This window comes from Phocoena phocoena, chromosome 16 (assembly GCF_963924675.1).
Source record: "Phocoena phocoena chromosome 16, mPhoPho1.1, whole genome shotgun sequence".
NCBI lineage: Eukaryota > Metazoa > Chordata > Mammalia > Artiodactyla > Phocoenidae > Phocoena > Phocoena phocoena.
The window spans coordinates 53,876,090-53,946,327 of record NC_089234.1 but is presented as its reverse complement, the minus strand read 5'-3'; the positions used below and the strand labels follow the sequence as shown (position 1 = coordinate 53,946,327).

Genomic DNA, 70,238 nt, shown 5'->3' with positions numbered 1-70,238 from the left:
CTCCAGGAAGCCATGGGAGGTAGTCACAGCACAGAAGTCTGCTCTGGCTGAATTGGTAATATATTTAAGAATACATGTCTAGAGATTGAACAGATTACATACTTTATAGGTACTTGTCCACCAACAGCATTTCTCTTAGCCAGCTTTTGAAAAGTACTTTGTGTCTATGGGTTTTAGCTTCTACTTGCAGTGGTGGTGCTTTCCATGGCCAAATAAGAAATGAGCCACATGCCTTAATAATAAACTGGGCTGGAACTTTTATTCGATCCTCTTACGAAAACTCAGGCACCGACAAGAACATATCCCTAAAGAGAAGGCCAACCCACATCCCCTCCAAAGTGCGTTGAGGGAGTCCTTGCCGGCAGAGCCAAGATTTCATTTGGGAGGAACTTTGAGAGTTCTCTAGCAATGCAACAAATGGGTAATTGAGGCCCCACAGCTCCACATCCTAAAGTGTGACAGCAATAAAAATTAGCCTAGAGACATGGTAAAGTGGGTTGCTAACCATCTTCCCTATTTGGCCACACACGCAAAAACCTGCAACACGTCTCATTTTGAGCAACAGATCTGCTAGTTAAGCTGGTTGTGAAATGTCCTCCCAAAGTAACTGAATAAGGTAACTTACTATTTATAATTATTTTCTATACATCTCCCTAAAGTTGGAGGCTAGCTATTAAAATTATTATCTCAGATCCAGAATGTTTCTGGAGGTAATTAGATAGTAGTATCAATCGTCTATTAAGACCATTCCTGGTCCATGACATGAAAATGAGGTAATTTGCATCCCAAAGACTGCTTGGCTTTCTGTTTTCCAGTGCAGGGCAGGATGGCACGGGGAGACCACATTTAACTGGGCACCTGGCACAGACACTGACCCTTCAGAACTGACACTGGCTGGCGGGCTGCACTAAGTCCAGCAAGAAGCAAACCTGCAGCTCATCCAAAAGTGGTTTCAACTGATAAAGATCAAGTTAAGAAGGACCTTCTATTTACTAGGCTATTTACTGCCCGCTTCATAATTGTTGAATAAAGCTAGTTAGATCTTCAAAAAAAAAAAGATCAAGTGAATAATAAAAGAAGCCAGGACACATCTTTGTTTGACCCGACTGGACGTTATGAATAGTGTAGACCATAATTTTCCCTACATATTGTGTCAAAGGCTGGGAAAGGATCAGCAAAAGTCACAAGCCACTGAATACAATTTTTGGCAGATTTTGCCTCAAGGTCCTATAAATTAGAGCGGTTGACTGTGCACACAGCTTGCAAGCTGTGCACGGAGAAAGTCAGGCTTGCAAATTGTTAAACAGAAGCCAAACTGTTGGATTTTGCTTGTACTTACTGGAGTAGAGTGACCAGCTTGTCCTGGTTTGCCAGAGACTTCTCCAGTTTGAGTCTGAATGCCCAGTGTCCTAAGAAACCCTTCAGTCCCTGGTAAACCAGGATGGTGGGTCACCCTACCTGGAGGTCTTCCTTACAAGCTGGTGATCTCGGGCTGGACATCCGCATTTGGAGGTGAGGCACAAAACACCGCCTGGAATCTCTGGGTGGGGATTGGGCTTGTTGACTGATGGAGTTCACTGCAGGGTGTTTAAGCATCCATCAGCGTTGGCATTGAGAGAACCAGTAACTATCAGTCATTGGAGGACGTTTGTCTGGGATGCTCATTTTCTGCACAGATGAATCCTCCAGTTACCTGCTTGTGGATGGTAAATCAGGTTGCTCACTTGCTGGGGACTGGGGTCCCATTATTCAATATGCAGATTTTTGCTTATTCCTTGCTTAGCCCAGTACCTTACCTCCTCCTCCCAAATTCATTGCCTTACATCTACCATTTTGCAGTCCCCACAGTTCAGCTTATATGACAAATAAGTCTCCTTTCTCCCATATCTCCCTGAAGGAGATAGGGAAGGTGACCTAGGGTTTCCACCGGTGCCCCTGTCACCCTGTGGGTGGGGTGGGGAGAAATAGCTGGCTTCTCCTTGTTTTCTCCCTCTGGGGGCCCCCATGTTGAAGCCTCCTCTATTCTACCAAGTTAGTTACCACTTCTCCATATGTTTTCTATCATCTAAAAATGTGTTAAAAATTCTCGTCCACTATTTTCTTCTCTCTTGTTCCTTTGCTCTCATAGGATTTTACCTTTGCTATTCCTCTCTTGTGCTTTTTCCAGGATTTGGGGAGGAAGAGGAAATAAACTTGTGCTGCCAATCAACCACACTTAACTGGACATCCATTACTCCAGTCTCTCTTTCTGTATCCTGTGATGGATGGATGTTGGCATTTCTGCAACGATCTTCCATGTCCATTATCTTTTCTAGTTTCTATTTATTTCCCTTCCTGTTATTTTCAGGGAAAACTGCTTGGTCCAATCTTTTAGCTCATGAGCTCTTCAGCTGAACACATTCTACTACTTAGCTCATCCACAGAGGCAGTTTTTTTCACTATAATTATAAATGATGTATTTTTTATTTCCAACATCTCTAACTGATTCTTTTTATCCTCTCTTATTTGAGAATATTAATTATGTTTACTTCAAAGCTCAGTACTGGTTGTCCTATTTGTTCTGTTTAATCTTGGAATCTGGAGCAGACAGCCTGGGGGACAGAAATGTGCTTCACACACTAAGCTGTATGACTTTGCAGGAAGTTACTTAATCACTTATACCTTAGTTTAGTTTCCTCATTTGTAAAATGGGGATAAAAATAGTTCTACCTTAAAAGATTCTGGTAGGGTTAAAGTTCTCTTGGTTTTTTTTTTTTAAAACGCATGCGGTACATTTAGAATAGTGCCCGACGTATAAATACTCAGTAACTCTTTCCTAGTGTTGGTGCTTCTCCAGTGACCTTTAATCTTTTGACAATGAATTTGTGTTTTCCTATGAGATTTCCTGCAAGAAATCTGCTTGCATAACCCACTCTGAGGAGGGGTGAAAACCATTTTGCAAATGTGTGTTCCACATTGCTTCCAGGGAGAGTGCAGAATGGGCTGGATGCCTCACGAGTGTATGCTCTTTTGGGTGGTCTTTGGGGCTTAGCTGCTACCTTTCTTCCCTGGCTTTGCCATCCATCTGGGCCTTGCGCTGTCTCTCACTCCCTTAATACAGCTTGCACCTGGAGCTTGGCCACCTTGTTTGCAAGGGTGGGATTTAGGGAGCTCTCCAGGAGTCAGCTCATCTAGCTGCTCCCATGGGGATGCTTGTCTAACCTTCCCAGCAGTACTCCATTGGCCCCGTCTTGCTCCACGCCTCGCCTATCTCCGGGCATGGAGTGCCCTTGTTGCTGTTCTCACTTTTGTAGTATATATTGTAGTGCAGACATTCAAGAATATATGTAGTTGTAAAGCAACTATACTTCAGTAAAAATTAATTTAAAAAATTAAAATTTTAAAAATCAAAAAAAAGAATTTATGTAATGTACGCTCATGAGCTGGGCTGTAATGTTAAATCTCGTTGTGTCTGCTTTCAGTTTCTTAGAAATTCCTCAGCACTTCTGATTCTCTGAACATCTGTCATCTTTTTTGAGGACACTAACCTTTTCCTTTCCTGTCATTTCTGGAGTTTGGGTCAGGTACTCAGTCCACTGTGATGAAGAAGGAAGTCAGAGGATTTCTAGAAAAGCTGAAAATTAAGCAGAATCTTGGAGAATGAACAGGAGCAGCCTAATGAAAATGGAGAGAAGGACACTGCAGGCTGGAAGACGGCAAGAGCAAAAGTATGGGGGCACACACGACACGGTACGGTAGCGGGCGGGGGGGAGGGATTACAGGCACTTGACATTTCGAGAGAAATAGGACCTGTATGAGCTGCAAAGGGAGAGGCAGGGCATGGTCTTCTGTGCCAGGTTAAGAGGTTCAACCTTATCCTGGAGAGCTCCAGATGGTTCTAATGGAATGGCATAGTCTGATGTGTGTCTTGTGCCACTCTGGAGGGTAGGTTTGAGTGGAATGACACTGGAGCCAGGAAGACAAGCTAGAAAGCTCCTGCAGAAGTCCAGGTTAGAAATCATAAGACCCTAGAAACCACGGCAGTGGTACTTAGGGGGTGGAGAGTAGGGGTCAGTGCAATAAATATTTAGGAAGAAGAATCTACAGACAGGGAGGATTTTCTAATAGTATTGGTTTTCTTTAGGTAGACTGGAAAGAGACTTCAGTCTTCTTCCAGTATGGTCATATGTTTTTGTAAAATTTGCAAAAGTAAGCTATTTTCGCTACAAATAGTTAATGCTGCTGGTAGTATCATGTAAATTTTTACAACTATTGCCAAAGTTGGAAATACTTCTACCAAGTTTCATGTATGAACTATGAGATTTCAGGGCATTTTAAGTTTTCTTGTACAGTGTCTAATCTTAAATACTTCTTGAATCGATACAAGTATTTTCCAGTTTAACGTGAATGTTCCGATTGTGGTGGTGAATTGAGTTCTGTGTTATCCTTGTAGATGTAAGTATTTCATATAAAGTTATCATGAAATTTAACATTTTCTTAGTGTATGCCTCTGGAACTTACAGACTTCATTAGGATGAAATACATCAGAGAAGCTAAGATGCAATCTGATACAGTGAGATGCATGAAACATTTAATTTCACACGCAGGCATGCTTCGATTTGCAGCACTCCCACAGTTTGTGCCTTATTACACAAGAGTTTAATAAAATATATTCCCTGAAATTGTTCAAAAACGATGTATGTATATATGTGTGTATGTTGTCATTGTATAGGTTACCTTATCAAGTATATTCTCTATAGGAAAGAACTTTTCTTTTTTTTTCTTTTTATTGAAGCATAATTGACTTACAATGTTGCATAAGTTTCAGGTGTACAGAAAAGTGATTCAGATATATATATATATATATAAATATATCTATATAAATACAACTATATATCTATTCTTTTTCAGATTCTTTTCCACTATAGGTTATTACAAGATATTGAGTACAGCTCCCTGTGCTATACAGTTGGTCCTTGTTGGTTATTTTATGTACAGTAAGAGAACTTTTGATTTAAATAGGCATGGACGAGAATAGACTTACACGCTTAAAACTTTATACATACAGTGGTTGAAAGAGTTTTCCATTGACCAATTTCTGGCTCTATAAATGTAGAGTCTTGTTTCTCCTCTACTACCTACATACTTCTGAGAACAGATGCTATTTGGACACGTTTATTATTGAGATACCATCTCTGGCTCTACTGGCTGAATCAGAACAGTGCTCCTAAAAGCTATTCCCACACTGGGAAGACTAGCAGTAATGTAATTACACATAGAAGTGACTGCTAACAACATAAACATAACCTACTAAACCCAAACTAAATGTATCTCTAGCTCACCTTTCCCTAGCCAGACCCTCAAGTGCCCATGGGCACTCCAACTCATGGGAGGGGCTTGAAAAGAACTGAGATGGAGGAGAAATCGGAGTAGAAAGAGGCTGCCATCTTAACTGTTTGTACCTAAAATAGCTTACTTTTGCAAATTCCACAGAAACATAGGACTGCGTAGAACATTGCTAAGCCTCTCCCCTGGAAACAAGGGGCCCTGCAGCTTCGTGGTGAATCTTCCTAATGTACAGGACTTGGAAGGGGATTCTGGCAAATCAAGTAGCTACCAGAGCTCTAGCCTGGATGCCTTGGCAGAAGGTGGTATCTCACCTGAGATATAGGACCCAGAGGAAAATCAGGTTGAGAGGGAAGGATGGTTAGTTCATTTTTGACATTATAAGTTGGTGATTTTTGAGGGATATTCTGGTAAATGTATCCAGTAAGCAGTTATTTATTCATACATTTGTAATTCTAGTATCACTCCCCTGTTTAAACAAAGAAAATTCAAACAATCCAAAGGTAGGTAGGAAAAGAGAAAACAGAAACCAAGAGAAAGCATCACATGATATTCAAATATTAAGCCACCTGTACGGCCTGTCTGCTGACCAGTTAGAGACTTGGAAGAGGTCGTCGTGGAAGGCTTCCCTTTGACAAGCACTGCCTCTTTTGTTGCTAGATCAGGGGAAGGTCAGGGGTGGGGGTAATGTAAGGTCTCAAGGCAACAGCTATTTACCAAACAGGACAGAAGAATTTCAATTTGTTATGTCAACTGGTTCTAGTTGCATATTAGTATATCAGTCCTTAGGGCATATATATATATATATATATATATATATATATATATATATATACACATACATACACATACATACACACATACACACACATAACAATAACAAAAAAGGGGCAGAAATAAGTCCCAATATTTCTGTAGTCATTATCAATATAAACTGGTTAAACTCACCAATTAAAAGCAGATACTTAGATCTATTTTTTCATTTGTGGAAAAAAATTTACGTCATTTCCAAGAGAAAAACCTAAAGAACAATATAGTAAGAGTGAAAAAGAGAGAGAGAAAACATATACCAGACAAGCACTATCTTAGATAGCAACACTAAGAGCAGGCATAATAATTTTTTAAGGAGAAAAGTAATAAAAGGAGATAGTCACCAAAAGATAAGACAATTATGAACTTGTATGAACCTAATAATGTGTTCTCAAAATTATAAGGCAAAATCAGACCAAATTATAGGCAGAAGTTGACAAACTACAAAAAAGTGGAAAATGTTAAACTGTCTCACAAATCAATGGATTGAACAGAAAAGAACCTCAGGATAAAAACAATCTAAGTAACCAGATTAGCAAACTGGATGGAGAGATATATAGAGAGAATCTTGCACAGGTAAAGAGTGAATATACATTTACAAAAACTGGGATATTCAAAGTCTGTTTACTAGAAAACAAAAAGTCTTAACAAATTCTAAAAAGAGCACATCTCTCATCTCCAAGAATTAGAGTTAGAAATCTATGACAGAATATTTTTTTAAAAGCCATAACTTTGAAAACAAAATTGGAAAACACACTTCTAAATAGTCCATGAATTAAGGATAAAATTCTAGTGGAAAAAACCCCAAAATATTTATAACTAAGGCATAACAAAAGCATGGCATATTAAAACTTGTGATATGTAGTTAAAGCAGGATTTAAAGGGAGATTTATGCTCTCACATAAATATTAGAAAACAACAACAAAAGATTCTGAAAATAAATAACTCTAATATTCAACTCTAGAAACCAGAAAAAGAACAGCAGAGCAGACACAAAGAAAGTAGAAGGAACAAAACTATTGATACAAAGATAAAAGTAGAAATTAAAGGAATAGATAACTTTTTAAAAAGAATTAACATGATTTTAAAAATTAGAAGGATATTCACTGCAAAGTCTGGCAAGTCTTGGCAAGTCTGGCAAGACTGATCAGAAGACTTTCTGCACTACAGTCTCTCACCTGCGTCTCACTTACCCGGGGTATCCTTTTTGCAAGCCTCTATTGTGTGGGGGATTTACAATTTAATTTTTTCTCCATTAAAGAAGAACTGTGTTTAGAGCAAAGGGATTTTCTTTTGCACCTCTTCCTGTGGCACTTAGCATAAGGCCGGTCACGTTGGCTGGGTCACGCTGGCTGTATTCAACCATTGTCAGTTGAATGAATCGATGTAAGAAAGATGACAGTATTGTACTACTCTAGAGCTCTACAGCACTTGACCTTTTTACAAGGCACTTACTTTCCCTTCTTTTGATGTTTGCATCAACCCTGAGCAACAATGAAGCAGAGGTTACTTTCCAGATTTGTATAGATTGTTTTGAAAATTTTATAGGCAAGAAAACCAAGGTTTGGAGAACGCATCGCTTGCGAGTGTCAGAATGGGAACCAGAACCCAAACACCAAATTTAGAGTCTTTTCCCCCATGTGGTGTTCCTACCGAGCCATAAGAAGCACAGTGGTAGCTATTCACCATTCTGGCCTAGAGGGTCTCAGTTCCAAGGCAGAACAGTTTGTGCTACAAATAAAAGGAATTCCACCCTAAATGATTTGTTTATTATCTTTTAAAGTGGTATTTCAAGAAGCGTTCGCTCAGCCACGAGAAAAATGAGCCATTCAAAGAAGCTCGCTTTTGCTGCTGCGGGGCAGCAGGGAACGCTGCAGGGCGCGGGTGCAGGGTGTTAGGGCAAAAGAAAGGGCTGGGTGGGTGCCAGGTGACCTTCCCGGACGAAACCCCCAGCCCAGAGAGAGCGCCCGGTAACAGAAGCCCCCCGGAACGCCGCCAGTTCGGTCGGGGGCTTCACACTGGCGCCTGCTCTTGTGCCGCCGCAGGCGTCCCCACCCGAGTAACAACCCTGGGAGAGACGCCTTGTGCCTCTGACCCTCCGCTCTTCTTCAGCTCCGGGGCGTGTTTCCTCCGAGCAGCTCCCGAGCCTTTGGCCTGAGTTTCATCCTCCCCCGCCCAGTCATCTCCAAAAAATGCAGTCCAGTCCCGAGAAAGAGCCGCGCCTTGGGGGAGGTAGGGGTGTTGGAGAGGCTGCGGAAGATGACTGGATCCCCAGTGTTCGTAGCTGGGCTGCGGCCAAGGCTGCAGCAGGGCACGGCTTGCGTCCAGCCCCCGCACGCCGGCCTCCTCTGCAGCCCACCGCACCCGGCCCAGTCCCGCTCCTTGCACTATTAAAACGCAAGCTGGACCAGCAGTTTTTTTTTTTTTTTGAACAGCCTCAAACGGGCAAAAATCCAGAAGTCCTTTCGTAAAGAGCTAAGTAATTAAGAATGGTGACGCGCAAGACCGCTAGTATTATGCAGTGTTTAGGAAGAACCAAGCTGATCCAGGTGCGCTTGACTGCAAAGACCCTCCAAGATCTAGTGAGTAGAAAAGCGCGTTGCAGAAAAATACAGTAACACCGTTTTGTAGACAGTACATCTACGTAATGTATGAAAGGCAAGCCTAAAAGTGGGCTGGGGGAATGAAGAGTGAATCTGTTTTTTAAAAATATTTATTTAATATATAATATCAATATAAATAAATATATTCATATATTGCATAGGTGTCCTTTTTTCAAAAAAATAAACTTTATCTTTTAGAATAGTTTTAGATTTACAAAAAAGTTCAAATAGAGTTCTCATAAACTCCAGTTTCTGCTATTACTATCTTTTATTAGCATGATGTTTTACTACAACGAATGAGCCAATATTGATGCGTTATTATTAATTAAACTCCATACTTTATTCAGATGTCCTTAGTTTTTAGCTAATGCCCTTTTTCCAGGATCCCATCCAGGATACCACGTTACATTTAGTTTTCGCATCTCCTCAGGCTTCTCTTGGCTGTGACAGTGTGTGTCTCAGACTTTCCTTGGTTTTGATGCCCTTGACAATTTTGAGGAGTACTGGTCAAGTTTTCCGTAAAATATCCCTGAACTGGGATTTGTCTCATGTTTTTCTCACGATTAAACTGTGATTATGTATACTTGTGAGGAAGACCACAATCGGTACATACTATCACTGTTGATTTAACATTCTTGATGTTGACCTTGATCATCTGGCTAAGGTAGGTGGTCGCGGTTTCTGCACTACAAAGCTACTCTCCCACCCGCATCTCCATTTCCATACTGTTATGTCACCTTTTTAACGTAGAGAGGGTCACCTTTTTAATGTACACAGTCAATAAGTAAGGTACACTGGGCTGGTGGGGGCTTGGGTAAATCCCCTCCCCACGAGTGCGGCGCAGGGCAGGACCGGTCGCGGGAGGCGGTGGGGAGTACTGGCTCCTCGCCTACCTCCAGGCGCCTGCTGTATCCTCCTCCCGCGACAGAAGGCCCTTTAGCTTCCTTCCCCTGCTCGGGGAGGATGCTCTCAGCCTGCGGGCCCAGGACCGCCCTAACCTGGGGGCGGGGCCGAGCGCAGACCACGCCCCTAGGGCCCGCCCCGCCCTGGCGCACGCGGCTCCGCCCCGGGGCGCGTTGGGGAGGCGGGATAGGGGAGTTTTCCGCCCAACGGTTCCTCCTTCAGACCCTCCCTGACTGATGAGCAGCTCGCGGGTCCCGAGTGCCCAGCGAGCCCCGAGAGCGGGAGTGGGACATAACTCGAGGCTGGTCCGAAGTGCCGCGTCTGGGACGCCCGCAGAGAGAGCCGCTGCTGCCCGCGTCCCCGTTCGCCCCTCGCGGTCCCCCACCCCGGTGGCCAGTGGCTAGGTGAGTGAGGGTTCCCCGGCCTGCTGGGGGCAAGGGACGGGGCGGTGGCAGGGTTACGCGGCCCCCGCCGGAAGGCCCCGGACTGTTCCTCGCCCCTTCCCGGTCCGGCCCTGCGGCTTCCTGGTTACACGGCGTGTAACCGTAAGGGGGCAGGTGTCGGGCTGGTCCCGGACGGGCTGAGTCGGCCTGGCTGCCCAGCTCGGTCAACGGCGGGGAGCCCTCCCTGTGGGGTGGGGGGTGCACAGGCGGGGCCCACAGTGGCCAGGGCCACGTGATTGTGCTGCTCCGCCGGAGTCCGGGGCTCAGGGCCTGGGCCGGATTGGGACCGGGTGAACCTGCGACAAGAAGGCGACTGGCTGGTGTGGGGATGGCCGGTGGCCACGGCCCCTCTGACCCCGTTGAGTTCTCGGGAGTGTGTGTACCCTTCTGGGAAGGGCTTATGTTGAGGAGAGCTAGCAGAGGAGGCTGCCTTCAGGAACTTTCCTCCGGAACTGGAAAGACGGAAATTCCTGGGAGCTGCTAGTTGGAGTTGATTTGCAAGGCACTCTGAGAGAATGCGGGATCTATCCCAGGTGCTGTGTTCACCTGTGTGTTTACCTTCGCTGCCTTTCCTCCGTTTCAACCTTGAGCTACAGTTTCAGGGAGGGATTCTTGACTTTTACCTCCCGCTGGGCTCCACCCAGTCCCCTGAAGATTTAAAAAGGTAGAAACGCATCTGTTGGCCTAAAGGAGAGTTCTGCAGTTCATCAGCTTGAGACTTTGCGGAGAAGCTAAGCTAGACAGTTCTAGCCCAAGCTGGGAACAGTTTGCCTGGCACATTCCTGTCCCTGCCCCTCTAATCAGTGACCTTTCTTCGGAGATTGGGTGTTTTAGGACAGACCTGGGGGATCTGTGGTAGCCCGCCGCTCTGCCTTCCCTCCCTGCCGTCACTTTGCTCCCTGCTGCTTTGACCTGGGCATGGAGTGGCTCTGTGAGGGGTGAGCCTCTGCCCTGCCCCACGGCAGGGACAAAAGTTTACAGGTCAGTGCCAGGCTGAGTCCAGGAACTGGACAGGTAGGGTGTGCTATCTTGCTCCCCCCCCCACCCCGGACTGGCTCTCATTATACTCCTCCATTCCTTCCTTGTTTCAGTCAGTTGTTGGGGATTCCAGGAGGATTAACAGGGCCCCTTCCCTCAAGGCACTCTTCATGCTACCGGGTGTTCCCTGCCAGGAGAGGCCAGGTGAGGTGCCAGGGCTATGTGTTGCCCTGGCGTGGGGTTCTCACTACCTTGGGCTCCTGCATCCCTCCCGAATCTCACCTCTTACTGGTCTCTATGCCTTCATTTCCTCATCTTTAAAGTGGGGGGTAGTAATAATACCTACCTCACAGGATTATGGTGAGGATTAGATGAGTTAATATACTTAACAACCATACAGCTCAGGCACTGATCTGAACAGGTGGTGACTGGTGCACCATACCCCTGTGTCCCAGGATAGACATAAAGCTTACAGCAGGGCCTGGCTCATGAGTAATCATCTGGAAGAGTCAACAGTAATAATAACAATAGCTATCACTTCCTTCGTGCCCTGAAGGGCCGAGTTGAATTACTCTCCTTCTGACTTGTTCCTCTGTCTTAGCTCATGCTGTTCTGCCCTCCTTCTCCCAGTTCTGCGTGTTATTCACCACCCTCCTGGGAGCCATCCAGGTGCCTGGAGCAGGAAGGGACAAGACATGCTGTGAGCCCATGCAGCCCTCCTCCACTCCTTTGGCATCACTTCTCAAAACTCGCATTGGAGTAATAATTATATGGCCACAAGTCTTCTCTCTGCCCCGTCCTCTGTGTCTGGAGGGTGGGGGGTATTTCTCACTCGTCTCTTGGTCTCACAGCATCCAGAAGGGACCTTGCCGAATGTCGGTACTCAGTAGATATTAGCTAAGTGAAAGAGGCAGGCCAGGGAAGTAAGGTTTCCCTGTTCTTAAAATGTTTGACTTTGGAAGCTGAATTTGGATAGGCCAAGAAAACCCAACAACTTGGGAGAGTGAGATGGAAGTGAGTCCAGACTGAGAGGTGAGCCTAGGAACTGGCTGAGAGGCCAAGTGGGAGTCGCTTTGGACTCCTTTATGTCTCCAGGGCAAGGATGGTAGTCAAGACTCATCCTGGATTGCTGCACCTAAGATCCATTAGTGATGCCTTGGCCACGTGATTTTGGGAGGATGGGTAGTTTGAGGTGGTAGGAGTGAGAATTGAGCCAGAATAGGTGAGTGTGGGTTTTTCTTGGGAATTCACTTGGGCGGGGAGGGGAAACCCTGTGTGGGCAGGTGAATGTAGAAATGAAATCTGTGCCGAGTGCTGGATGTTCAGAGGACCCAGGGTCTTTGTGGAGCTCCCCTTCCTTCCTGCTCCTTCCTCTTCTCAGCTGCCGTCTTTTCCCTCCCGCTAAGCCTGAAGCAAGTCCCTGATACTTGCCCCATGGGGACCACTGGAGGAAGATTCTGTGTATAGGTGTATTTTACAATCACAGCCAAGCAAACAGACTCAGGTTTCTCTGAGTTTTTCTCCTCAGCACCCTGTGAGCCCATTGCCTGCAGAACATCAGGAATCTGAGGGCTACCTAAATAGAAAAGCTCTTAGGGGAAATGAAGACACCAAAGTTTCCTTGTTGGGAATTTGCATTTTAAAAAGGAGTTGTGAAATTCATGGCGCTTTCTAATAACCCTGAAACCGTACCGTATTAAGCCTACTGACCCTGAGCCCGGGTACCCCATGAAATAAAGGTCTGATTTCACGTGGTGGTTTGTGTTTGGGAGAATCCTGACAGTGCAGCATGTACAGTGACTTGAACCACAGCTGGCTTTGCTCCTGATGTGAGAAAGTAACAGGTGAGGCCAATGGAGGGGTGAGGAGACAGAGTTCTCATCCGTGCTTGGTATCCTGGGACAAGCCACATAGCCACACAGAGTCCCAGAGTTCTGGGTGGTAAAATGCCTGCCTCACGTGGTTGTTTGCACAGTCTGGTGAGGTGATGTTTGCAAAAGGGGTTTGAGATCAGTTGGGGGGTGGTAATGGCAGTGTTGATATCTTCGTTGTGTGCCTGTGAGGAGTCTTGACGCTGGGGGTGGAGTGGGCAGATAGATGGCAGGTAGCTGACTCCTGGTTCTGTGATCTCTGACTGTCTAGTCTTCCAGGGGCTTGTGCTCCTGAAGGTCCCACTGCCTTAGCAGGAAAAAAGGGGGAGGGATCACTCCTGAAAATGAGAGGGAAGTCAGGAGCCCCCAGCCTCTTACACCTGTAGCTGGGGAGAGACTGGCTTAGAGGACAGTGTGAGGGACAAGGAGAAACTCAGAGGCTGATAACAGGGAGCCAGAGGGAGTATATGGCAGATTAAGCCTGGGGAGTGGCATCCCTGGGGGAAAAGGGTGTGTATGTGGGGGGCTGGTGATAGCAGACATCAGCTTGCTGTGTCCACCTAAAAGGTCACGGCTATTTTAGGAAGCGGGTGACAAGGGATATTTCTATTGAACTCAGTGTTAGTGAGTATCCACTGTTTGCCTAGCCCTGTGCTGGGAGCACAAAAGCAGAGGCCACCCCTACCCGCCCTAGGTTGTCCCCTGCCTGTTCTGTAGTACAGATGTAAAATAATTTATTCAACCTTTCCCCCATTGCTGGGTATGGAGACTGTTGACTGTTTTTATAGTTTGAAATGGTGTTGGAGTAAACAATCTATAAAATCCTGTTTGGAATGTCACTGAATGTTTTATTTATAAGGAAGAGTTCACATTTTTATGATATTAAGTTTTCTAAATCAGGGACAGATTACAGGCCTTGTGAGGTAGAATGTCTTCATTAGATTTTAAGAATAGGATTCTAATTGGATATGCTGGAGATATATATATATATCTCATAAAATATATGTCATATAATTTGGAAATTATTTGTAGATAACTTTTTTTATTCCTACTTTTTTTTTCTGTTTGTTGGTCATTCATTTCAACCTTTATTGTTACTCATTTCTTTTTACTTCTGGCTTATTTTGTTGCTCTACTTCTATTTTATTTATTTATTTATTTTTATTATTTTTTTGTGTGGTACGCGGGCCTCTCACTGTTGTGGCCTCTTCCGCTGCGGAGCACAGGCTCCGGACGCGCAGGCTCAGCGGCCATGGCTCACGGGCCCAGCCACTCCGCGGCATGTGGGATCCTCCTGGACCGAGGCACGAACCTGCGTGCCCCACATCGGCAGGCAGACCCCCAACCACTGCGCCACCAGGGAAGCCCTGTTGCTCTACTTTTAACATCTAAATTGGTTCATTTATTTTTAGTGTTTTATTTTAATTAAAAAAGTATATAAAGCTCAGCGTTTTCCTCTGAGTACAACTCTAGCCAATGGGCCTTTGTATGAAATGCTCACCTTTCCATTGCTTTCTAGTACTCTGTAGATCAGTTTTGATCCAAGAATTTTTTAGAAGGCAACGTCCTGAATTTTTGAGTAAGTTTTGTGGGGGGTATGGTCATATTTTAATGTTGACTGCTAGTTTTATTGAGTGAAAATCTCTTGTTGGACTGTATTAAGATTTTCTTTGTGGCCAGCTACACAATCAATGTGAAAAGGTTTCATGGACGTGTGCTCTCTGTGGGATACAGACTTCAGATACATCTGTGATCTTGAGGTTGCCCTCTGCATCCCTGCTTATTGAATCTTTTTTTTGAGTCAAGCTCAACTTATATTTGTCTTGGATTTATGAATTTGGCATGCATGTTTGGTGTATACAGGTTTATCAAGCTTACCTTTGTGGATTGTACCTTTTGTCTTTTGCTTATTCAATGCTTTTGGCCTTTGGCCTTAAAATCTGTATTAACTTTTTTAGGAGCATATATCGCCAAGAATCTGGGAGAATCCCCTCTTCTTTACAGTCCTAAAATTAGTAACTAAGTGCATTTTATAGGACAGTAAGTGAAAGCCTCAGAAATTTGGAGGCAGGCGTCAGTCAGGGAGCGGGTAAGCTGCATCCTTTAGTTTCCACTCAGACTCACGCAGAGTAGGTAGTAATCAGACTGCCCCCGCTTGCTTCTGAGTCAGGATTACTGTGAGCTCCCCCTCCTTGCCTGTCCCAGTGGCCCCCATGATAGCCAGGTTTTAGGAGGGATGGATAAAAGGAGATCTGTCTGCAACACCCAGGGATGGGCCTGAGTACCACTCCTCTGCCTTTGTGTTTTGTTCCCCCCCATCCCTTAGGTCCAAGGAGGTGGACGGCTGTGACTCGCAATTACATTTCCTTCCTCATCTGAAGCGGCAAGGCGTACTTTCTCTGTTCCCCAAGGGATATGACAAAACAGTACACAAAAATGTCCCAGGGCCAAATGTCAGGTATAAAGACTTGGGCCACAAGTTTTACACTCGTTTCTATGCTTGTGTTTTAAGTCACATAAACTATTTCAAGGGACTAGAATGGCCTAAGCCCTGTTGTACCATGGATTCCTAGGGGGTAGTTTTCCAAGTCTTGTGTTTCCACATGGCTGAGAAATGGTTGGAAAAAACCCTCAGTTTGCAGAGGCAGGATTATTGGAAAGTCCTCAACATGTTTTTAATATTAATTTCCACTTCTGGTTTGTCTTTGTGTTTACCTAGTATGTCTTTGCCTTAATTTTAAACTTTTCTTTCTCGTTTAAAAAAAAAAGTGTTTCTCTTGTAATCAGCACGTGACTGGGGTTCAGGGACATGGCGGAAGGCAGTGATAACAGCAACAAACCGAATTTGGTCATTTCTGTCTTCGGTAGAGAATTCAGACTGTTTGCATACCAGATAGTCTTGATTTTATTTCTTGTGTCTTGTTTTCTGTTTATTATTTACTATACTTGGATGTTGTTTCTTTCCTGATTTCTGCTGTCTGGGTTAAGTTTCTCATCATTCCTCTTCCTTCCTCTTCCCCACCCACTTGCATTAGGATTCAGGTTTGGCCATGATTTAAGAGAAGAGTTTCTCTATCTCCAGAAATTGGAGTCCAGAGTTAATAAGTGTCTGTTTCATGAGGTTGTCCAGGCACGAGGCTCCTTACGAAAATTTGCTCCCAGCATTCTTCAGGGCTTTGGTTTACAACCTTGAGCATGTTTAAGAATAACTGGCAAGGTTTGTTAAAACACGGATTCCTGGGCCCCACCCCTAAAGGTTCTGATTTAGGGGGTCTGTGGTGAGGCCCGAGAAATTTCCTTTATGACAGGCACCCAGGTTGTGCTGATTCGACCAGTCTGGGGACCACACTTGGGCAGTGTTGCTCTGGGTGCTTCCCTTACCTGCAAGGCCCAGGACAGCTGACTCCCTGACAGGGCCCTGCCTTGCTGCCAGGGAGGCTTGGAAACATAGTCCTTATTTGGGGCTGCCATGTGCCAGGCTGCAGGTAGTGTTCTGTCATGGAAGCAAGAGGGGGCAGATGGTTGAGGTGGGTGACGACTGAAGTTTCTGGAACACCACCCACTGGTGTCCTCAGTCTGAAACTACTCCTGTGCTTGTCGGTTTTGCCACTGGCTAAGCCAGCCTTCCTCGGGTTAGGAAGTAGGAATGGTATCTTGTGACAGGGGCAAGCCAGCAGGCGGTGCAGGGGGCGGCAGCCCCGATCCTGAGGGCAAGTTGCTGCTGGTACTTTGCTCATGCTCTGAGGGTCTCGCTGCTTCCAGGCCATTCCCAATAGTCAGGTCTGGCAGCCATTCGTTCTGCCACTTGGAGTCACCTCCTGATCTTAGAGGGCCCTCGGGATGCGGGGGCGGGTGTCCCTCCAAGACCCAGCTTTGGGATGGAGAGAGTCTTAACTGTGCTTCCTTCTCCCGACTTACCTTCATCAACTCCAGGTGTGACACATCATTGTCTATTTCCGGGAGAGCTTGGGGACAGAGGCCATTTGAACCCTGAACTGAGTTGGGCTGTTGGTCAGCGCGGCTCCTGATACCCTGGAGAGATCAAAACAAGAGGCTGCCAACCCCTGCTCTCTGCTTTTGTTAACTCATGGGGGTGAACCTGGAGAGAAGCAATGTCACAGAGGCCTCCCCTGGGCAGAGGATGCTTTCTCTGTGGCTTGATGATATGGGGCTTTATTAGGAGGCAGCAGAGTCATTTTCTCATTCTGTCTTTCCCAGGGTAGCCTTTACATTTCCAAGTCCATTCTCCAGCCCAGGAAGGTGGAATGGCGCCCAGAAGCGTGAGTGGCGGAGAGCCAGCCTGGGCCGCGATGCATCGGCAGGGAGGTCGAGAAACATGACTTGAGTCTTTGTCCTGTCCCAGCCGATCCTGAGAGCCGAGGCAGGCCTTGCTCTCTAGGCCTCGGCTCCCACCTCAGTAAAACAAGCTGGTTGAGTCAAAGAAACTCCTGAAGGCCCCCCTTCCAGCCCTGATATTGTAGGATTCGTGTGTAATCCAAATGCCAGCGCACTGGGAATTGGCTTTATTATTTTTATTTTTTTAAAATAATTTTTATGGGGCTTCCCTGGTGGCGCAGTGGTTGAGAGTCCGCCAGCTGATGCAGGGGACACGGGTTCGTGCCCCGGTCCGGGAAGATCCCACATGCCGCGGAGCGGCTGGGCCCGTGAGCCATGGCCGCTGAGCCTGCACGTCCGGAGCCTGTGCTCTGCAACGGGAGAGGCCACAACAGTGAGAGGCCCGCGTACTGCAAAAAAAAAAAAATAAATAAATAAATAAAAATAAAAGTATAAAATAATTTTTATGTATTTTTTAAATTTATTTATTATCTTGGGCTGCATTGGATCTTCGTTTTTGCGCGCGGGCTTTATCTAGTTGCGGCGAGTGGGGGCTACTCCTCGTTGCAGTGCGCGGGCTTCCCACTGCAGTGGCTTCTCTTGTTGCAGAGCACGGGCTCTAGGTGCGCACAGGCTTCAGTAGTTGTGGCACGTGGGCTCAGTAGTTGTGACTTGCGGGATCTAGAGCTCAGGCTCAGTAGTTGTGGCACACGGGCTTTGTTGCTCCGCGGCATGTGGGATCTTCCCGGACCAGGGCTCAAACCCATGTCCCCTGCATTGGCAGGCGGATTCTTAACCACTGCACCACCAGGGAAGGCCTGGCTTTATTTCTAAGAGCTGTCTTTCTGAGCCTGCTTGCTCAAGTTCAACCCCTTGGTCAGGCCTGGACACTGGTCCGTGGCCACTCTCCAGCCTGCTTTGCCCAGAGCTTCTCCAGGCTGGGCCTCCCCAGGTGCCAGCCCTCGGAGGGCAGAGTCTGAGGCACTGTCTGGCTAATGATTGACATGGGCTCCAGCTATTCCTAATTCATGGGTGTGAGTGAGGAGTTGAATGTTTAACAGCACTTTCTATGGGCTTTTTGTTCAGTGCCTGGGAAAGGACGGTCAGGGCTGGTGGAATGCGGCCCTGGGGCTCCCTGGCTTGCTCCTGGGGCCTGATGGCATCTGTGACCCACACCTCAGAGGTGAGGCAGTGCCCCAGCAGAGTCGGGGATGTTCATACGCCCTCTCACATAACTTGAGGTTCTACCTTGTCGTGGGAGGGAGAGAGGGAATGTCTTAGATCAGTCCTTTCTGCCCCCAGAATTCCTGGAGCCTCTGTACCAGAAGCTCTGACTGAAGAGGTCATTGGGACAGGTGCCACCAGGGTGTGAAAGAGATGAATCAGGGTACACTGGTGTCCTATTGGTGTGTGTCAGGGACCTTGCTGTGCCCTGCCCCATACTGGCCAGTGGACGAGGGGAGGAGAGGCCTGTCCTATAGCCCGGGCACTGACTTTCTCACTGGGAGGCCTAGAAAAAGTAATTCTGGCTCGGGCACTAGTCTGGTGTGTGATCCTTGCTTGTCAAGAATTATCCCTGAGCCTTAGTTCCCTTGAGGTGATAATACCTCTCTTGCAGGATCATTTCAAAGGTTAATGAGGTGATACATAATGAGGTAATATATGTATTAATACCTGTCATAGGTACCGGAAAAGGGGGAGTATTATTAGAGCACTAAGAAGACATAGAAAACATTTTAGGCCAAGTGCTGTTAAGTTCCAGAAGGGGAGATCATCGTTGTGGGTGGAGAGATCAGGTGGGCTTCCTGAAAGAAGCGGGGCTCCATCTGGCTAAAAGGAAAGCCGGAATTGACTTAGGCTTAAGGAAGGCACAAAGGAGATAGGAGGACAGACCAGGTAGAGGGACTGTTTGAGCAGAAGTTCTGAAGATGGAAAGTGCTGAGGTATTGGCTTGACTGAGCTACAGACATGCATTTCCTGCATTCTTTCCATCACACAGAGACCTCCAGGGACCTTCCATTTTCTGGCCATGGCACAGCCCAGGGCGGGTTGGCAGGCTTTAGCATCCCACCTGCACAGTGATCAGCCCCACCTGAGATCTGAAAGAGCATCTTCTCCTCCAGGGTGATCTGCAGATTCTGACGGGGATTTCTTTTCAGCTTCCGGCTGAATAAGACTGGCTGGGGACTTGGTCACCATTGGAAGAGCAGCCCTTGATAAGTGCTATTTGAAGGAGAGATTTCCTGGGGCTTCCAGGAGCTGGAGTATATACTCTGTCAGGTCTTCTAGGTTTGAAGGGACTGGGCCTTTCCAAAGGCATTTGAACAGGCCCCAGGACTGTAGAGGCCCAGGGACTCCCTGCTGCCTTTAGGTCTTTAGTCTTGTGCGCCACCCCTCTCCCCACCTCTTGCCTGGCAGGGCCCTGGATGAACATCTGTTCCTTTCATTACAAATACCGGTACCTGCAGGGACTGCCCTGGTGGGGACAGTGGGCAGCCGAAACAGACAGGCATCCTGGATGAAGGGGCAGCTGCTGCAGCCCTAGCTGTGTGCCACCACGTGGGAATGTAGGACCCTTGTTGCCAGGTTTCCTGTTTTTCCATTTAAAACAAAATTTAAGTTGGAGAGTCTCTTTTGTGGCCTCACCTCTCCCCTCCCCACAGCAAAATAAATGTTTGTGAACTACAAAACCTCCAGGGAGCCCCAGGTCCTGGGCAAGCACAAATTGACAACCACGGATCCCTTGCGGGCTCACTCATTTAACAGATGAGGGAGAGATGCCCAGGGGAGCCTTGGGTTCGCCAAGGCCCATCCATCAGAGAGAAGCCGCTTTCCTAGACACCATGCCTCCCACCTCTCCTCCCTCCTCCTCTCTGCTCTCAGAGCCCTTTCCTGATTCTCAGGCTTAATCTCCATTCTGCCTGGGAGTGGCTCTTAAACATTTTGTGGGTATTTTCCTGTGATTGCTCTTTTGTGTTTATCTCCCCAGCTAGAGGGAAAGCCTGGTGCAGGCCAGAACTTTTGTTTTTTCCTCCTGTGCTCAGGGAAGTCTAGCCCAGCACTGGGTGCCTCTCTGAACCCAGAGGTGGAACTAGTGTTAAGCTAATGAAACTTAACCTTCAGGTTGAAGCCTCCCCACCCCCCCAGTCACTTGCGTGTGGCCTTTGCAAGGCTGTGGGAGAGGCCCTGCAAGTGAATTCACAAAGTCATATAGTTTTGTAGAATTTGCAAGAAAGTGTTCTGCATCCAGGGTCTTAAAAGGGCCCCTAAAATTATATAGGCTTCAGGCTCAACAAAACCTGAACCTCCCTCTAAAGATGCTGTGAAAACTCAGCAATTGGCTTGGGTCCTGCCTTTTGGACAGTGGGCCCTTGGCTTGGGAGCAGGAAGTGGGCGGGTCCTGAGCCAGCCCTGGGAGGATCTTGCTGTGTCACCTTGGCCTGTCACTTCTACTCTCTGGTTGTCAGTTTCTCCACTTGTGAAATAGGAGCCGGGGTGGGGTGGGTGGGAATGAACTGAGTCATCTCTAGGGCAGAATGATCTCTGGTGTCCCAGTTGCTTGGTTTTGGCTGGCTGGGTGTGATTTTTTTTTTTTTTTAAAACATCTTTATTGGGGTATAATTGCTTTACAATGGTGTGTTAGTTTCTGCTTTACAACAAAGTGAATCAGCCATACATATACACATGTTCCCATATCTCCTCCCTCTTGCATCTCCCTCCCACCCACCCTCCCCATCCCACCCCTCCAGGTGGTCACAAAGCACTGAACTGATCTCCCTGTGCTATGGGGCTGCTTCCCACTAGTTATCTACCTTACGTTTGGTAGTGTATATATGTCCATGACTCTCTCTTGCTCTGTCACAGCTTACCCTTCCCCCTCCCCATATCCTCAAGTCCATGCTCTAGTAGGTCTGTCTTTATTCCCGTCTTACCCCTAGGCTCTTCTTGACATTTTTTCTTTCTTAGATTCCACATATATGTGTTAGCATACGGTATTTGTTTTTCTCCTTCTGACTTACTTCACTCTGTATGACAGACTCTAGGTCCGTCCACCTCATTACAAATAGCTGGGTGTGATTTGATTGCCCCACCAACCCGAACATCACACTGCCCACCTTTCCCCTCCCAAGAGCATTTGCATTGCTGGCTGGGTGTGCCTGGCCAGGCATAGGGAACCCACTCACAAGCCCTGGGTCTAACCACGGTGACTTTGTTGACTGATAATAATACAAGCAAGCAAAGCTTTACTGAGTGAGCTCTTATTCCCAGACATGTAGGAGACGTGAGCACCTGGTCCCTCCCTTCTTGGTGGAATGGTTTTTTCTGTGGTCTTGGTTTATTGCTTCTCTTGCTGACTGAGGTAGACTTGTGCACTGATCTCTTATACAAAGAGAGGCTTTTCAAAGAGGACACCATGGAAAGATCTGGAGGGAAGGAGAGAAGCAGTGGTCACTGTATGTACTTGTTTTCTATTGCTGCTATAGCAATTTATCCATATTTAGTGGCTTAAAACACACAGCTTTTTTTTTTAATACCATTTTAACCATTTTTCGGTCTGCTGTTTGGTGGCATTAAGTACATTCATATTATTGTGTTACCGTCACCACCATCCATCTCCAGAACTTTTCATCTTCCCAAACTGAAACTCCGTCTCCATTAAACACTAACCCCCCACTCCACTCTCCCCTCCCCCCAGCCCTCGGCACCACCATTCTACTTTCTGTTTCTGAATCGGACTACTCCAGGTGCCTCATACAAGTGGACTCAGAGTATTTATCTTTTTTTTTTTGCGGTACGTGAGCCTCTCACTGTTGTGGCCTCTCCCGTTGTGGATCACAGGCTCCGGACGCGCAGGCTCAGCGGCCGTGGCTCATGGGTCCAGCCGCTCTGCGGCATGTGGGATCTTCCCGGACCGGGGCACGAACCCGTGTCCCCTGCATTAACAGGCGGACTCTCAACCACTGCGCCACCAGGGAAGCCCCGTATTTATCTTTTGACTGGCTTATTTCACTCAGCATAATGACCTCAAGATTCATCCATATTCTTGCATGTGTCAGAATTTCCTTCCTTTTTAAGGCCAAATACTCTTCTGTTATGTATATACTGCATTTTGCTTATCCATTCATCTGTTGATGGACATTTGGGTTGTTTCCACATTTTGGCCGCTGTGAATAATAACTTCCGTGAACACTGGTGTACAAATATGTTCTTTTGGGTACGTATGCAGAAGTGGAATTGCTAGGTCGTACGTGTAATTTTTTGAGGAACTGCCCTACTGTTTGTGGCTGCCCCATTTTAGCACACTACTTTACTGTCATACGGTTTTGTCTCACGGGTCTCCTGGTGTTTGTTGGCAGGGTAATATCTTTTCTGGAAGCTCTGGAGGGCAATCTGTTTCCTTGTCTTTTCTAGCTTCTAGAGGCCGTCTGCATTCTTTGGATCCTGGCGCCCGTCCTGCATGGATGGAATCCCTCTCAAGCTTCTTATCTCTTTCTTTTCATCTTTATTTCTCCTCATCCTTTCCTTTCATCCTTAACATAGCAAGGAAAGGACTCATGGGTCCACCTGGATAATCTAGGATACACTACTCATCTCAAGGTTGGTAACCTTGATCACATCTGCAAAGCCCCTTTGTCATGTAGGGCAACATAGTCACCAGTTCTGGGGGATCAAGGTGCAGTCTGTCTGTTGGGAATATTTTTGACAGACCTACAAGGAACCTGATGGTGCCTTGATCGTTGGCTTTGAAAAGCCCTCCCCTCTCCCCTTTCCCTTTCTCAAAATTGTCTTGAAGCACCCATGACCGTAAGAATTGGTTAGGTACTACCCTCATTGTGTGGGCTAGACACCTGGTAGACACTGAATAAGTTTGGGTGTCTGTCTAGGATCTTTGATGACCCTTTTTCCCCTCTCCAGACATCAGAGCCTGTCCTCTTTGACCACTTGGGAGGGTACAACACTGGCTGAATTGGTCACAGAGTGGAGAAAACTCTCCTTACATTACAGAGGTCTTCCCTGTTCTTACTTCATTCAGTCCTCACAGTAACTTCAAGGTAGGTGGGCAGACAGCTTGGAGGTTCAGAGAGGTTAAGTTGTCCTGTGAATGTCACACAGCAAGTGGTGAAGTTAGGACCCAGACCCTACCTACCAAGCTAATGCTCCTTAGGGAGTAAGTTAAAATTAACTGAGCACCTACTCTATGCTAATAAGCTACATGATGGATAGCTTTATATGCGTGTATCAGTGCATCACACCCTCAGCACCACACAGTAAGATGAATGTACTTTCCCCAGTTTTAAGAAGAAAGGCTCAAAGAGGTTAGGCAACATGCCCAAGGTCAAACGGCCAGCAAGTGGTAGAGCTAGAATTGGAACCATTGTCATTGGACCCTGTGTCTCTCCCTGGTTGCCCAGCAGCAGTGTTAGAAGATTCTATCAAGGCTGTGTGGGCGTGGGTAAAATTCATATGACAGAGCTCTGGATGGGGAAGTGTGGGTTGTGCAAAGATGGGGGCACTGGTTTAGAGTGTGGGAAAGAGAGTAATTGGAGGTGGTAGAAGGACCTACAGAGGACCTGGGGTTGGATGTTATGAGACCCAGTGTTGGTGATGCTTAGGCTGTGTGACCTGGATGAGCCACCCAGCCTCCCCTTCCCCACCCAGACAAGGGAGAGGTTCAGAGGAGGAGCTCCCCAAGTTCCTTTCCAGCTGAGCTTCTGACGGGTTCATTGTGCAGACAGTACCTGCCACCGAGCTTGGAGTGAGGTGCACCCCTGTGGGCCCAGGCGATCCTGGAGGAACAGCGCTTGGATTGGAGTTTGCAGGAAATGCAGGGACTTGAGCGCTAAGTCTGGGACAGCCAGGAGGCCTCTAGTGCTCTGGGGCTTGTGCTTGATTTACATCCGCTAGTCCCGAGGAGCCCCTTCTGATCAGGTGGTGTGATTGCCAGCAGCTTCCCCACGCGGAAGTGGTGAAACTGACAGACACAGGCCTGCCTCCCCAAGCCTGAGCTGCTCTTAGAAACAAACCACGGTTTCCATATTTGGGCAAGGGGAAGGGGGTCTTTCCTTAGGTCCTGGCCACACCTTGGACTTAGGTGGGGGGATTTTTCTTTCACTGCCGCTGTGTCTGTCACAAGAACCTTGGCGACTACAAGAACCGCAGCCTGAGCCCCCGTCATGTCTTGGGCCTGGTTGTCAGCCAAATACTGACACCATACCTGGGTTCACCTGCTTCCTCTGTGGCTGCTTTCCAGTCCTCAGAAATCCTGAATCAGGGTTGGCATTTGGTTAAGTGTTGGCTCTTCCTGAAGCCTGTTTGGTATGGGCACCTGCCACAGGGGTCTCTCCCGATGAGCTGGAGTGACCCAGGTTTGCCAGGGCTGTGCCGTGGAGGAGTTAGTAGAGAGACCTGCTGTGAATCTCCCTGTCTGCCTGCAGGTACTTTTCCATGAAAGTGTTCCCTCCTGCCTCGCCCCCTCCTCACTCCTTCTGCATTCCCACGACCTGGTCTGGAAAGGCAACTGAGAGCAGAGAATATGGTTTCTATCAGGGCCATCCCAGGGTGGACATGCTGACAGCAGGCTCCTGGGTGCGGGCAGGGCTGGAGCTTTGTGCAGGCTGAGGCCCTGCTCCCGGGCAGGTTTCTTTTCCAAAGGCCTTTTCAAAGGTGCTTCCTCCTCCATCCCTCCCACCCCCTTTTTTTCCTGGAGCTTGGACCAAGCCTCCAGGGCACCCAGGCCTGCAGCAGGGATGGAAAGAAAACACTGCCAGTTTCCTGTTGGTGGTTTCTTCTCGTGGAGATTGGAAAATCCAACACAGCCATTCCCGTCCAGGATCTGCTGCTGCACTGGGCTTGGTGTGGGAGAAGGAACCAGCTGACTTTACTGCTCCTGTCCTCTGCCCTTCTTCACACTGTTCTGACCCCCAGCTCTCCACCCTGTGCCCTCCCTGCTCCCACATTTCTCATCCTGTGTATCGTCAAATGGCCCAGGGTCCTCTGGGACCCTCTAATCCTGTTTGCTATTTTATGTTGGGGAAACTGATACAATGAGAGGTTAAATGATATCATGAGAACATATTTGATGTTAAACTGTTACTATCTACATTTAACAGATGTGGAAAACTGAAGCCCAGAAAGGTTAAATAACCTGCCCAAGACCACGCACCTCTTAGGGAGCAGAACTGGGATTCGAGCCTGGGCCACATCTGGCTTCAGAGTTCATGCTCCTCCCACCACCCTAGACTGCCTTTAGTGAGATGCTCGGGATCACGGGGAAACCTGGTGTCCTGCTTCCTAAAGTCTGTTGTATTCCACCAACCAGTGTTTTTAAAGTTTTGGTCTTTGAAATACTAGCGTCTGGGGTTGGTGGGCCATGTGAGGAAGTACAGCGTAGGGGTAAAAGTCCTGAGCCTTGGAGCCTGGCTGCTTGGGCTTGAATCCTGGCTTATCATTTACTAGCTGTAACCTAGGGCAACTTGTATAATCTCTCCATACCTCAGTTTCCTTATCTCTAATACAGAGATCATAATCTTAGTATTTGTCTTATAGAGTTGTTGTAAAATTCTATTCCATGTATAGCACTTAACACAGTGCCTAGTACATAATAAGTATTCGATAAATGTTAACTATTATTATTATTGCCTAGTAAGTTTGGGAAATTGAGGGAAAAAGTTAAGCAGGCACCTTTGTTACAGGACTTCTCAGAGCCTTTATTATCCTGTTAAGTATTGGCACTTTTCCGGAAGGGGATGTCGTAGGCAGCGTTTTCCAAAGTTTTTGGACAACTAATCTCTTTCTCTCTTTTTTTTTTTTTTTCTGGTGCGCGGGCCTCTCACTGTTGTGGCCTCTCCCGTTGCCGAGCACAGGCTCCGGACGCGCAGGCCCAGCGGCCATGGCTCATGGGCCCAGCCGCTCCGCAGCACGTGGGATCTTCCCGGACCGGGGCACGAACCCGCGTCCCCTGCATCGGCAGGCGGACTCTCAACCACTGCGCCACCAGGGAAGCCCTCTCTTTCTCTTTTTAACTGGGCACCTGGTGAATTCTCAACTCATAAGATGTAAGTTGGTGTCGGGGAACACAGTTCAGGAAGCACGGAGCTCTACATCATGCTGCCTGTTTTTGCTTGGCAAGGCTGAGCTGGAGACGGGAGTCCAGGCTAGACCTGAGCACGACTTTGAAGGACTGTGTGTGGCAGAGCTTGGGCTGTGCCAGGCTTCTCTCCTCCTGTCCCTGTAGGTATGGCGAGAGGGAGGTGGTGGGAGCCGAGGCACCTGAGTGTTTCTGGAACCTCCTGGCCATGAGGAATGTCCTTGGCTGACCGCAGTTCAAAGCAGTCATTGCACTGTCCTTGGAAGTCTTAAACTAGGTCACCAGTGGCAGGACCGGTTGGGACCACCAAACAAGCCAGCCCAGCCTAGGTTGAAATGGTCACAGGTTTTGCAGTATGACCCTCTTAGGGAAAGGTAGGCAGGCTTTGCTCCCAGCAGGCTGAGTTCTACCTTGGACCCTCTCCCCGTGTGTTTGTGACATAAGTAAACGGTGTCCCTGGCATATTTTGGCTCCAAAACCAAGGTGGTTAGAAACTAGATAATCTTCAAGTTGCCTTCCAGCGTAGGCATTTAGGAAGTCTGTAAATCTAGGATTGGGGTGAAAACCTGAAGAGGTGTTCCCTTCAGGAGTCCTAAAATCCAACTAGGAAGAGCCCCAAGAGGTGAAGCCCCCTGTCACACCCGAGGTCTGGGGAGGTGAGGGCCTGGCTCCAGGTCACTGATCGGGGACCTTTTCCGTATTAACATTCTTGGAACTGACTACCTTAAATAGTCTTGCTTTGGGCCCCATTTGCGCTCTGCTCTGGGTTGTTGCCTCTCAGCAATGACCCTGGAGAGATGGGCAGTGTATGGCGGTCAGGAGCTGCTCAGACCGGCTCAGGGCTGGCTAATCCTTCATCTCCCAGCAGCCAGGTACTGGAGGTGGGCCAGGAAGGCATGTGGCTGACTGGTTACACCTTAGCCTGCCCAAACCTAGCTTTGCACTGGAGCAAGGAGAGTTTGCAGATAAGCAAATTTCTTCCTTGTATTTAAAAAAATTATACATATATGTATACAGGAACATACATAAACTGTATATGTATATGCATACATGTATGCATTTACATTTGTGTGTATGTGTGTGTGTGTGTTTTGTCTTGAATTATACTTTGGAAACTGCTCAGTGGCGACCTTTGAGTAGGGGATTAGAGGGGAGAATGAACTTTGTGCCTTTCTGTTCCATTTGAATTTCCCTACAGTGTGTTTGTATTCCTTTTATTTTTAAATGTGATTTGTTTTTTAGAGCAGCTTTAGGTTCACAGCACCACCTCTGCCACTATCATCACCCCACGTCAGAGTTACAATTGATGAACCTATATTGACACAGCATTATCACCCAAAGTCCATAGTTTACATTAGGGTTCACTCTTAGTGTGGTACATTCTATGGGTTTTGACTAATGGATCCACCATTTTAGTGTCGTACAGAATAGCTTCACTGTCTTAAAAATCCTTTGTGCTCTGCCCATTCATCCCTTCCTCCCCCTAACTCCTGGTAATCACTGATTTTTTAACTTCTCCAGTTTTACTTCTTCTAGAATGACATACAGTTGGAATCGTGCAGTACATAGCCTTTTTAGACTGGCTTCTTTCACTTAATAATATGCATTTAAGGTTCCTCCCTGTCTTTTCGCGGCTTGATAGCTCATTTCTTTTACTGCTGAATAATATTCCGTGGTCTGGATGTACCACAGTTTATTTATCCATTCACCTTTTGAAGGCATTTTGGTTGCTTCCAAGTTTTGGCAGTTATGAAGAAAGCCACTATAAATATCCATGTACAGGTTTTTGTGTCCATGTGTGTCTTCAGCTCCTTTGGGTAAATACCAAGGAGTGCTGTTGCTGGATCATATGCTAAGAGTAAGTATGTTTAGTTTGTAAGAAACTGCAAACTGCCTTCCAAAGTGGCTGTACCATTTTGCACTTCCACCAGCAATGAGTGAGTTCCTGTTTCTTCACATCCTCATCAGCATTTGGTGTCATCAGTGTTTTGGATTTTGGCCATTCTAATAGGTGTGTAGTAGTATTTCATTGTTATTTTAATTTGCAATTCCCTAAGGATGTATGATGTTGAGCACCTTTTCATATGCTTTTTTGCTATCTGTATGTATTCTTTGGCAAAATATCTGTTCAGGTCTTTTGCCATTTTTTAACTGAGTTTTTTTTTTTTTTCTTTTTAATTGAAGTATAGTTGATTTACAATGTGGTGTTAGTTTCAGGTGTACTTTATTGTTGAGTTTTTAGGAGTTCTTTCTGTATTTTGGATAACAGTCCTTTATCAGATGTGTCTTTTTAAACATTTTCTTCCACTCTGTAGCTTGTCTTCTTTTCCTTTTATTTTTTTTTTTTTTTTTTTTTTTTTTGCGGTACGCAGGCCTCTCGCTGTTTTGGCCTCTCCTGTTGTGGAGCACAGGCTCCGGACGCGCAGGCTCAGCGGCCATGGCTCACGGGCCCAGCCGCTCCGCAGCATGTGGGATCTTCCCGGACCAGGGCGCGAACCTGTGTCCCCTGCATCGGCAGGCGGACTCTCAACCACTGCGCCACCAGGGAAGCCCTCCTTTTATTTTTAAAAAGAAATCAGCAAGGATCATCTGAGCTTCATGGTTTAAACTCTACATTTAAATTTTTGCATAAACACAGATTGAGGATTTAATGTTAAAAAACTAACACAAATAAATACTCTAGCCCCCAGACTGGGAAGGCCGGTGGAGGGGTCATCCCACGAAAGCGTCCACCCTAGTCCAGGCCCTTTTGGTCTGCTGCTGGTCACTGGGGCGGGAGGTCTCACGGCCATGCAACTTCTGGCCCTGGGAGACGCGTCCAGGTCTCTGCCTCCTCTCAGTGTTAGCCCGCTGTGAGCTGTGTCCCCACCTGGCCCTCTGGGGAGGACAGTGCTATATCCTTGTGTGAGGCATGGCCCTGCCACCATCCTTTTTCCTCCATGTCCCTGGAAGTGAGGCAGGACACCAGAAGGTGTGCATAGTGCATCGCCCAGCCCTTATTGCCATCTCCCACTGTGGGGGTTGGGGGAACAAGAAGACTCCCCATTATGGGGTGTGTGGCTAGGTCAGGGTAGTGAGGTGCCTCTTGTTCTGGGTGATTTTGCCTCTTCTCCCAACACAACAATTTCTAGATTCCTGTGTTTGGGACTCTGGCTAGGGCCTTTGCGGGGCCCTTGAAATTGAATGGTATTCTTGTGTACATGTACACAGTTTTAGGGAACAGGCCATTTTACGGTCCCTGAGAAGCCCCCTATGTACCTGCTGTATGCTTTCAACATTCACCTAGGAAACTGAGGCTTGGTCTTATGGGATCTTGGGATGCCCAGGTTTGGTGTTTATCCTCAGAATTTACTGCTGGGAATAAAGGCTAGATAGAATAAGCTAGAAAGTGTCGAAGTACCTTAAAGGAAAGTTTGTTTCCTAGAGTGTGGAGCACAGAATCAGTTACATCAGAACTTCTGCAGGACTTCCCTGGTGGTGCAGTGGTTAAGAATCCGCCTGCCAGTGCAAGGGACACGGGTTCGAGCCCTGGTCCAGGAAGATCCCACATGCTGTGGAGCAGCCAAGCCTGTGTGCCACAACTACTGAGCCTGCGCTCTAGAGCCCGCGAGCCACAGCTACTGAGCCTGCACGCCACAACTACTGAAGCCTGCCTGCCTGCCTAGAGCCCGTGCTCCTCAAGGAGAAGCCACCGCAATGAGAAGCCCACGCACCTCAACGAAGAGTAACCCCCGCTCGCCGCAACTAGAGAAAGCCTGCGTGCAGCAATGAAGACCCAACGGAGCCAAAAATAAATAAATTAAAAAGAATCCCTGGAAGTGGGAACGGGATGCTTGTTTATATTTCGGATTCCTGGACCCTTTTCAGACTGAATGGCCCAGAATGATTGGGGCCAAAGCCTCGGCATTGAGAGTGCGGCCGCCACCATCGCCAACATGAGCCTCTTCAACAAGCCCAAGAGTGAGATGACCCCGGAGGAGCTGCAGAAGCGGGAGGAGGAGGAGTTTAACACAGGGCCACTCTCCATGCTCACCCAGTCGGTCAAGAACAACACCCAAGTGCTCATCAACTGCCACAACAACAAGAAGCTCCTGGGCCGTGTGAAGGCCTTCGACAGGCACTGCAACATGGTGCTGGAGAACGTGAAGGAGATGTGGACCGAAGTCCCCAAGAGCGGCAAGGGCAAGAAGAAGTCCAAGCCAGTCAACAAGGACCGCTACATCTCAAAAATGTTCCTGCGTGGGGACTCGGTCATTGTGGTCCTGCGGAACCCGCTTATTGCCGGCAAGTAGGGGACTCCTCCCTGCCGCCAGAACTTGCCCCCTCGTTTTGCAAAGACCTGCCCTTTGTGCTGGGAATAATAAAGTCATGTGTTTTTTCTAAAAAAAAAAAGCCTCGGCATTTTTAGCAAGCTGTCCAGGTGATTCTCACGTGTGATGAAGTGGTGCTACAGAAAGTGTAGTCCAGAGTCAAGGAGCATCAGCGTGTTTGGACAAGTCTCAAACCTACGCTTGCAGAGACTGTGGGGGCAGGACCCAACAATCTGGGTTAAAACAAGTCCAGCAGGTGATTGTTTTGCAGACTGAAGTTTGAGAAGCACCAGTTTAGCCAGAGAGGGCCACAGCTGGATGAAATCAGGCATACAGGTGCAGGTCGATGGTCCCAGTGAGGAAGGAAGGTTGGTATCTGTGCTGCATCATGCCCCAAGAGAAGCGGGACCAGAGGCCGGAAGTTCCCTGCAGGCTGGTTTCTAGGAACTGGAGCAGTCCCCAAAGAGGCCAGCTGCCTGCAGCACTTGGAGGCCCTCTCCAGTGAGTCCCGAGACAGAGTGCTCTGACCAGAGCCAACGGGGATGTGCCCAGCCTGTTAGAATCCCGGCCTGTCCACTGTGTGAAGCATCCCACCCAGGCACCTTTTTTCTTTCTTAAAGGGCAGAAGTAGGAGGAAGGCATTGGTCATCACAGAAGGTGTGATATTCGTAGATGCCACGGAGAAAGCAGATCTGCTGGATTATAACCCAGGGAGTTCCCTTCTGTCGTGAAGGGTGAGGGTTGGACAGAGTTGGGAGGGGAAGATGAGGCCCTCCCCTCCAAGCCCTGCCCGAGCTCCCCTCTGAATCAGGATATAGCACCCCAGCGTGCCAGGCCGACTTCACCAAGGACAGTGGGCCCTGCTGGTGGCCTCTTTTGCGAAACACTGGAGGCCAGAGTTACCCAAAGACTGGGCCATGAGCAGATTTCTTAATTTTCAAAAAAGCGGGGAAGGCTGTAGATATTGGGAGTCAGAGTTGCGTGCTGATCTGGGACATGTGGTCGTTGGGAAGGGGCGAGGTGGGCACTAGGGCATCCGAAGGTCGAACCAGGCTCTCCGGCTGCCTTTGCTTTTCTCCTGGGGATTATTAGACGGATAAGCTGGAGGGCTCTAGGCCCGGGGTGACGTGTTAGCATTCTCATTTGATGGAGGCCCTCTTTGTACTGTTGTGAACAAGATGAGGAAACAGGTGTCGGGCTGTGGTAGAGTTAGGTGGCCTGGTAGCTGGTTGAACGCCTGTACCGGCGTGGTCCTGGGTGGGCTGATGTCGGGCTGGGAATTGGTCGGCAGCGACAGTTCAGGAGTGCTCTTTCTGTATCACTCGCCTGGAAGAACGCAAATGCCATGCTTTCCCAATCGGTGGATATAAAAGAAAGCTGAGAGAGAGTGCTAAGATGCTTGATGTTGGTCAGGATGGCAGGTCTCAGTAGGCTAGAGGGACGATGGGCAGAATGGAAGAGAGAAATTTAACAGGAATCAGCATCCCGTCTCCATTGTCCAGAACACCCAAGTGTTACCCATCCGGGGAGGTGTGGGGGGGGGAGGGGCAGAGCTACTGCCCTGTGCTCTCCAATCACCCCTGGGGCCTTTGGTTCCCAAGAGAGCTCAGAAGGACGAGTGGGTCGCAGACGCGAAGCTATTTCAGGCAGGAAATGGTGGGAGAAAAATGAGAAGACTGGAGGTGGTCTCTTGGGGAGAGGTGAAGATGGAGTCCTGGGGGCATCATCAGGGAACTCTGGGAATGAGCACCATCACCCTGTGAGCGGGCTGAGGCTGGCCTGCGGTCCTGCCCCAGGCCGGGAACCTTAGCGGTCCCTTCAGGTCCGAGTCCCACGGTATATTTATATAATAATGCCAACCCCAGGCTCAGAGCCGGGCAGCCTTGCACTGAATGGACCCTGTGTGTTATTCAAATCTTGGAAGAACAGCATGGCCTCAAGTAAGCTCAGAAATCCCCACCTGAATTGGGCCTTTTTTAAAGTTGTTTTTTTAAATTGGCATACATGCATGTGGCAGGAGATGCAAATATAAACAGTGAGCTTCATTTCTATTCCAGTTTTCCCCTCCAGAGGCAACCAGTGTTACCCAGTTTCTTGTTTAACATTCCAGGGATGGGTGCGTGTGTGTGTGTGTGTGTATGTGTGTGTGTGTGTGTGTGTGTGTGTGTGTGTGTATACAGCACTAAATTTGTACATTTTCTTAAACGAAGTTAGCATACACACAGCACTACACCTTGATTAATAATGGTGATCATTTCACATCACCACGTACAGAGCTGGCTATCTCTAAAACAGCTACGGAGTATCCCTCGTGTGGATCTGCTTGATTTACTAAACCAGCCTCTGCTGGTGCGTATCTGGGGGCTCCTTCTTGCTGTTGTGGCTGATGCCGCAGGTTAGTGTGTCTGGGAAACAGACTTCCAGAAGTAGAGCTTCTGAGTCAAAGCGTGTGTCATGTTTAATTTCTACATCTCTATTTTTAACTGGCAAGTCAGCATATTAGTGAGGGTGAGTATCTGTACTTCCTTTTCTGTAATTGTTTGCATCATTTGAGTTTCTATAAAGGTTATTGGTCTTTTTCTTATCATAAAACATTTTTCCTAATTTTGTCACTTCCCTAGTCTTTATGTTGTTTTCGTTACTTGTTTCTTACGCAGAAATTTAATTTCATCTTTGGGGATAAGGGCTACTTCTTATGCTTAAACTTTGGTCTGGCTGAAGTTTTATTTTGGCGTATGGAACAGGGTAGTATCCAGCTTTTTTGTTTTGTTTTTCCATCCGACTGTGGATGGGCCTTTGGGCTCGTTCTCCTGGGAGGTGGTCTCCAGAGACAAAGGTGTCAGGAGCACAACTGCAGCTCCCCCTGTTTTTCTGAGGGCCGGTTTCTCTTTCTTCCATCAGAAAGTTCCTGGCCCACCTCCCAGGGTATCTCCTCAACAATGACATCCGAGGGTTCTGGCAGATGGGTCAGACTGAAAGCACCACTAGGGACCTCAGTCACCACGTGACAGCGTGCTTGGGAGAGGGCCTTTGGCCCACACCACAGGTCGCCAATTCTAGCTCTCTCCAAGGTCACTAGGCCATCATCTGGCCTCCCATTGCAGTCACCAGTGGGACCCACTGACCCAAACGAATTACCATGCCCACAGAGCTGAGAACCCAGACCCACCCCATGGGGACCGGTGGCACCTTGAGGAAGCCCTTCAGCTTCCTTGGAAACAGCATGCCTAGTTCGCCAGTGTAGCTGTGAAAGGCAGCCAGAGTCTTGTAGGTGACTAACAGCGTCTAGAGCAGGGTTTCTCAAAGTGGGGTCCTTGGACTATCACCTGGGAACTAGTTAGAAATGCAAATTCTGGTTCTACTGACTCACACCCTGTGGGTGGAGCCCAGCAATGTGTTTAACAAGCCCTCCAGGTGGTTCTGATGCACACTGCAGTTTGAGAACTAGCTTGGGACCCAGCCTGGGAAGAGAGCAGCTAACCTAGGGTCAGCAGGTGTGATTGTTAAGGGGGCCCATAGGTTTCCTCACTCTCACTGGTTGTTGGATGCCTCTCAAACGGCAGCAGCCACTGATTAGCAAGAGTAGGCAGCTTGCCTGACAGTGTGTGGTGTTACGGCAGATCTGTGTCCCTCCTGGGCAGTTCAACTAACATGAGACATGGCAGAGGGATCTGTACAGAGAGGGACTTTGTGAGAACAGATATCACACCATCACCAACAGGTAAGAGCTCTAGGTTCTGGCCTTTCTCCTTCCCTTACTACTGATCTGCAAGTCACTTACCTTTCTGAGCTCCATCTGCCCCATCTGTAGGGACAGGATTGTGCTCCCTCACTTGTCCTGATTCTGGATCCTGGATCAGATGAGCCCTCCTGAGGTCTCTCCTTGTTTCTAGGAATGATGATATCATACCCCGTTCCCTTGCCTGGTGAACCAGAGGTTGGAGAACAAAAACTGTAGTTTGGGGCAGAGCCAATTTGGAGGCCGCTGTGTATAGCTTGGGGTCTGTAGGTTGGGCACAGGGAGACAGGGGCTCTGGTTTTCCCTGTTGCTGGATGGATGGTGATAAAGAAGATACCAGCAAATAGACCTGGACCCCCCTGAGAATGAGGTGGGAGAAGAGCTTCACACACGTGCTGCATCCCTTGTCAGCAGAAGTGGGAATGGAGCTTGGGTGAAAGGGGTTTTCAGGGAAACTCACTGGTTCATGGATGGTGAATCCTGTAATGCCCCCGGTTACTGTTGCTGGCGGGGGTCCAGCAGGTACAGGCTGAGCTGGGCTGCCCGCCATGGGTCAGGCCTGTTGCAGCTCCTCCTGCAAGGGCCAGCTTGCGGCTGACACTGTTCTCCGGTAAGACTGGTGAGAGCCCCCGGCAGAGCCTGAACACACTTTCCTCTTTCCTTTCAGATCTAACCATGAGCTACCCAGGCTACCCCCCGCCCGCAGGCGGCTACCCGCCAGCTGCACCAGGTAAGAGGGTCTGGGGCAGGCGAGGGAGGGAACGCCCTCTCTGCTCAGGGCCCAGGAGTGGAGAGGGGAGGAGTGATGGTGTTTTCCAGTTATTTCCTTGCTCCCTTTGGACCCCCACAGTGCAGCCAGTCAGGGGAGGGGCTGGAGAAGAGCTTGGACCTTGGGGCCAGGCGAGGTCAGGGTTTGAAGCCACTTCTGGAAAGCCAGGACCAGGCCAGGCCCCAATCTCTTGCCTTATTAGCTGATAGCAGCAGACAAACGTGTACCGTTCTGAGACTCAATTTTCTCCTTTGCAAATGGCTTCAAGCATCTCCATCACTAGGCTGGCCTAGACAAGAACACGATAGCCAGGTAAAGCCTCTGGCACAGTGTCCTCTGGAGCACTGCTAGGTGACGATTGCCCATTGTCGCTTCTCTTGCCCTGTGCTCAAGGTGTGTGGTTTCCCAGCAGCAGGGCCCCTGCAGAGGGAGGAAGTGGAGGCAGTTGCTAAGGGTCAGACGTTGTGTACTGCTGCAGCTGCTCCTGTGGCCCGATAGCAGGGAAGCTGCGCCAGCTGGTCAGGCACCTGTGTCCTACCACTGCCACCTCTGTCATCACCTGAGCAGCAAGAGAGGGAGCAGGCGGGCGATTCCGGGAGAGCTCCGTCCTGAGTATCCCGGAGCCCTGGGGCTGGAAAGCCAAACACGAGGCCCTCAGGGCCTTTTCGCTGTCATGGACAGGGCTGCCTCTAACAGGCCAACAGCCCGCAGGATGATGCTAGCTGCCTAGCTGCCGTGCTGCTTGTCATGGTGACAGCTGTAACATATGAATGCTCGCCGGGCTCCCAGCTAAGCCCTGCCCGGCGTTAACTCTCTTAATCCTCCTCACAGCAATTTGAGGCAAACACCAATTATCCCCACTTCACCTGAGGAAACTGAGCCAGGGTGGTTGAGTGCCTTGCCCCAGGGCACATACCCCGGTCCCGATGGGTTCAGAGCTGGGGGTCTTTACTGCTGTTCCCCTGTTGTCCCCTGACAAGGACAGGTGTCTGCTTTCCATAACCGAGCCCTGTCTCCCTCCATCCTGTCATCCTGCCTCTCCCTGCCCCTTACAGACTTGTGATGACAGCACACAGCCAGATTGGCAGGACAGCCCACCCCGACGCCCACCCGCCCCCGCCATGGTTCTCCATCACTGTGGACTCTCAGTGATCCCTGAGCTTGCCGCTGCCCTGGGCTTGGCACAGTGTCCCCGAGTGACCTGTCTTTATGTCTATACTCCCACTCCATAGGGGTGAGCCCAGGAGGGCAGGCCTGCCCTTGGCCCTCCTACCTTAATACCCACAGAGGGTCTTGGGAGTGTTTGCTGAACACCGAATTGAAGGTTCCCTCCTCCCTTCCTCTGGCAGCGGGATCTGGCTAGACTTTGTTGCCCGAGCGTTTGCCGTGTGGTCTATATAGGACTGTCCGCGGCTCTGCTTGGCTTCCCCTCCGACCACCTGGGAGCTTGATGTCTCTGCCTTGTCCTGCTGGGGAGCCGCAGGGGCGCTGACAGGCCTGGTGTTGCTTTCAGGTGGCGGTGCCTGGGGAGGTGCTGGCTACCCACCACCCAACATGCCCCCCATCGGGCTGGATAACGTGGCCACCTACGCAGGGCAGTTCAACCAGGACTACCTCTCGGGAATGGTGAGTCCAGCCCTCCTGCTGGGCTGCCCCGGGGGCCACACCGGCGTGGCCAGAGGGAGAAAGGCTGCTGGCTTCCGTGGTGTCAGGGGGGTGGTGTGTGCACGTGCGTGTGTATCTGTGGGCGCCGAGGGTGTTAAGCTATATCTTAGAACATGATGGTTTCCATCAGGGCTCTCACCGGCTCACTGTCCCTCTCTGCATCTTGATTTTCCCGTCTGTAAAATGAGCGGTGGGGGAATGCATTGGGCCACATGGTCTTCCAGGTCCCTTTCAGCTCTGGGGGACTGGGCAGGGGTGGGGCCTTTGTGGAGTATGCATTGAGCACCTTCTGTATGAGCTCAGCATAGGGATAGAGGGGTGAGGGTGTGCACCTGTGTGTGCATGCATGTGCCATGTGCAGGTGGCCACACGCGTGCGGGGGCTGTTGGTACACGTGGATGACTCTCCTGGTTGGGCCTGGCAGCAGGTGCCAGGTAGCACGGACGCACATGCTACTTTTGTTGATTTGCTTGTTAAAATAGCATATTTTATCATCTAAAAACAAATGTATGCTCAATGTAAACAGTGTAACCACTCCACAGTCTAATTTGTGCCAGGCCCATTCTAGGCACTGGAGATAGAAAAATCCCAGCCTGGGAGTACTTACCATCCACTGGGAAGAGACAGACAGTAGCATAAGGAAACGGTGTGGTGTTAGAGCGAGTGTGGGTTCTTTGGGCACAGGGCAGGTAAAGGGGGTCAGCAGTGCAGGTAGAGGGCGTGTAGCACAAGGTGGGTGGGCAAGGTGGACCTTGCTGAGAAGCTGGTGGTGCTCAGACTTGGCTTGAGTTGAGTGTGGCTCCTGGGTGCCCGCTGCAGGGCTCAGGGCGGAGAAGGGCAGATGGACGGAGTATGGCTGTGCCCCTCAGGGGCTGTTAGTCTAAGGCTCTTGCTTCGTGGACTTTCAGGCTGCCAACGTGTCCGGGACGTTCGGAGGAGCCAACGTGCCAAACCTGTACCCGGGGGCCCCTGGGGGTGGTTACCCTCCCGTCCCCCCGGGGGGTTTTGGGCATTCCCCTTCCGCCCAGCAGCCTGTTCCTCCATATGGAATGTACCCACCCCCTGGAGGAAACCCACCCTCTGGGATGCCCTCGTATCCGCCATACCCAGGGGCCCCTGTGTCAGGCCAGCCCATGCCGCCCCCTGGGCAGCAGCCCTCGGGGGCCTACCCTGGACAGCCGCCCATGACCTACCCTGGGCAGTCGCCGATGCCACCTCCGGGACAGCAGCCGGTGCCAAGCTACCCAGGGTACACTGGGTCCGGGACCGTCACCCCTGCTGTGCCCCCAGCCCAGGTGAGTGCCAACTTTGTGCTACTCTCTGTCCAGTCCTGGCTCCAAGGGCCCAAGACATGTGGCCCAGTGTCCTCTGCCAGCTGGGCTGGGGACCGTGCAGGGGACGGGGGAGGACTAGGTCCTCCAGCTCTAACTTGTAGTTTTCAGTGTCACTTCCTCACAGACTCCGCATCCCCTGTTTGTACGCCTGAGGACCTAGGGAGCTACCGTCTTTGTCCCAGCTTGTTAGATGGTCCCTGTGGGAGCTGGGTCTGAATGCCTCCGGGTACTCTTCATTTGTCTGGTGTTATTTACTGCCTGGGTTTTGTAAGAACTGGTCTCAAGGCCTTTGCCCAGTGGCTCTTAGTTTTCAGTCCCCCGGATGTGCCCTCCCAGACTAGCCTCAGAGGATTCTGAAAACCAGCTCCTTTGGGTAGGGAAGATTGTTGGCAGTTCTTTCAGGGCTGCTCTTGGCTCATTTTGGAGAGCAGTTCATGTTTGCAGAGCCTAGAATTCATTGTCATGGTTACACAGCGAAACCAGCCAAGCACAGGGCTAGTGGTATGTGGTTGACTACTATTTTTAGTCAGAGGGTCCCTTCTCCTCCCTCCCTCACACCCACACATCCCCCTACCCCTGCCCTGCTCTGCATCCTCCCTCTCTGCCTTCCCCCTTATTCTTTTCTCTCAGCTTATCTCCTTAACTCTGTTAAAACCAGTTTGTACTAGATAATCCACCAAGGGAGAGTTTCGGCAGGAAAAATCAAGTTTGCTTGGAGTGTAGCTGTCATGTCAGGAAGGAGTCCAGCAGGCAAGCAGGTCGTAGAGTCCAGAAAACAGTGCTGGGAAACGAGAACTAGTCCGAGAGGTAGCAGGGCTGCATGTACCATCGTGAAGGCTGGACACCTGCATCCCAGAGGGAACACCTGTTTATCGTGTGCACAGAGATGGACTAAGCAGGCCCGTTAGGCAAGCCCTGATGTGTGCTGTGGTGCTGAGGCCTTGAGGAGAGGCCGCACCCCTGTTCCCGAGGCCTCCCCTTCATCAAGAGCCCGGGCCCAGGCCTGGAGGACCCGGGCATAGGGTAGATTTTCAGCATCAGGACTCAGCTCTAGGTGGGCTCCTAGCCACGGGAGCCAGGCAGATGTTTCAGTGCCAGGACAGGTAATGGGCACGTTAGGCCGACTCATTGTCGAGTCCCCTGTGCTGTTGATTGCAGACTCCTTCAGGTACCCCAAGTTTTAGAGGAAAGGTCATTTCCAGAGTCTGGGGCAGGCAGTCTCACATCGGGGGAATATAGCATTCTTACTGTCTGTCTGTCTGAGCAGTTTGGAAACCGAGGCACCATCACAGATGCTCCTGGGTTTGACCCCCTGCGAGATGCCGAGGTCCTGCGGAAGGCCATGAAGGGCTTTGGTGAGAGACCCCAGGTGGTGCGAGTCCTAATCACCCCCCGACTCCCTAGGCAGTTACACAGTGGCTCTGTGGGCTGGGGTCGCTGGGTGGAGGCAGCCTGGCCCCAGTGGTGGAGGAAGAGAAGGTGGATATGGGGGTGCAGTTGGGATGCCCAGGAGAATTGGAAGACCCAGGCCAGGAAAGTCTGTAGCCGCAGAGCGTCCCCACGACCCCCAGCCCTGCCCACTCCCACCTCTCCTTCCTCCAGGGACTGATGAGCAGGCCATCACTGACTGCCTGGGGAGTCGCTCCAACAAGCAGCGGCAGCAGATCCTCCTGTCCTTCAAGACAGCTTATGGGAAGGTGAGTGTTGGCGAGATGGCGGGGTGGGGTGGGGGGTCCCTCCTGACTTAAGGCATATCCTCTAGCACAGCCCTACTCCTGCTTTTCCTTGGGGCCTAGTGGGTCTGGATCTCCTGGACAAACCATAAGGCACATTAGGGCATTTCCTGCTGTCTCTCAGCTGATGGCATCTTCTAGAAGCAAAGGATGCTCTGAAGGAGAAATTCCAGAGTCCACAGGGTACTGAGGTTTGATGAGAGGCGCCCAGGGATCTGGGTTCCAGTCTGGCTGTGCACGACTCACCAAGACCATGGGCAAGTTATTTCCCTTTGAAGGAAGAGGCTTTAAGTACTGAACAAATGCACGGGGGCCATATTTTGATTTTGGGGGCTTTCAGATCTTTAGATAGGTAACCACTGGGTACATATAGGCTAGTGTTCTGGCCTGGTGCCTCTCCTACTTTAATGGCCATGAGTCCCCTCGGAATCTGGTTTGAATGCAAGCTCTGATTTTGCAGGTCTGGCTGGGGCCTGAGGTTTGGCTCTTCTGCAGATGCTGCTGGTCCCTGGATCTGGGATATTGTCCCTATTGGTCACCTCCTGTGGATTCTGAAAATAGGTTTTGTTTGTTTGTCTGAATGTCCAATCAGGATTTGATCAAAGATCTGAAATCTGAACTGTCAGGAAACTTTGAGAAGACAGTCTTGGCCCTGATGAAGACCCCGGTCCTCTTTGATGCTTATGAGATAAAGGAAGCCATCAAGGTGTGTATGGGTGTGCGTGTGTGTGTGTGTGTGTGTGTGTGTGTGTGTGTGTGTGTGTACCCGTGTGGATATACAGCCCCGGGAAAGGCCTGGGTCACGAGGTGTGTCTTCGCTCACTTATTAGCCACGGTTGTCAGCACGGCTCCTGGACCCTCCTGGTTGGAGTCCAAATGCTGTAGAAAGGGGAACTTCTGGTGGCTCCCCCAAGAGGCAAATGAGGCGTCATTTGTCATCAGGGAGCATCTAAGTCTCTCCACCTTAAAAACACAGTGGGAGCTGGGGAGCTGGGGTTGCAGAGGGAGCTAGTGATGCAGTGATAAGAGTGGGAGGTGTGGATTGTATCCTCATTCATTAGGCGAGGGCCGGCGGGCAGACTTTTCTCTCTCATCTCTGCTGCTTCTTGAGTGTGCTTCATTCTTCCATGTGCTTCTGTGCCTCTCCTTCCTTAGCACAGCATCCCTGTCGACCCCTCTCCATGTACCTGTCAGAGATCCAGTTACAGAAGAGGCCAGCTGTCCCTTGGTTCAAATTCCAAATGGGGGCAGGTTCTGATGGGCTTCGTTTGGGTTTAGTATCCCCCTAGTTCAATCAGTTATGACCAAGCGGAGGGTCCTGCACGTTTTGTACAGTCCTGTGGCTCCCGAGACCCCCAGCAGGTGTCCTGTGGATGGGGAGGGGCCACACCCACAGACAGGGGAGTCCTTGTGAACTGAGCAGGTGCCGCAGAAGGAATCTGACATTCCTCAGGGGCCTGATAGGCACAGTGACTTTTCTTGCCCCCACGAAGATGTTACCTGAAACTGGGTTCGCCTTTTTGTGGCTGTCAAGAGACCCAGCCAAGCCAAAGAGCGAGACAAGGAAAGATTTATTACTTGCAGCAAGTAAGAACATTGGGGATCTTTCCCAAAGCCGTATCTCCCGGAACTGCAAAACTGGGGAAGTTTTAAGCTAAAGGCACATGCATATTCATGAAGGGGCTTGGGTGGTCCACAGAGTCCAAACTTGAAAAGGCCAACCTCTTCATCCCTTAGGTTCCAGTTGATTTGGTGGTTGAGTGCCCAAGGGGGTTTAAATTCTGCCAACGGCTCAAGAAAGTGCTTCAGGCTAGTCTTTACCGTTGAAACAGAGCTGGGAGTCTTTACATCTGATTTGTTATCTTTCCTATTGTCCTTTTGTTCCTTTAAGGGCAAGTACTGTGGCCAGGCTTAGATCACAAGATAGCTTAGGCTAAAAATGGTTTCTCTTATGTCAAGAAAGCCATTCCTGGTTCTCTTGCTCTGGGGACACCCTACTCTGTCTGCCTGCAGAATCACTTCCATTTTATGGTCAAGGAACCTGAGGCACAGAGAGGTGAAGTGACATGCCCAAGGTCACACAGCTAGTGACCAGCAGAACCAAGATTCAACCTGACATAGAAACCAGGCTACTGACCCTGTCCTCTGCCTCCTCACTGTCCCTGACTCGCTCATCTCTTCCATCCTCGATGTTGTTGCCTTCTCCTAGGTGTCTCCAGATGCTCCACAGTCCACTCTACGACTCACATTTTCCCACGTGTCATGCTCTCGCTTTAAACCCATTTTCTCAGTTGCTTCTCATCTCATTCATGGGCTGAACTTGGAATAAATCAGATCCAGGTCCACCTCTCAACCCCACCATTTACTGTGTGGCCTTGAACAGGTTACTACACTTCTCTAATTCTCAGTGTCCTGGCGGGTGGAATGGGGATGTTCCTTCCCATGATCTCTACTTATCACCGTGTTGCTGTCATTACTGGTACCACCTTCCTGGGACTGCAGAGGGGAGGCTGGCTGCTTCAGGCCCGGGCCGCAGCAGCAGCACGATGGGCGAGTCTGTGTCTGTGGCCTGTCTCTGGGGTTTGTGCCCCGGGGGATCCTGAGTGCCAGGGAGGAGGCTGTAACAAGCCTGTGCTTTGTTGTGCTCTCTGCCTCCCAGGGGGCAGGCACTGATGAAGCCTGCCTGATCGAGATCCTGGCCTCCCGCAGCAATGAGCACATCCGGGAATTGAACAGAGTCTACAAGACAGGTTAGGCTGGCCCTGGGCCCTCTGCCCCTTGCAGAACCCTGTGCTTTTAGGGCCTTGGCCACACCCTCTCCCAGGGCCTCTCTTCCTTCCTGGCCTCCTTATCTCCTACCACCCCTAACACACTGGGATTCCCTCCCAGACCCAGCCCTGCCTGCTGTTTACACTGGAGCAGGTGACTGAGGTAAGGGGGCGCTGGGGAAAACCTCCTGGGCGAGGTTGGGGCCAGGTCAGCCCGGAAGTCACAGCCCCTCCTGATCTCCGGTTGTTTGTTCCTGGGGGCCACGTGGGCCACCTGTCTCCTCATGCCAGAGCCCACTGTTAACTGTGTGCAGTGCGCAGCTTGGTCCACTGGGCTACAGGACAGCCCTTTCCTGTGTCTCCCTTTTAGAATTCAAAAAGGCCCTGGAGGAGGCCATTCGGAGCGACACGTCAGGGCACTTCCAGCGGCTCCTCATCTCTCTCTCTCAGGTACCTTTCCCAGGGCAGAGATCGGGCCCACAGCAGGGAGAGGTGGATCTCTGGGCCATGGGGAGGAGCAACAGGGAGGGAGGGGTGCGACTCCAAGGAGTGACCTTGACCTCACAGCCTGCTTCCTTTCAGGGAAACCGGGATGAAAGCACAAACGTGGACATGACGCTCGTCCAGAGAGATGTGCAAGTGAGTGTGGTGGCCGCTCACCTGGCTTCCTGAGCAGGGGAGTGTCTTCCACTTTCTTTTGTCACAAGGGAGGGGTTCTGGGATTGAAAGAGCAACAGATAAGGAGTGGATTCCAGATGCTGTGAGTTTCGCAGGGGAACAGTCTCTGGCTGTTTCCTCTCTCGGTTCAGGAGTCCCAGTGCCTCTCCAGAGGAGTTTGGGTTTCCCACTAATGAATTCAGACCATAGCAGTTCTGGCTGGAGAGAGCCCTGGCTTCCTGGTGGGATGGAGCTGGGTGTGCCTCTCCCCACCTCACTGCTCCCGCCCCCCAGGGCGCTGCATTCACCAGGAGCTGCCAGTAGGCTCCTTGTCTCTGTCATATGTCAGAGGACTTCCGTAGTGCCCTCTTGTAAGGGCTGGAAGAGAACCACTCTTCCGGTCTGGCCCATTTGCTTTCCAGGTGAGGACACTGAGGCCCAGAGAGGTTGAGCATTGTGTCCAGAGAAACCTGGAGGCAGAGTCTGGGCAAGGGCTCACTCTCTGTGCCCAGACGGTGCCTGCCTCTGCCCTGGTCCCAGACCGCTCACTTAACGTCTCCCTGGCTTGGGACACCCATTCCTATAACTGGACTCAGGGCTGGATATCGCCAGAGTCCTGGGCTCCAGCTCTTGCCCCAGTGGGGATCTTCCAGTTTCTGTTTCCTGTCCAGGCCTTTTCCCAGCTGAGGCAGAAGTTGCCTTGGTTGCAGGGTCTCGTGCCTACTGCTCTGCCTTCTTAGGTCTGGACCTGCTTGGCTTCACCTCGACCTGTGGGGTCTCTGAGCCCCTGATGGCCACCTTCTGCCCTCAAGTATCAGTGCCTTTAGGTCCAAGAGCTGCTATCTGAGGCCTGGAAGGCACTTTTGAGCCATCTGGTACAAGGGTTGCAAATTGGCAAATAGATTGGGCTCAAACCTTCAAAAACCGAACAGAAAAGTGCGAATTCTCCCCATTTGCAAACATAACAGTGTATGCAGTGAAACGGCAGGCAAGCACCTGTCACATAAAATCCCACATCCACACCTGCAATGTATCAGTTGTTGTTATAATTATTGTCTCAGGTGTTCCCGCTTATAGATAGGGAAACTTCTTTTAAAGATTAAGAAATTTCACGTAGATATCGGGGTTTCTGGTTCCTCATGAAAAATGGGTCAGGCAGCTGTGAGCCTTGTTCCTCTGTCATGTAGTCGGCTGAGAAGTAACTGCCTCTCCGCATGGTCCCCGTGGTCCCCACCACTCTGGCCTTACAGCTGGCCTGATTCCTGCATTTAAGTTACCCAGCTGGCCCCTTTGGGCTTTCAGGTTTGTGACCCCGAATCTAATCCAAACTTCGCGTTTTAGAGATGAGGAAACTGAAGTTCAGAGAGGGCCGGTAGCCTGCCTAGAGTCCCGTGGCAAGTGGGTAGAAGAGCTAGGTCTCAAGCCCATGTTTTCCTCTGTGCTGCTGCTCCCTTGGTTGGGTTAAAGCTGTTCCTTGCCTGTCCTGGGCCCCCGCAGCCTTGGCTCTCCTGGCTTAGTGAGAGGATGTGTGGATGGTGTCTACTTCAGCACAGTGAATGGAGCTCAGCTGGGGCCCTGCCCCACTTTCCCTCCCCTCTGGGCTTGTAGGGAGACTCTGCCCAGCTCTCCTCGGTGACCTGGGCCTGGAGTCTGGGGTGAGGTCTGCATTGCATGTCTATCTGTCCCTCTTCTGTCCAGGAGCTCTATGCAGCTGGAGAGAATCGCCTCGGAACAGATGAGTCCAAGTTCAATGCAGTTCTGTGCTCCCGGAGCCGGGCCCACCTGGTGGCAGGTAAGGCAGTCCCAGCCTCCCTGCAGCCACGTAATGAGGTCAGATGAGGTATGGCAGGAAACAGCTTGCAGGAACACTTAGCAGTTCCGCTCTGCATGGGCCTTTCACGTCCTTGAAAGAGCCCCCTGGTGGAGATTTAAAAGATATTATCAGCGGTTTCCTGAGTCTGCAAGCGTCCCGCTCTGCAGGAAAGCAAGGGAGGAGGTTAGAGAAATGGGCGCCTCCTGTTGGCTGGTATCTTTATCGGCTATAATGTGGACTATTAGAGTTGAGAGAGCCTTCAAGAGCACCTGACCCAGTGGTTTCCAAAGTGTGGCATAAAAAATAAACATCACAATTAATAGTAGTAAGTAACACTTATTTACTCTTTCCTTCAACAAATATAAACTGAGCTCCTGCCACGTGCCAGGTCATGGAGTAGGTGTAGGGAACGACACTGCAGAATCTCTGTTCTCAGGGGGTTCACCTTGTTTGGGGAGCCTGGCAGTAAACAAAAATCAAATACAATCTGTACCAGTTGGTAAATCTTTAGAGAAGAATAAGTTCGAAACTGGGATAGGAAGTGATAAAGGTGTCGGAGGGTGCTGGGGGCATTCCTCAGTGGGGTAATGACATTTGAGTTAAAAACATGAAGGGGGCTTCCCTGGTGGTACAGTGGTTGAGAGTCCGCCTGCCAATGCAGGGCACGCGGGTTTGTGCCCCAGTCTGGGAGGATCCCACATGTCACGAAGCGTTTGGGCCCGTGAGCCATGGCCACTGAGCCTGCGCGTCCAGAGCCTGTGCTCCTCAACGGGAGAGGCCACAACAGTGAGAGGCCTGCGTACAGCAAAAAAAAACAAAACATGGAGGAGTTGCAGGTGCAAAGGCCCTGAGCAACCGAGAAACAGTAAAGGGGGCTGGTGAGGTGGAGTAGATGGAGTGAGTGCGCATAGGAGGAGGTGAGGTCAGAGACGGTAGGAAGCCCTGATGACAATTGCATGGACTTAGGTGTTTACCCCGAATAAAACAGGAGGCCATTGGAGGGCTCTGAGTGAAGGAGAGATGTGATTTGACTTAGGTTCTGTGAGTGTCCTGGCTGTTGTGTTGAGAAGAGAGAAGGGATCAATGGCAGAGCAGGAAACCAGTTAGGAGGCTGCCGCAGTAACTCCAGGGGAGAAGTGACAGTGGCCGGGACCAGCTGGCAGGGGCAGGTGGCAAGAAGCGCTCAGATTCTGGCCCTGTTTGCCAATGAACTGGACGTGGAGTGTGAGAGAGAGAAAGGAGTCAGGGATGACACGGGGTTTGTTCCTGCTGAGTCAGTGGAAGAGGGGAGGGGGCCCTCGACCAAGACTGGGAAGCTGTGCGTCGAGTAGGCTTTAGGAGGGAAGGAAGTCAGGAGCCTTGAGCCACAGATACCATGTAGGCAACGGGTCTGCGAGGCCAGAGGCCAGGAGAGGTCTGGGCTAGAGATGGCAGTTTGGGAACTATGAGTGGGTCGAAGGAGTTTGAGGCTCTGGGACTGCAAGAGGTCCCTTCAGAGGGAGACGGGAGGGAGACCAAGCAGTCTGAGGACAGGGCCCTGGCCATTGCAGGAGAATTAGAAGGGGCACCCAAAGAAAGGGGCATCCTGGAAACCAGCAGTGTCAGCGGCGAATATGAGAGGGCAGGTGAGGACAGAGAACGATGACCACACTTAGCAGCATGGGTGGGTGAAATCGCCGCACCCGCTCTGTGCAGGCACTGAGTCTTTAATACATGCGAATAGGGGCCGTTCTCCTGTTTTGCAGATGAGGAAGCTGGCAAAGGGCAGTTGGGGAAGTCAGCTACCCAGGTGGTAACGTGGCAGAGCTGGGGTTTGAACTCAGGCCGCCTGCCTCCAGAGCACACTTTTTAACCTCTGCCCTATTCTGTACTTGAGCGCGAGCGAGCATATGCTCATCTTAATCGTTGCTTGTTTTAATGAGTATGGAATATATCGGTAGCACATCAAACCCCCGCTTTCACAAATGTTATTAGTCAGGGGGAAAGAGGAGCTGATCGGAAGAAAATAGTAAGTAATGAAGTTGGATACAGATGTAGCAGAAATCATGTTACTGATATGCAAATCACAGCAGTTTGGAGAACACAGATAGAAACTGAGACCCTGGCTGGGGAAGAGGAGGTTTATATCCTGGGGCAGAGCTCAAATTAGGACTCAGGTCTCCATGGCACACCTGCCTCTCTCAGAACCCACAGCCCACACTTCCTGTGGGTGCTCGGCCCATCCCAGGGTAAGCTGGGGCACTGGATGGGCGTTCGCTCACCGTCAGACTGGGAAAGATTGGCACATAGAATGACGGAGCAGGGCTGGAACTGGAGGTGTGGGGATCTGGGAAGAGACTATCGGTGTCAGGGCTCCTGGACCAGGGATTGAGGTGTGATGGGTGAGCAGTGGCGAGGCCAGTGCTGGTAAGGGGATGGTGAGCAGTCCTGGGGGGCAGGGGGTGGGGTGCACTCTCCCTGGGGCAAAGAACTGGCCAACTTGAGAGCTGAGCAGGTGTGGTCACTGGGGCCGTCCAGGGCACCGGGAGCAGAGGGCGAGAGGTGGGCTCTGGGAAGGGGCAGAGGCCTTCTCACCACATGTCGTGTACAAGTCAGGTAGGGCTGCCGTAATAAAATACCACAGACTGTGTGGCTTAAACAACAGAAATCTATTTTCTCATAGTTCTCATAGTTCTCATAGTTTCTCATAGTTTCTCATAGTTCTGGAGGCTGGAAGTCCAAGATGAAGGTGCTGTCAGCCATGGTTTCTCCTGAGGCCGCTCCTCTTGGCTTGCAGACGACCCCCTCCTTGCTGTGTCCGCGTGTGATCTTTCCTCTGAGTTTGCAGCCCTGGTGTTTTCTTGTGTGTCTAAATCTCCTTTTCTTATAAAGATACCAATCAGATTGGATTTGGACCCACGCTAAGGGCCTCATTTTAACTTAATTACCTCTTTAAGACTATCTCCAAGTACCGTTAAATTCTGAAGTCCTAGGAGCTAGGACTTCAACAAAGGAATTTGGGGGGGCACAGAATTCAGTCCATAATATGTCCCTCTGTTTTGCCACTAGTTTTCAACGAATATCAGCGAATGACAGGCCGTGACATTGAGAAGAGCATCTGCCGGGAGATGTCCGGGGACCTGGAGCAGGGCATGCTGGCCGTGGGTAGGTATCTTGGCCTGCCCGCTGCGGGGCTGTCGTGTGTTGTGAGTTTTCAGGGTGCTCACCCACCCTCCGGTTGAGGAAGATCATAGTGAAAGGGTCCAAGATTGCTAAATCCAGTTGCCTACATGGTGGGAAATCAGGCTGCTTCTCGATTGCTGAATAGTTGTACCCCCAGTAGTCCTGGAGGTGTCTTGTTTATGTTTCAAGCCCAGCCCTGTGGGAGGGAGCTGCAGTGCGGGCACTAGTGGGAACGTGACCAGCTGTTCTCCCAGAGGAAGATGATGCATATCCTGCCAAGTTTCCTCTAAAAATACATCCCTGCAGGCAGTTGTCAGATGTTTGTGATGGAAACACGTGGAAAGGTTTTTTTTACTTGCAGCAGCAAAACAGGCCCTGGGCAAGGAAAGCTGGCGTAGCTCCCAGGACACTGGTGTACTTCCTGCAGTGCCTGTGTCATGTCCTCCAGAGCAGGGCCTGATGGGCTCCAGGTCCGTCCTACCCCCTCCCCCAACCCTGAGGGGTTGGCCCCTCTTTATACCCACTTGGGAACATCACGGTTTGCCCTTCTGTTTTGCTTTTCTCGGAGCTTTCTGGATGGGACAGATTTCCCTGTGTACCCCATGGTAGGTATCGTGGCCTGAGAACCCTAGTTAGATGTTCGTTCCACTCGGCCATCCTTTTCCATGAGGGTCATGGCATCTCCAGCCTGTCCTCTCCTGCCTGAGCAGCAACATGGTTCCACACACCATTCACGTTCCTTCCCTGCACAGCTTCCTGCATCACATTGGTTGTCAGGAAATGTGTTGGGTTGGTGTCCAGCCTCTGCATGTCTCTGTTCCAAAGGGCTGGAGCCAGGATTGTAGGATAATTGAGTCTAGAGGAGATGAGGGGAGAGGAAGGTGGATGCAGCGGTGTGTTTGATTGGCATCTGGCCTCCTAAGAGGATGCTGTGTGCGTCATGTCACCCTGGACTGAGTTTTCTGCAGATCGAGTTATGCCGTGTTTCTCTCTTCTAGTGAAATGTCTTAAGAATACCCCAGCCTTCTTTGCTGAAAGGCTCAACAGGGCCATGAGGGTAGGTAACCCCCAGGTGCAGGGTCTGGGTGGGGGGTGTCTCAGCCCACTCGTGACTGGGACCTTGCTCAGGGGAGGAGGCATGAGGAGGGCCACCCTTCAGCCAAGAGGACAGAGGGCCCAGGGGCGGGGAGGGGACCAGGGCCCAGGGAAGGTGGGGAAGTGGACGGTGAGGAGGCCCGTTGCTCATGCCCCTGGGCCCACTCTCTTTAGGGAGCAGGAACCAAGGACCGGACCCTGATCCGCATCATGGTGTCTCGCAGCGAGATCGACCTCCTGGACATCAGAGCAGAGTATAAGCGGCTGTACGGCAAGTCCCTGTACCACGACATCACGGTACGGGCCTCTGGGGGCTGTCTGGGCTGCCTCTTGGCGTCCTGCTCACCCACAGACCTCCCTGGCCACTCCCACTGTCCCCTTTACTCTCCCTCCTCAGAGCTCTCGCGGGCTCGGCTTCAGCCAAGTATGGGCATCTTGTTTGTGGTCCTCGTACTTGCCCTCTTCAGTTTTCACTTGTTCATCTGGTTGTACAACAGCAGGTTGTCAGCTTCTGATGGCAGGGTGCCTCTTGACCCTGCTGTTGCCCCTCTCTGTGTCCCAGCATCCAGCACATCTGCTGTTCAGTAAACAGTTGTGGGGGGGAGGGTCCAAAATCGGCATCAGAGAACACAGGACCTCCCCCACCTGGTGCCTGGCCTTCAGAATCCAACCACCCTGATGGATCTGTGATCCATCAGTGAGAAATCAAGCCCCGAGCCCCCCGGAGGGTGAGCGGCTCTAGCTCCCTGATTAGTCCCCTCCCTCAGCTCTGTGGTAGAGGCAGCACAGGAAGGCAGTTCAGAGGGAGGGCTCGGGGGTCACACTGCTTGGGGTCCAGCTCTGGCTTTTCTACTTGCTCACTGTGTGATCTCAAGCAGCTTGCTTAAACCTCCCTGAACCCCAGTTCCATCGTCGTTAAGAGGAGGATAATAATAGTACCCCCTGCCCAGGACTGTTGCGTCTTAAAGGAGGTGGTCCACGTGAAGCATGTTGTGTGATACATGTACGTGTCTGATGGAGACTAGCTCCTGTTTTATCACTGTGCCAGAGCTAGTCTGATAAAATTGATTCCTGTCGCGGCAGGGGTCAGGGGGTCTGACACTTAATTTCTGAACTCACATGAACCTTGAAATTGAAGTCACCACACCCAGGTCCTGATTTCAGACTCACTAACGTTTGATGTTGGGCATGTCACTGAGAGAGGCTTCTCTCTCTTTTCTTGGATATAAAAGTAATGCTGTTGATAGCAGAGAATTAGTAATTATTCACAAAGTATCTTGTGTGTGCCAGTAGGTTGTGGGCACCGAACAGGCCTTGCCCTCAAGGAAGGAAACGATGGCAGGAAATGATGAGAAATTAGCTAAGTGTGGCCTTACTTCTAATGTAAGTGCAGTGGACTCAGATAGAGGGGATATCAGTGTGAACTGGGATGCCCAAATAATAACAGTCCCCTTCACTGGACGGTCGTATCATAGTAGATTATACTTCCTGTCCAGGACACAGTAGTGCATTATGGTATAATCCCAACTTAGTGCAACAGAAATGCACTGGGCAAAGGCCACTGGTAGGTAGCCCTGGGTAGGGGGGGTTTTGGCTATTTAAAATTTTTTTGTATTTGTTTTTCAAATTCTGACTTTGATCATTCGGGTGAGTACAGCTTTCTCTTTTTTTTTTTTTTTTTTTTTTGCGGTATGCAGGCCTCTCACTGTTGTGGCCTCTCCTGTTGCGGAGCACAGGCTCCGGATGCGCAGGCTCAGCGGCCATGGCTCACGGGCCCAGCCGCTCCGCAGCATGCGGGATCCTCCCGGACCGGGGCACAAACCCGCGTCCCCTGCATCGGGAGGCGGACCCCCAACCACTGCGCCACCAGGGAAGCCCCCAGCTTTCTCTTTTTTAATGGGAGGGCTCAGGAGGCTGAACTGCGTTGGCAAAGGTCTGTGCCACCTGCAAGGCCAGCGTGTGAGCCTCTCACCTGCTCTGGCACCAGCACGGTGGGGAATTTCCTAGGATGGGGCTGCCTCTCTGTAAGAAGAAAATCAGGAGCCAGGAAGCCAGAACTGGCCGAGCCTTGCTTAACTGATGCCTTACTTGTTTCTGTGACCAGGGAGACACTTCTGGGGACTACCGGAAGATACTGCTGAAGATCTGTGGTGGCAACGACTGAGTGGTGACTGGTGGGTCACTTCTGTCCACCTGCTGGCAACAGCGATGCCAGGAAAAGGCCAAAAGAATGTTTGTTTCTAACAAATCCACAAAAAGCCCCTTGGTGTCCCAGCGCGGACCATCCGTAGAACCTTGGCCCCGTCCCCGCCTGCCCTCCTGATCCATGTCTTGTGCTCGTGCTGAGGGACCTGGGTCGGTCTTGAACTCTCTCAGGATACCTCCTCCCCACCCCCACTCCTCACAGCCTCTTGCAGCTAAAGTAGACGTTTTGTTTCCTGACTCATGCAGTCATTCCCCTTTGCTTGTGGCTTAAACTCCTGGCTTCGTTTTAGTCATATAACGTATGTTTATTTGGAGGTTTTTTTTTTTTAATATATAGTCGTTGCAGACATGCGCACACGTCTTTGCTGCATACACAGTTTGGGTGAGACAGGTGGGGACTGGGGGCGCCATGTCCTCACTGAGGAGTAAAAGGGAAAACCTTTAAGAGTACTCTTTGCATCTGGTGAGAATGTGTCATGAGCTTTGTTATTGCCAAACTCACTCCTTTTTCGGAAAGAAAAAAGCCAGAAAGTCATCTGTTCCACGCAAAACCACGAGAACAAAGCCAGCTCCCTGCCAGTGACAGGGTTACTTGTAATTGAGAATGTGCCTTAAACATGAACGTCGATGGCTGAAAGCTGTTTCCAAATTAAAGTCAGCCGGTTCTGGAAGTGTTTACCTGGTGCCAGCTTGTTTTCCTGTGCTTCATGATTCTGCCCTGTAGTGCAGGGGTCCAGCCTTACTAGCCGGTGGAAATTTTTATGACTTTAAATAGAAACTTGTGCTTAGGAAACTCTGAGCATAAGTAATTTGCAGGGACTGGGTCGTAAGGACATGAGAAATGGAGGTTCCTGAAATTCGTGCTCAGGGCCCGGACGCTGGAAAGGCATCATATGCGGGCACAGTGAGGCCCACTAGGGCGAGGAGGAGGAGCGTGGTCCTTCCCCCCAGGTCCGGAAGGAGGGGCACAGGAAGGAGGGGGTGTGTGCATGACTCCTGGGGGAGGCCTTACTGAGGAGGATCAGAGAGGCGTGAGACCGGCTTCTCCCCTCAGGGACCCTTCAGTCTGAAAGGGAGCTCCTGGCTGTGGTCCCCGGCAGGCCCTTTGCCCCTTGGTTGGTGGTGTTAGGAGAAGGCAAGTCCAGAAGGGACAGAGTTTCTAGAAGTCGTCGTCACTTCTAGAAGCCCAAAGCTTGTTTTCTGGTCAGGGATCTTCACTCCCTTTCTGGTTTCTTATGTTGAAAGTTTAGAAAGGAGAGAATCAGAGATTATGGTGGGAGCCCACGCCTGCTGGGCCCTAGCAGGGGCCCCAGGGAGTGGCTTGTCCACAGAGTAGACATCTGCTTGGGGACACCACCCTGACTCCTCCCTACCTTGTGGACATAGAAGAGGGGATGGCCCAAGGGACGTGGGGCAGCCGTGAGCTGGACACTAGCCTGATCTACCTAGACCTGCCTTGCCCAGCCAGAAAGGCTGATGTGGGCCCTGGGATGGACGGCAGGCCCTGCTTGTCACGTCAGCTCCGCTTCAGTTTCCATGCCTAGAGCCTCTTGACCAGGACCCAGCATGCTTGGCTGCCCTTCCCCAAGGGTGGGCCCCTTGCCCTTGGGTGCCAGGTGGGACCTGCCTGGTGGGATGAACTGTGGGGCACTGCACAACTTGCCGTGGGTCCAGGCCGACTTTGGTGGCCTCCTGCACTGTGCCAGAGTCTAGATTCAACCTCCCATAACGTGACTGTAAATGTTCTGTGACGTTACTTTGTCCCATTGTCTGCACCGGCGGTTCCAACCTGGTGCCCAACAGGCAGTATTTAACCTGTACGTGCATTCACTTTGGTCCCCAAAAAGTCCTTTTAGAAATTTGAATTTGTTGCCAACATTTAAGCATTGAGCGATTTCATATTTTTAAAAATCTGGAAGAATGGATTCTCATGAAAAGCCAAAAATTCTAGTAACGCTTGCCCAGAATTCCTGCACAGCAGTTGCTGCTGGAGCCAACTCACAGGTGCCCTGTTTAGGTATGTACTCTCCATTTTGCCACAGGCCCCACTACTCCCTATTGATATACCATGTGCACGTTACCTGTTGGGCCCTTACACGTCTTTGAGTTTGACACCCCTGGCCTACACACTTGGGGGCCACCTGTGTTCAGCCTGGTCCTTATTTTCTACCTTTCTGTCCCTCTGACTTCCCTCTTGGTCATGCCCATGGGACCCAACTCATAGTAAGGATGGGCTGGAGGACTATGTGAATGCCTCACAGATCTCTCCAGAGACAAAGAAAGGCACCTACTGCCTTCTAAGATCAGTAAAAGGTTATTAACACTGACGGTGATGCTCAGGATAAAAAAAGATGAGGGAGACATTGATCTTACAGGTCATCTTTCTGGGAGGAAACTACACTGGGTCTTTTCCTGCCTCCTGGAGGTGTTAGTCAAGGCCGGTCCATGCCGCACATCTAATGTCACTTCCAGAATAGCAACCAGAGGATGAGGCATGAGGTGAGTTCAGCCCTGAGTCTGTTTTCAACAGCTGTGGGGACATTGGAATGAACACTGTGTGTTAGGGACAGGGACAGGACTAGGGTGAGGCAATGAGTCACTTGCCTCAGGTGCAAAATTTGAGAAAGGAACCTTGGAGTGCTCACTTTGTAGACAGGGAAACGGTCCTAAGTGGTGGTTCTCAAACCCTAGTGTGCATCAGGATCTTCTGAGGAGCTGGGCCCCACCCTCACAGATTCTGAGCCTTATATTCTGATGCTGATCTAAATACTCCTGCACTGAGCCAGAGAACTTCTGAACTTAGAAATGTTCACACACAGGGCAGGTGAGCAGGTGGCAGTGTTTCAGTCCGCGGTGGGAGGTGGGACTGGTCCACTCCCAGCTTTGGCAAGAAGGATCTGAAAGATGAGCCTTTGCAGATGCCCATGGTCAAAGCAACAACTGGATGGCCATGCCATGTCCATCCTTGTGCTTTGGCAGGGAGTTATAGTCCTAGCCTAGGACTTGGTCCCTTATTTCTGCCCTCAGCTCCTTCCTACCCTGGCTGATACGGAGCGGAGTCAGACAAGAAAACAGAAATCAAGCTAATCATTTCTCCAGGCAGATACTAGACTAGCTTAAAGTTTTTACCCCATCAAACCTGAAAGCTTCTCTGCTCGTATTCCTGTAAGGACAGGGACATCATTACTCAGTCCTCCAACTGGCCCTATACAGGGTTCCCTCTCAGCAAAGGATTTGGTCAGTCAGGGTCTCAACTCTGTAAGGGGCTCTTACCCTCAATGCCTACTCCTTGGAAAGCTTGCTTTGGCCTAATACTGGTGTCCACTCTGAACCTCGTTCCTTCCCAGCAATAAGAGCTGACACAGCCCTGAATCAGAAAGAGCACTGGTCCAGGAGTCAGGCATCCCTTTTCCCGTCTCAGCTCAGCTACTGGTTTGCTGTGTGACCGTGGATAAGTCACTTCCCCTCTTTGGGCCTAAAATGAAGGGAAGACTAGATCAGAGCTTCTTAAACTTGACTGTAGTCAGCAAAAATGGTAGAGTAGGCAACTCCAAAAGCCTGTTCCTCTGTGAAAGTGACAAATAAGATGGCAAAAACTGTCAGAATCAGCTTTATGAGAGCTCTGAAAATGAAAGTTTGCAACCAAACAAAAGCTTAAAAAACAAAGTTGAGTCTTGGTAAGAGGATCTTGCTTCATATTCACTTACTCCAGCCTTATCCTCCTCACCACAGCTTGGCATCAGCCTCAAAAACAATATCCACATTCTGTTATAGGTTCCTAGCAATGAATGGAGCAGAATGGACCTTGTTCTCAAGAATTATGGTTGGTTGTTTTGATCTTTCTTGTTGCTCCCTGAAAGACTGGCTCAAATGACTTGCTTTTATTTTACCTAATTTGGAACTCTCCCAAGGAGGAGGTGGTAACCCTCAGGGACATTTGAAGGCAGATTCATTAGCACTGAGGCCTGGAGAGAGGGCTAACAGTTGGGGCAAACAGGAGACAAATTGAAAAGTTTGGGGAGCAAAGGCCGATGATGTGATGCTTTGGGGAATAATGGTTTTAGAGTGCTCCCATTAATTCCTGGGAATCTAGAAGGCCACACACATGCCTAGGGCTGGACACATGCTTAGAAAAGACTTGAGAGGACCGTAAGCTCTCACCTCTGGCTGACCTTCAGGCTCTACACATGCAGAAAGTGAAGCAGGCAGAGTCATAGACTGCCTGGCAGAGTATCCAAAGATACTCTTTCTCCAACACACACATAACACATTTGTAAAGACTGGGAAATTTGGGGTTTTGTGGTTGTTCCAGGAGTTTAAGGAGTTGTGTTGGATCACTAGTGACCACTGAGTTAACTGAACAGAAACTTCAATGACCACACCGAATACAGACTTTAAAAAACTAGTTCAGAAAGTCACTAAACAAACTACAACAAATTCAACAAGCAGCAATAACAAACTCTGGGGAGGGGGAAGAATCTGATTTCCACAGTTTTCACATAATGTTCAAAATGCCCAGTTTTCAACAAAAATTATTGAGGCATGCCAGGAAACAAGAAAGTATGACCCATACTCAGGAAAACAAGAAATCTGTTCATAGAAATTGAGGAAAACCGAGATATTGGACTTAACAAGAAAAGACTTTAAATCAACTGCCTTTAAAAAGCTCAAAGAGCTAAAGGAAACCACGTGTAAAGAACCAAAGGAAACTAAGAGAATGATATCTCACCAAATAGAGAATGTCAATAAAAGGAAGTTATACAAAGGAACCAAATAGAAATTCTGGAGTTGAAAAGTACAATTATAAATTTTTAAATATCACTTAGAGGGGCTCAAGAGGAGATTTGAGAAGGGAGAAGAAAGAGTTGGCAAACTTCAAGATAGGTCAATTGAGATTTCCCAATCTGAGGAGTAAAAAGAAAAAAGAATGAAGAAAAATTAACAGAGCCTAAGACCTGTGGGACATCATCATGAAGTATACCAACGTACACATAATGGAGGTCATAGAAGAGAAGAGAGAAAGCAGAAATACTTGAAGAAACAGTGGCTGAAAGCTTAGAAATTTGATGAAAGACAGTAGTCCACACATCTCAGTAGCTCAGTGAACCACAAGTAGTATTTTTAAGAAGATCCACTTTGAGAGACATTATAACCAAACTGTTGAAAAACAAGGAATCCTGAAGTCAGCAGTAGAGAACTGACCTGTCACATACAAGGGATCTTCAATAAGATTAACATCTGATTTCTTGTCAGATACCAAAAAGGCTAGAAGGCAGTGGGATGACATATTCAGTGTGCTGCAAAAAGAAATGTTAACAGGAATCCTATATCTGGCAAAATAGTCTTCAAAAATGAAGAAGTTAACACATACCTGGGTGAACAAAAATTGAGACAGGTTCTTGCTAGTAGACCTTTCATGTGAGAAATGCTAAAGAAAGTCCTTCAAACTGAAATGAAAGGATACTGGACAGTAATTCAAATCCACCTGAAGAGATGAAACATTGGTAAAGATAAACATAGGTAAATATAAACATCAGTATTAATATATATTTTTTGGTTTGTAGCACCTCTTTTTTTCCTATATGATTTAAAAGATAATTGCACCAAACAAGGATTATAACACTGCGTTGATGGGCATAAAATGTATAAGGACGTGATTTGTGACAATAACAACATTAAAGGCAGGTGATGGAGCTATATAGGACATATAGAGAGAGACAAAGCTTTTGTATACTATTGAAACTTGGTATTAATTCAAACTGGTTATAAATTAAGATGTTAATGTAATCCCAGAAAATAACAAAAATAGTAAAAGAGAAGGAATCAAGTGGTGCACTTGAAACCATCTAACATAAAATGTGGCAATAATGGAGGAATTAAGGAGCCCAAAAATTACGGCATAGAAAACAAATAACAAAATGGTACAAGTCTTTATTTATTAGTAATTACTTTAAATATAAATGGAGTAAATGCTCCAATTAAGAGGCAGAGATTGGCAAAGGACATTATATCCTAATAAAATGGTTAACCCATCAAAATATAACAATTGTAAACATACATGCGTCTAACAATAGATCCCCAGAAAGTTTGAAACAGACTGACAATTGAAGGGAGAAATAGTCCCAACAATAATAGTTGGAGACTTCAACACTTCACTTTCCCTATTGGATAGAATAATTAGACAAAAGATAAGGAAACAGAAAACTTGAACAGCACTATAAATCAACTAGACCTAACAGACATATATAGAACTGTCCACCCAACAAGAGAATATGCATTCTTCTTAAGTGCACATGGAAAATTCTCCAGATAGACCACAAAAGAATCTAAATAAATTTTAGAAGATTCAAACCATACATACAGAGTATCTTCTATGACCACAATGGAATGAAATTTAAAAGAAATATCAGGAGGAAATCTGGAAATTTTACAAGTAGGTGAAAACTAAGCATACTTAAAAAGAACAGTGAGTTAAAGAAATGAGAAATACTTTGAGATTAATTAAAATGAAAGCCCAAAACTTATGGGATGCAGTGAAAGCAGTGCTCAGAGGGAGATCTATAGCTGTAAATGCCTACATTAAAAAAGAAAAAAAAAAATCTCAAATCAGTAGCCTAACCTCCCACTTTAAGGAATTAGAAAAAGAAGAGCAAACTAAACCCAAAGCAACCAGAAAGAAGGAAATAATAAAGATTAGAGTGCAGATAAGCAAAATAGAGACTAGAAAAACAATAGAATCAATGAAACAAAAGCTTCTTCAAAAAGATCAACAAAATTAAACCTTTAGACTGACAGAAAAAGGAGAGAGGAGACTCAATTACTAAAATCAGAAATGAAAGTGAGGACATTACTAACAGCTTCATAGAAGTAAAGGATTATAAGAAAATACTGTTAACAACTGTATGCCAACATATTAGATAACCTAGATGAAATGGGGAAATTCCTAGAAACACACGAAGTCTGAAATTTGACTCAAGAAGAAATAGAAAGTCTGAATAGACCTATGAGAAGAGATCAGTAATCAAAAACTCCCAACGAGGAAAAATCCAGAACCAGGAGCCTTCACTGGTGAATTCTATCAAACATTTAAAGAAAAAGTAACAACAATCCTTCTCAAACTCTTTCCCCCTAAATAGAGGGGGAAACACTTCCTAACTCATTCTGTGAGACCAGTATTACCCTGATACCAAAGCCACAAGAAATGTGCAAAAATCCTCAGTGAAATACTATCAGACTGAATCTAGCAGTATATTTATAAGGATTATCCAGCATGAACAAGTGGAATTTATCAAAAGGAATACAAGGAGCATTCAATATGTAAAAAATCAATGTAATACATATTGACAGAATGAAGGGGGATAAAAACTACATGATGGTCTCAATTGATGCAGAAAAAGCATTTGAGAAAACCCAACATCTTTTCACATATAATAATAATAAACCTAAGAAACTAAAAACAGAAGGAAAATCTATCAACCTGAAATAAAGGGCATCTACGAAAAGCATACCCAATGGTGAAAAAATAAAAGCTTTTCCTTGAGATCAAGAACAAGACAAAGATGTCTGCTATTGCCACTACTACTCAACATTGTATTCAAAGTTATAGCCAGGGTAATTAGGCAAGAAAAAGAAAGAAAAGGCATCCAGATTGGAAAGTAAGAAGTAAAACTCTATTCACAGATTACATAATCTTATATCTAGAAAATCCTAAAATATCCACAGAAAACCCATTAGAGCTAGTAAACAAATTCAGCAAAGTTGCAGGATAGGATATGTGATCAACCAAAAAAGTCGTTTATATATCCATGCACTAGCAATGAACAATCTGAAAGTAAAATTAAGAAAACAATTCCATTTACAGTCATTGCAAAAGGAATAAAATAAGGATAAATTTAACCAAGGTGGTGTAAGACTTTACACTGAAAAATACAAAAAATACGAAACATCCTATGCTCATGGATTGGAAGACAGTATTGTGGAAATGGCAATACTCTAAAAATTGATCTACAGATTCAATCTAATCCATATCAGAATTCCAACTGCCTTTTGCTGATGTGGACAGGCTGATCCTAAAATACATATGGAATTGCAAGGAACTGTTCCTCAAATAGCCAAAACAGTCTTGGAAAAGAACAAAAAAGTCAGGGAACTCATACTTAATTTTAAAACTTACCACAAAGCTATAGTAATTCAAACAGTGTGATACTGGCATAAAGACACATACAGAACCATGGGATAGAATTGAGAAGTAAACCTAAACGTTATGCTCAACTGATTTTTGACAGGGTGCCAGGACTATTCAGTGGGGAAAGAATATTCTCTTCAACTAAGTGCAAGTAATGAAGCTGAATCCCCACCGCACACCACATACAAACATTAACCTAAAATAGATTTTAAAAACTAAATATAAGAGCTAAAGCTGTAAAAATCTTAGAAGACAGGATTAAATGATTCATAACCTTGGATGTGGTAGTGGATTCTTAGATATGACACCAAAACAAGAAGGAACAAAACAAAGATAAATTGGATTTCATCAAAACTTGTTTCAAAGGACACTATAAAGAAAATAAAAAGACAACCCAGAATATGAGAGAAAACATTTGTAAATCATATATCTGATAAAAACCTAGTATCCACAATACATAAAGAACTCTTACAACTCAACAGCAAAAAGACAACCTAGTTTTTAAAATGGGCAAAGGATTTGAATAGACCTTCCTCCAAAAAAGACATACAAGTAGCCGACAAACACATGAAAAGATGCTCAGCATCACTAGTCATTAGGTAAATGCAACTTAAAACCATGAGATAACCACTTCACACCTAGTGTGATGCCTGTAATCAATAAGATGTGTAGGGGAGGATAAGGAAAAATTGAAAACCTTATATATACATTGCTGGTAGAAATGTAAACTGGTACAGTTGCTATGCAAAAACAGTTTGGCTGTTCTTCAGAAACTTAACATAGAGTTACTATTTGACTCAGCAATTTCATCCTTAATTATAGACCCAAGAGAAATGAAAACATATATCCACACAAACTTATACATGAATGTTCATAGCATTATTCATAATAGCCAAAAGGTGCACACAACCCAAATATCCACTGATTTGATGAATGGATGAATAAAATGTGATATATCCATAAAATGGAATATTATTATTCAGCCATAAACAGGAACGAAGTACTGATACATGCTACAACATGGACGAACCTTGAAAACATTATGCTAAGCGAAAAGCAGTTAAACACAAAAGGCTTTGTGTCTGACACAATCATACACCAAAATGTATGATTACATTTATATGAAATGTCCAGCATAGGCAAGTCCACAGAGAAAGAAATATTAATGGTTTCCAAGGGAGGATGGGAGGGGGAATGGGAAGTGACTGCTTAATGGTACAGGGTTTCTTTTGGGGGTGATGAAAATTTCTGGAATTAGAAGGTGATGATGAGAATTAGAAGGTGGTGATGACTACACATTATGAACCCACTGAATTTGTACTGTTTTAAATGGTTAAAATTTTGAATTTTATCTCAACAGAAACATTTTTAAAAACTTTAATGTGCACACAGATTCCCTGGGGATCTCATTAAAATGTAGATTCTGATTCAGGAGGTCTGGGCAGGGCCCCGAATTCTGCATTTTTGATATGCTCCCAGGTGACACCCCTGTTGTTCACCTACAGCCACATTTTGAGTAACAAGTTTACTCAGAGGGCCCTTCCACTGTGTCGCCTTAACGATTCTGCGCCTCAGGTGCCTCACCTCTTGAACTAACTCCTGCCCTGTCCACCCCTATAAGTAAGGAGGGCGGAAGTACAGGTCTGAGCCTGCAGGGGGTGTGAGTCTCAGCGCATGGGAGCAGATGGAGAAGGGGCTGTGGCTGCAGGGGTCACTGTCGGCAGACACAGAGGGGACCAAAGGAGTAGCTTTTATTTTGCACAAAGCTGAGGACGGCAGGCCAGAGCGCACGGCTCTGTTCTCAGAGGAGAGCTGTTGTATCACTGCCCGCTGTTGGGTGGCTCCTGCTCTGGTGCTCAGAGGCGATCTGAAAGAAAGGGGGGCGGCCTCGGAGTGAGCAAACAGGGTGCTGAAGGCTGCCTGTCCTCCCCTCCCAGTCCCCTGGGGACTCCTGTGCCAGGACGCAGGGCTCGAGGGAGCAGGTGGCAGTCCCTCCACTGCCAATGAGAGGGATGCCAGGCTTCCCTGATAGGGTTTGGTGGCGTCATAGGAGTAGAAGGGAGATGGTAGGAGCTGTGATGTGTGTAAATGGCCAGGGAAGGAGGCAGCCGCTCTGAGTCAGGGTGGTGCTGAGAGTGGAACTCTTCCAGGTGCCCTTACCCGATGCTGGGCTGCAGCAACCCCGGGCGTGGGGGCAGAGAACACTTGGGGTGAGCCCGGAGGATGCCTCCCACTTCTGTCCCAAGGAGGAGCTGGAGCCTCCCTGGCTTGTCCAGGCTACACCATGGGGGTGGAGCAGCCGTCCCCACCCTGCTGCCCAGCCCTGGAGGCTGTCCTCTCTGCTACCTGAGCTGCTCACCGTCTCCTCTGCGAGGTCGGGGATCAGGCTGAAGGGGCCCGGGGGCAGATTCCAGGCCAGCTCCTCCAGCTGAGCCAGCAAGCCTTTCACTTCTGCCTCCAGGTGCTCCACCGTCTTCTCCACCGTCTAAAGCAAGGAGAGAAGTTGGGGGAGGAGTAGAGGACAAGAGGACAAGAGTGGTGACAAGTCCCACTTAATCAGCCACATCCTAAGGAGCACCTGGAAGTCCAGTAGGGTGCAGTGGGAAGAGAACTGGGTGCCAGGGGACCTGGCTCCTCTTGGTTGAGGCCCTGCCCTTGCCTGCCTCTCAGCTCCCCAGATAACAAAATCCTAGGAGCTCACTCTCTAAGGCTGCTTGTTCCTGCCTCCGGCACTCAGGGGTTTTACCCAGTCATTGGTTTGGGGCTTGGAGGGACTCTGGGATTGTTTTTTCCCTTTCAGGATGTCACCACGGGGAGCTCACATTCCTTTTGTTACCCCGCCCCCTGGTGGCAATTCTGCCAAATGACAGCATTGGGATTTTGAAATTTTCTTTATTCAGGGTTCTTAACTTTTTTCGCAAATGAACCCCATTAGCAGTCTGGTGAAACCTACAGACCACCATCAGAAAAATGCTTTCATTGAGAAAAATAAAACATACAGGATTTCCAAGGGTATAAACTGCACTAAAATACTAGTATTAAAAATTAAATTTTGATATAAACATTTATGTATTAACTTATTTAACACCAGGTCTAACAACTACTGAAATTTTTTTTCTTTTTTTTTTCTTTTTACTACTGAAATTTTGACATACTGATAGTAAACAATATATTGAGATATTCACAGTGACTATAATAGGATGAAATTATCTGTGATTTCTATTGCTGACAAAGTCACAGTACCGTTAATACTCCTGCAGTTTGTTGTCTGTATTTATAGCGAATGAGAATGCTAAATCTCAGCTAAAGGTTTGTGAAAATGAAGTGCGATTTTTTTCCCCCACACAAGTTTATGGACCCCAGGTTACAAACCGTGGCTGTGTAACAAAACACTGCAGTTGAATTTCCACCTTCTCATCTGGTGATTACGGAGAGATCTCTGGCTGGTGGGAAGCAAGGTCCAGGGGAGGCAGGGTCTGTTGGGGGCTGGACAGCCTAACAGCCCAGGTAGGGCAAGGAGATGTTTAACATAGTGGCCAGGGAACAGGATTGGCCCAGATTTCCCCAACTTTCCAAAGCAAGATCGGCCTGAACCCTCCAAAGCCACCAGCCTGGCAGGTGGTCCTGAAGCTGCATGCCCTCTCAGGTCACCCTCATTACCTCCTCTATGACGTCTAACCGGCCATGGACAGCCATGTGTCTGTCACACCCTGCAGTCCGAGCTGGGTCTCCTCGGGAGGGGATGAAGGGTTCAGCAGCTGTAGGAAAACAAGTCTTGTCACTGTGGGGCCCTCGGTTTCCCTGTAACATTAGAGACTCCTGCAAACATGGGGCTCAAGGGAGGTGGGTCCTAAAAACAGTCCAAAGAGAAGCAGAGGAAGGCTCAGTGTGGATCAGGGTGTGAGTGTAGGGTTGCCCCACTCACTCACTTGGCCATGGTCTCCTACAGACCCAAGTAGGCTTCCTTAAGGAGGTGCTGCCTGAACTGGGTAAGAAAAGGAAGGGAGGAAAGGTTTCAGCCAGAAGGAACGGCATGTGCAAAGATAGGAATGAAATAGCAAACCTCAGGAAGCCTGAAGTGGCTGGAAAGTACAGGGTGGGTGGGAGTTGAGACTGGAGAGGTGGATCGTGGAAACAAGGCCGGGCCCTAATAAACCAATCACAATGCTTGTTTTGGGGTTTATTTAAACAGGAGAGTCATGCAGTCATATGTGAATTTTTAAAATACAGAGAATGGATTGGAGAGATTCGTCTTTGAAGGCAGGAAGTTACTGCAGTAATCAGTGTAAGAAGTGATGAAAGGAGGCAGTAACCGTAGGAAGAGAGGAAGAAAATGCATGGAGATATTGTAGTAATAGTAATCGTAATTGACATTGGTGACCAGTTAGTAACATCTGACACGAGTGAGTGCTAAACAAATGTGTTAACTCAGTCAACCTCTACAACCAATTATTACCCCCAATTTACACATAAGGAAATTGATGCACAGAAAGGTGAAATGATACGTCTAACGTCACACAGCTAGTAAGCGGAATATCTGAGGTTCAGTTTGTTCAACATCATTTTCCTCCCCAACGTTGGCTCCTCCTTGGTTCCTTACACCACCAACCTTCACACCAGAAGTCTTAGAGCCCGGGGTTTGAGCTCAAGTTGCGGTATTGGTGGCTCTGAGATAACCTGCAGGGCATCTGAGTTGGCTGAGTCCTTGGAGAACACGGACACACAGAAAGGAGGATGCTGCCCCAGAAGCAAGGAGAAGCCAAGAGCTTTCAAAAGGATGAAGCAGTCAGTATGGCCTAAAGCAGCATGGAGGTCTAGCAAGATAAGGACTCAGAGCAACAGAAAAGTGGATGCTGAATGCCGTCCCAGCGCTTTTAGTGGAGAGGTGCCGACAGAGCAAAGTCTAGTCGCAGTGGGATGAGAGGGGAAGGAAAAGTCAGGAGGAGGAAACTAAGATCCTGGAAAACATTTCCATGAAGCCTGGCTGTGAAGGAAGGGAGATCAGATCACAAGGTGATCTAAAGCACTGTTTATTGTTGTTGTTTCCAGGTTTTTAAGCATTGAAGAAACACAACCATGCTTATAGCCTGAGGACAGGAGGAAGCCAGGAGGACTGAAAGAATGCATTTCCCGAAGAGATGTGAGGCCACGGAATCCAGAAATGGTGGCGGGGGTAGGGGTCACATGTGGAAGGAAGAGAGAGGAAACGCAGCAAAAATGGGTAAAAAAGTTCTACTTAAAGGGCCAAGAAGTTGAGTGAGTCCCACCTGATGGCCTCTGTTCACTCGGTAAAGTAAGAGGGGAATCATCTGCTGAAAATTCTTGTAGGGTTAGGAAAGGAAAGCGAGCTGTGAAGCATTATCAGGAATTCTGTGAGTGGGTTGTTAGACACAGCCACTAAAATGGGAGCCATGGTGAAAGTATTTCCACCACGGAAACTGACAAATGCTTTTTTTTGTTTTCCGGAAGCCAGTGTATCAGCCCGCCCCTGGGTAAGAAGCTTGAATAAAGAGGGGGCTCCAAAAGGGGATGAGGAGAATGAGGAAGGCGGTTAGGAGGATGCTGCAGAACAACCTGACATCACAAGGAAGCCCTCCCGCAGCAGCTCAGCAGGGGGGTGTCAGCAACAGAGACAGATGGCTGATGAGCTGAAACCTGGGAGTCTGTGGCCTGAGTGCGGTGAAGAACAAGAGTGCAAAGGAACTGAGGATTCGACCAGCAAGGGCTTAAGGGGACGAGCTCGGGCATCTAGCTTGAATAACGAAGGAGAAGGCAATAAGGGGGCCAATAACTGGGAGAAATGGAGGGGCTGAAGGCACTGCAGATCTCAGTGAGATGATGGGAGTAACAGAAGGAACAAGTGATAAGGGATATTGCAATTTTAGCTTTTAGAGGTAGAGTAGCTTCACAGTGACAATACCAAGGCTGTGGGCATCTGAAGCAGAGCAGGGGTAAGAGTTATTGGACTTGATCTTTGTAGAGGCAAAACTCTCGTAAGACCTCGATGTTGGCTGGGTTGTCCGAGGGGACATATAAAGTTGCCCAGGAGGTTGGCAGGTCTTGAGGTAAGGATAGTGAGCTATTTTGCTGGTGATGAATGTATAACTCTGAAGGCTGAGTGACTTGTCTGTGATCACACAGTCAGCAAACGACTGGACCCCAGGCACCCTGGCCTTCCCCTGGCCCCACCTCAGCCAGCTGGCCTTCTGGAGCTCTGCCAGCGTCCCCATGCCCTGAGAGTCCCTGGTCTCAACTCTCTCTGGATCTCAGCTCTTCCACTCAGGGGCGAGAACCAAGTGCAGGGGCAAAACTTCCTTCCACTCTGAGCATCTTTTGTGGAGAACAGTTTGGGTTTTTACATTCTCCCCTTCATTATGTCCATCCACTGAACTTAGAAAAACCTCTTCAAAAAACAATGGTGGACTTCCCTGGTGGCACAGTGGTTAAGAATCCACTTGCCAATGGAGGGGACACGGGTTCGAGCCCTGGTCCGGGAAGATCCCACATGCCGCGGAGCAACTAAGCCCATGCACCACAACTACTGAGCCTGCGCTCTAGAGCCTGCAAGCCACAACTACTGAAGCCCGCGTGCCTAGAGCCCATGCTCCGCAACAAGAGAAGCCACCACAATGAGAAGCCCGTGCACCACAAGGAAGAGTAGCCCCTGCTCACCGCGACTACAGAAAGCCCACACGTACCAACGAAGACCCAACACAGCCAAAAATAAATAAATAACTTTTTAAAAAAACAAAAAAAACCCAATGGTCTTGGGACTTCCCTGGTGGGCCAGTGGTAAAAAGCCCACCTTCCAATGCAGGGGACGCAGGTTCGATCCCTGGTCGGGGAACTAAGATCCCACGTGCTGTGGGGCAACTAAGCCTGCACACCACAACTACCGAGCTCATGTGCCTCAACTAGAGAGCCTGCGTGCCGCAAAACTACAGAGCCTACGCACCACAACTACAGAGCCTGTGCACCACAACTACAGAGCCTACGCACCACAACTACAGAGCCTGTGCACCACAACTACAGAGCCTGTGCACCACAACTACAGAGCCTGTGCACCACAACGAAGATCGTGCGTGCTGCAACTAAGACCTGATACAGCCAAAAGAAAAAAAGAAAGAAAATAAATAAAAATAAGTATTTAAAAAAACAACAATGGTCTTCTTGTTGACTTTAGGGAGGGAGGGGATGTTATAACTTTGGTTATTTTTTTTAAGGGAGCCTTTTAGAGATCTATACTGAAAATATTTACATGTAAAATGTTATGATGTCTTGGCTTTACTTCAAAATAACCCAGGCCTGGGAGTGGGAGGAGGCATGGGTGGGAGTATTGAGCAAACAAGATTGGCCAAAATCGGTAACTGTTGAAATTGGGTGATGCGGACGTGGGGTTAATTCTGCTATTCTCTCTACTTTTGTATATATGGTTTGAAATTTTCCATAATAAAAGCCAGTTCTCTGATGGGGTTGTTAGCAAAAAGCAGAAGCCATGGGCTTCGTGCATTGATACAAAATGTTCAGGTTGGGTGTCGGGGGGTGGGTGGTCTGAGAGACCCCACCTGGAGGGCTGGGCTCCATTCTGGACCATTCATCGTGAGAAGGCTTTTGACAGGGAGAGGCAGGGCTAAAGGGGGCCACCGTGAAGGGACTCCAGATTTTGACTCCTTTGTGTCAGCTGAAAAAGCTGGGGTGCTCAGCTAGAGAAAAAAGATTTTGAGGGGGCAGGCAGAGCTGTTTTCACCCAAATAGAGGGCTGTCAAGGAAGAGGGGGTCTTTCCCGGTCTAGGTCCGGGCCCACACACACCCTCTGCAAGCTCCACCCAGGGGCCTTAGGCCAAGACTTTCCCCTGAGTCCCACCTGCCCCCTCCCAGACCCTAAAATACTCTTCCCCCTCCTCCCAGCTTAGGCCAAGAGGAAGCAACATGACCCTGCCGGCCAAGTGGGGCTCTGCCAGCTCTGGAAGTCACGAACAACATGAATCTGCTCCCTCCCTCAGCCTAAAACATCCTGTTCTCTACGTGTTAGCAATGAGGTCTCACTTGGCTCCCAAACCCCTCCAGGGAAGAGGCTGGGCTGAGGTTGCTCTCCAAATCACACAGCACTAATCCATCACATCTGGACGCAGCTGCGCCCTGGGTTGCACTGCACAACTGTCTGTGAGCTCATCCAGGCCTCTGGAGGAGCTCTGCTGAGAGAGAGCTGGGGCAGAGCCAGGCCGCCCTGCGCTGCGGCTCCCTCCCCCACGTGGGTGCTCAAGGCATTGACCTCAGCGCATGATGGCAGAAAACACACTGCAGACCTCCGTTCCCAGCCACGAACTGGTGCAGGGCCGTGGGAACTTTCTTCTCCCTGGAGCCTCTGCTGCCTCGTCTGTAACACGGGTTTGGGGGCGGGGGCGGCACTGCCAGATGCAGCTCATCCAAGGGTTGCCTCTGTCTTTCAGGCCTCAAAAATTAGCTACGAAGACCGAACCAGGATGAGTCAAGGACAAGTTGCTTCTTGGCCCAGAAGCTCCAGCAAGGCAAGAACTGGGCAAGGGCTCCCTTTGCTTCCTTCGCGCTTCCTCACCAGTAGAAAGGGGCTCACGGTAACGCCAGTTTCACGGGGCTTTGGGGAAGCTCAGACCAGAGGAAGAGTGGGGGAAGCTGAAGGATTATCACGACTGACCATGCGCGGCCAAGGCTGTGGTTCCCGGTGCTCCCTTCCCTCCTTCGATCCCGCCCTCCCTGACCTGGCCAGTTGGGAAATGGACCTTCTTGGATGCAGGGTTGTTTTCTCTGGCCTGGCTTCTGCTCAGGGCCTATGTGCACCCCGGACGGCAGGCGTGGGTGGAATATGGTGAGAGCAGGCTGCCAGTGGAGACGGGAGGCCTAGTGCAGGCACCAGTTAAAGGGACACGGCCACTGGGCCTCCCCCCCAGCCCTCCCCCACTGACAGGCATAGGAGACCTTTTGTTTCTGGATCCGAACACTAAGAAGGCGCACAGAACGCAAAGGATTTCTGACCCTGAAAGGTGCTGCTTTGACCACAGCCACACTTGGCACTTGGGGGTTAATTCTATTTGACCACAGTCAATATAATAGGATAATAAATTTGACCACATTTGATATTTGTATTAAAATTTGTGCTTCATTCCAAACCATCAGTGGTTTTTTTTGTTTTATTTTTTAATCAGAAGAACACTATTTTCAAACAACTATATGAAGAACTCTAGTCTATGGATGTGCTCTGGCTGAGAACAGGAGAGGGACCCTTGAGCCCCCTAAGAGGGAGCTCAGATGCTAAGGAACATTTTTGTTTTGTTTTGGGAGTGATATGTTCTGTCTCCCTTGTTCTCTGGTCATTTTCCAGATGTGGATTTGAGCCTTGCCGATCACTCTGAGAGCTTACCGATGTCAGTCCAATACAGTCGGCGTCTGGTTAAGCGAGGATACGAGCTGAGCTGCTGCAACAAAGAGCCCCCCTCAATCACACATGTGTTTATTTCTTTCTCACATATCAGTTCAGAGGTGGACTGGTTGATGGTCAGGGCTGGCAGGCAGCTCCGCTCTCCAAGGCCATCCAGGAAACCAGATTCCTTCTACCTTGGAATATGGTGATTTATAATCCACTGGGTTATAAAGTACTAGAACATTCCTAAACCCCCACCATGCTGAGGTCTAGGAAGCCATCCAGGATAAACCTCTCTCCACACACTGTCTGGGACTCACAAGTCTGGGAGTCAGAGGCACGGTCCCACCTCCACTGAACTGTGTTCTTTGCCTCTGACTCAGCTTCGTCTGTGAGGGATCTGCCCTGCTCTGTCTACTTGGCGGGACTGCTGTGTTGATCCAAGGGGATCCTGCATTTGAAGTTGCCTTGGAACTGCCAGATGATGTGCAAATGCCGTGTAGGTCATTCACCAGGTGGACTGGAGACTAAGCAGGTCAGTGAAAACCCCTGCAGCCCCGCCTCTCCACCTGGAGCCAGTGCTTTTCACTAGATCACTCTGACCAGGTCTCCTCAAGATGGGGAGGCATCTGCTCTAGGACTATACCTGTGCAGGAGTCCAAGGGATGCTTGGGAGGGGCTTCTCCGACAAGCAAACAGAGGGCTCAGGGCTGACCGGGCTCTCTGGGCTCTGTTACAAGCCAATCCCACTTGCTGGATCCTTAGTTTCTTCACCTTTAGAATGGGCACAACCATACTCTATATTTGAAGCTACTTTCAATTTGTGATCAGTTATTATGGGCCAAGCTTTTTGTTGAGTGCCTACATGCATTAACTCATTTAATTCTATCTGTGAGCTCAGTACTCTTACTTATCCGTTTTTTATAGATTAGAAAACCAAAGATCAAAGAGGTTGAGTAACATGCCCAGGACTACACTGCTAGTAGGTAGTGGGGACAGGATTTGAATCCTACCTGCAAGACACTGTCTATACTATGTTCTGGCAGTTCT

At 48.9% G+C, this 70,238-nt stretch overlaps 2 protein-coding genes and 1 pseudogene across 2 annotated transcripts; 2 read left to right on the top strand and 1 right to left on the bottom strand.

Moving 5' to 3' along the window:
* Positions 1-9,832: 9,832 nt before the first annotated feature.
* ANXA11 (annexin A11) lies at positions 9,833-52,274 on the top strand. Its single transcript, XM_065894854.1, has 15 exons — positions 9,833-10,045; positions 35,073-35,135; positions 36,688-36,800; positions 37,748-38,134; positions 39,441-39,528; positions 39,776-39,870; positions 40,499-40,612; positions 42,566-42,656; positions 43,045-43,124; positions 43,257-43,313; positions 45,030-45,123; positions 48,193-48,288; positions 49,305-49,363; positions 49,576-49,698; positions 51,506-52,274. The coding sequence occupies exons 2-15, from the start codon at positions 35,081-35,083 to the stop codon at positions 51,563-51,565; spliced, it is 1,512 nt and encodes a 503-aa protein (XP_065750926.1). The 5' UTR covers positions 9,833-10,045; positions 35,073-35,080; the 3' UTR covers positions 51,566-52,274.
* Positions 30,292-30,648, top strand: LOC136136413 (small nuclear ribonucleoprotein Sm D2 pseudogene; annotated as a pseudogene).
* Positions 52,275-61,592: 9,318 nt separating the features above from the next.
* On the bottom strand, positions 61,593-66,021 carry PLAC9 (placenta associated 9). Its single transcript, XM_065893920.1, has 5 exons — positions 65,981-66,021; positions 64,644-64,694; positions 63,452-63,551; positions 62,151-62,276; positions 61,593-61,658 (listed from the first exon to the last, which is right to left on the bottom strand). The coding sequence occupies exons 1-5, from the start codon at positions 66,019-66,021 to the stop codon at positions 61,593-61,595; spliced, it is 384 nt and encodes a 127-aa protein (XP_065749992.1).
* Positions 66,022-70,238: the final 4,217 nt, after the last annotated feature.

Coding starts and splice junctions, on each gene's coding strand:
- PLAC9 (XM_065893920.1), bottom strand. CDS start 66,021: ATGGGGACGCTGGCAGAGCTCCAGAAGGCCAGCTGGCTGAG. Junction 64,695..65,980: donor CAGAAGGCCAGCTGGCTGAG/GTGGGGCCAGGG, acceptor CACTGCGACTAG/ACTTTGCTCTGTCGGCACCT. Junction 62,277..63,451: donor GGTTAGACGTCATAGAGGAG/GTAATGAGGGTG, acceptor TCCTTGCTTTAG/ACGGTGGAGAAGACGGTGGA.
- ANXA11 (XM_065894854.1), top strand. CDS start 35,081: ATGAGCTACCCAGGCTACCCCCCGCCCGCAGGCGGCTACCCGCCAGCT. Junction 38,135..39,440: donor CTGCTGTGCCCCCAGCCCAG/GTGAGTGCCAAC, acceptor CTGTCTGAGCAG/TTTGGAAACCGAGGCACCAT. Junction 48,289..49,304: donor GCAGGGCATGCTGGCCGTGG/GTAGGTATCTTG, acceptor TCTCTCTTCTAG/TGAAATGTCTTAAGAATACC.